General features: G+C 44.9%; 2 protein-coding genes, 1 long non-coding RNA gene and 1 pseudogene across 3 annotated transcripts in view; 3 read left to right on the plus strand and 1 right to left on the minus strand.

Moving 5' to 3' along the window:
• Window positions 1–6,578, plus strand: part of Cd300ld (CD300 molecule like family member d) — a 10,639-nt gene extending 4,061 nt beyond the window's left edge. Inside the window, 2 exon segments of the mRNA XM_063242687.1 lie at window positions 621–664; window positions 5,711–6,578. Of these exon segments, the coding sequence (XP_063098757.1) occupies window positions 621–664; window positions 5,711–5,846 (180 nt within the window). The 3' untranslated portion in view covers window positions 5,847–6,578.
• An 11,513-nt stretch (window positions 6,579–18,091) lies between these two features.
• LOC100723343 (CMRF35-like molecule 6) lies at window positions 18,092–25,184 on the minus strand. Its single transcript, XM_023562877.2, has 5 exons — window positions 24,789–25,184; window positions 24,087–24,416; window positions 22,397–22,514; window positions 18,622–21,577; window positions 18,092–18,311 (listed from the first exon to the last, which is right to left on the minus strand). The coding sequence occupies exons 1-4, from the start codon at window positions 24,847–24,849 to the stop codon at window positions 21,430–21,432; spliced, it is 657 nt and encodes a 218-aa protein (XP_023418645.2). The 5' UTR covers window positions 24,850–25,184; the 3' UTR covers window positions 18,092–18,311; window positions 18,622–21,429.
• A 9,049-nt stretch (window positions 25,185–34,233) lies between these two features.
• Window positions 34,234–35,276, plus strand: LOC134474434 (uncharacterized). The gene is made up of 2 exons (XR_010045313.1): window positions 34,234–34,592; window positions 34,631–35,276. It is a non-coding gene; the product is annotated as an uncharacterized LOC134474434 (long non-coding RNA).
• Window positions 35,277–37,009: 1,733 nt separating this feature from the next.
• Window positions 37,010–42,530, plus strand: LOC100723618 (KATNB1-like protein 1; annotated as a pseudogene).
• Window positions 42,531–71,438: the final 28,908 nt, after the last annotated feature.

Here is a 71,438-nt window from a genome sequence, read left to right on the forward strand (position 1 = left end):
GGGCAACTCAAACATTTAGCAAGTTTCTGTCTTGAAATAAACCACAGGCAGATGAGACAGCACCAGGATTTACAAAACTCCACTGGGAGTGGAAATTGTGACTATGAAGTTTTGGAAGACAGGAAATGATTTTTTTTTTAAAAAAAGAAGGTTTCTCTTGTTCCAGCCATCCTGGCATCCAGCCTAGGCTTCCCAGAGGAGGTTCATGGAGGGGTGGCCAGCTCACTTCACAAGGTGGCAGGGAGTGAGTTTCAGTCATGGAAAAGACTTAGAAAGGAGGTATCCTGGTCTAAAGACTGAAATGCCATGGAGTATGTTGACTATGCCAAGCAGAGCTAACAAATTATTGTAAATTGTCTCCTTGGTTGGCCCCTCAGAACTTCTCACACTGTTGAATAGTTTTCCTTTTCAAAATAATCAATGATATGTTTTAGACAGTTACTACTGGTCTTAGGCACCAAAAGAGAAGCTCCTTAATTCCTAGATGGTGCACCCCTGGGCCTCACCCAGAGCTGGACGGTCCTTGTAGAAAGTGACATGTATTCTGTTTTGCAGCTTTACCCAAAGAAAGTTTATCCTCAGTAAGACCAAGTCCAACTTTGACACCATCAACCACCAAGACTGTCAGATACCAACCAACGACTACCACCAGCCCCGCCACTCGGTAAGCTAAGCGGGCCCTGCAGCACCTTCCCGCTGCTATGGCCCCATAGCATCTTCTTTGGGAGGGCTGTCAGACACAGTGCAGGATTCTCAAGAATCCTAGATTTCAGAAAAACAGCAAATAATGTTGTAGCATAAGTGTAGCCCAATTATTTTTTGAGACATGCTTGTACTTTAAAAAAAGTATATAATATTTTTATGAATATCAGATTTACCTGAGAATTCTTTATTTCTATTTGCTAACCCTAGTAACACTGTCCTGTGGGCATATTCCATCTGGACCCTCACCCATACAACTTCTCTGATGTAGCCTCTTGTCAACTGAGTCACTAAAAAGATAGGTGGTCTTCCTCACTCTCAGTTGTCCTGTGAGTACAGGAATTCCCAGCTAAGCTTCTGCTGCACCAAGACAAAATCGTCATCTGACTGACAGAAGGAAAGCATGGATGTGGGCCTTTGGTCCATCTACTACACAACTCCCAGGGGCAAGGGAGTGTCACAGATTGGGTTTAATGGATTAGGAGATGATCCTCTTCCATGGGCCCCAGATCCTGCCCAAAAACAAATCTTAGAATTCCAGCCACTTGTCCCCAAGTGCCAAAGTGGGAGTGTGGTAAATGACAAGAAACAGAATTAGCTATTTCATCTCCTGACATGCTAGAGATACACAGCACACCAATCTGATGCATGTCAATCTGATGCTTGTCACTCTTGAAAGAAAGGAAATTCAATTGAATCTAGAGAACATGGCAGACAGATATCAGCAGCTATGGAGGTTCTCTAAAAGACCCAGCTTAGAATCCAGGAATGGTGCGGAGTGAAGTATCCTAAGCAAGCACAGATATGCCCTGCTGACCCAAGAATGAACTGGGCTGAGAGAAACCAACTGGGAATGCAATCCTGGTGCTATAACAGGAACAGACAAAGCCTCAGTGTGGAAGCTGGAGCCCACACCATTGGAAGCTGTGATTTGGGTTTCCTGCCACCCGCCTGAATCGGCTCGGCAGGGAGAGAGATGCGCGAAAGCTCTGAGAACGGGAATCGGTGAATGGAGTTGAGAACTGGACGGGTGGGGAGCCATACATAGACCTGCGGTGAGTGAGAGAAACTGGGACTCTTCCACAATCTAGGAGTTGCCAACAGAGGACATTCTGGGACCAGGCAGACTTGCTGGAACAGGGAGCTGTAGTGACTTCAGTCACATATCCCCCTCTCAAGTGGGATTGGTGAGCAGTGCCTGGCCTATGTGATGCTGCTGGCTGAGACCCAGTAGGCTAGTACAACCCAGGTCCCAGTGCCTGAAGGTGCACCCTAGCAGTGAAGCCTTGGATAGGTTGACCTGGAGGGGCGGGCCCCGCATAGGCCACCCGGTCTGTAACTCCCTGGTGTGCTGCGGTGGGCAGGAACACCTAGCCGGTGCAATTCAATCAGACTGTGGCTGACAGGGAAGGAAGCTGGGCCTCCTATGTATGCTTGCATATATAAGGAACAAAGAATATGGGAAGAGGGAGCAACAAGAAATCCTGTTGGCCCCCAATCCTGAGAAACAGGCAATAGCAGACACCGCACCAATAGATATAAAGCACTATCTCCAGAGCCTCATAGACGAGTTCAGGAATGAAGTTATTAATGACCTGAAGCTAGACATAAGCAGAATAGTTAGAGAAATGCTAAGCACCACCCAAGAAAAAACAGATGGTGGAATGGAAGAACAGAAAAAAAGGGGAGAATTGTTTGATGGAGAAAATAGAGAAAGCATAGAATACGTGAAGCAGGTTCAAAGAGATTACCAGGAAACTAAAAACTATCGAAAACTGGCATAACAGCTTGAAAGAAACTAAGGACAGATTATCTGAACTGGAGGGCAGATTTGTAATATGGGAGCATGAAATGAAACACTTCTTAAAAATAACAAAGAAACAAACAGCAATAATACAAAGACTAGAAGATGATAAGAAGATCTATAACTTAAGAATTAAGAACATAATAGAAGAAGTAGGGACACAAACAAATGAACTACAAAAGCTACTCACAGAAATAATCCAGGAGAATTTTCCTAATTTAGCAAAAGGTAAAGATACTCAGGTGTATGAAACATACAGGACCCCAGCCACCTACAACCCAAACAGAGCTACACCCAGGCATATAATAATCAAAATACCAGAAACCCAATATAAGAACAGAATATTAAAAGCCATCAGAGACAAGAAACAGATCACTTACAAGGGAACACCCATCAGAATTACAGCAGACTTCTCGGCACAAACCATCAAATCACGAAGAGCATGGGGGGAAATAATTCAAGCTTTGAAAAATAATAACCTCCAGCCAAGATTGATGTATCCTACACAACTATCCCTGGAAATTGATGGAAAAACAAGGTGCTTCCAGGATAAAGAGGAACTAGGGGAATATGCAACCACCAATTCGACTCTACAGAGAATACTGCAGGATATTCTAAAAAAGAAAAATACGAAGAATCCAGAAATAGTGGCAGAGAGGCCGCAATGAATGGAGCAGAAAACAAAATGAAGAAGACAAACTGACAACTAATGACAGAAAAATAGTTCAACAGAAATGAGGCAGAGAAGATTGGATGATAGGAACAGCTGTTTTGGAGAAAACGACGTCATAATAGGTAATGCTGATTTAGTATCATCTTGTTTTGAAGTCTCATCAAGCTTTTGTTCTTCTGTCTCCATGGGTCTTAACATGTTGTATCTTATTGGATTTTATTATATGTGATAGTATAAACAAAAACTTTTATAGACAAGGAGATTATACAGAAACGATTGTTCATTTTCTGTTAGTTGATTCTAAATACCCTGTAATACTGTCATTCTCTTAAATGGTTTTACATTGTTTTGATATATTTGATGCTACAGTATACAAAGTTGTACTGAAAGATTTCAAGGAAGGAGACAATATGGTAACTACTTTTATGTCAGGATTATCTTGTGGTGAAACACTATTTCACTTAAATGGTTATGATTTGATCTGCACTGTTTTGTTGTTATGCCCTCTTTTATCTCAATCTCCATTTTATTATTTACTTTTTTATTTTTATCCTTTTAATTAAGGGAAAAATAAATTTAAAATATAGCAAGATATATTATAGTAACCCACTTTGATTTTCTATTAACTTTATTTGAATTGCTGTATTGCTCTCACCATCTTGTTTTGACGGATGTTCCTCTTTTCTGTTTTGCTTGATAGTACCAGGTTCGAAAGTTTAGGCAACAGCTGTGAAGATAGTGGGATTCATTATAATGCCCATTCTGGTTGACTATTATCTACCTTTGAAGACCTGTAATGTCTCCAATGTTTTGGTTTTGTTGGTTTCGTTCTTTACCGTTTTGTTCAATTTTATTATAACTGATGATATAGGCAATTCTATTAGATAGCAGGAGGCATTATGGTAACCAATGTTGATCACCTTGTATTATGCTTTTACATTATCTATTATGTCCACCCTTTTGTTTTGACCAACTCTGTTCTGTTATGTCACATTTGGGTTTACTCTCTTCTAAAAAAAGTAATAAGAACAGTGGGAGCAATAAAACCCAAAATGTGTAATAGTCATTGTACAAAAGAGAGGAAAAGAAAGTGCTCTAAACGATATAACTGCATGTATATTTAAGTGTATAAGATGGACAATGATATTACTGAGTTTTGTTGGATCATTGAACAGAACTGTTTGCAGCTCACTGTTTGAATGTCCATTTTATAAGCTTTAATTTTGTAACTTGAACAAATATTTCTAAGATGACAATATGTAATCCATTAACTAGTGATTTCCTAATGTTTTTTTTTCTGAAATTCTGTATAACTTGTACCCTTTTTCTGCTTTTTTCTCTTTTTCTCCTTAAATAAAATTAAAAAAATAAAAATAAAAATAAAGTAAGGAAATTCCCAAACATCAGTACCCCCCAGCTAGCCTGGCTTAATTCCATGCTAGCCTGCTATGGTCAAGCCCAGGTCAAGGCCAGAGGTGAATTACAGACCTCTATGTGACCCCTAAGGCAAAGGCAGAGGTTCAAATCTCCATTCTTGTCAGAACAGTCCCTTGGGTCCTGTCTGGTTCTCTTCCTGTCGATTTGAGTTAGGTAGATGTGTCTGAAGAGTTTAGCTCTTGGGGGATGGCATGAGGGCTCCTTTCTTTGATGATCTCTTTTTCTTTTAGTCTCACAACTTAAAAAAATTTTTTTCCTCACTTTTTCGGAAGCGTATTTGTGCAAACAGATGGGATTTCAGTCGTTGAGAAGGAGAAGGTGAGACTTCAGAGAGTACAGTGTGTGAAAAAGAGTGCAGTGCCTCAAGGACAGGTAGAAACATTTCAAAGGATGCATCCAGCGTTCTGTGGCTCGCTCAGTGTTCTGGAGTTGGATATATTTTGAAGTTTTCAAATTTATCCATGGGCAAAAGGTGGCTTCCTGTTGGGTTGAGAGAGACAAGGATTGGCCACAGGAAGGTCAGAGAACAGGAAGAGGTGCCCAGTATAGTGAGGAGATGGGGGACCCAGGGACAGTAGGTACATGGCTTTCTGGATCCATGGGGAATGACACGGAGTGCAAAGGACTGCGGGGCCAGCAATCAGTCCAGGGGACGGTGGAAGGAACAGAAGTAAACTCTTTCTAGATGTGGTGTCTCAAAAGCCTTCACAGATGTGTCACAGGTAGTGAGGCGGGCAGGGTGGTTATCTTGATGTATATAAGAAGGTAAGGAAAAAAATGAGAAGTTGTTGATCTATCTAAAATGAAGATTAGATGAAGGGAAAATGTAGAGACCACTGAACACGGAGGATGAGATGGTGCTTGATAGGCAAGAGAGGTGACTGGAAGGCCAACTCTATTGTGGTTTGGAACACCTAAAGCCTAGCCAGTGGGCAGGATGACTGGGCCCTCTAAGCGGGCAGTCCAGGCTGGGCCCCAGGCTTGCCTTCACTGGGCTGTGGGAAGCCGTAATCTGGACAAAGGAAGGGCTGAAAGACCTGAGATTTCTGCCCTGGGAAGTAAGTAACTCTTTCCTGTCTGTGCATCCCCCACAGATCCCTGCTGAGCAACACCTGCTTCCTGCTCCTGGTCTTCTTGAAGTTTCCCCTTCTACTGAGCATGCTTGGTGCTGTCCTGTGGGTGAACAGGCCTCAGAGAGAGCCTGCGGGGGATGCAGAGTCAGACCAATGAGAACCTGTACTACTGATCCTGATCACTGCCTGTCCAAGAGAGAAAGGCCCTCCAGTAGAAGAAAAAGAACATTTCTGTCAGGACATTGCTACGGTGCTAGGTCAGTGTGGAACAGCTCCTTGATTTCCACTCTTGCAACCATGACACCTGGGGCTCTGGGACTCCTGGACCCTGTCACTTCATAGACCTGCAGCGGGAGGGGGCTTTCTTTCCTTCAAAGGTCTCATGAAAGAAGAAACTGCAAACTTCCACTTGTCCCTCAGTTCTGTTGAGGGGTACATGTAGTCTCAATCTGTTTGCCACTCTCGACATTAATGGATTTCTTTTGCATTTCGTGGGGTTTAGGGGTCCAGCCAATAATTTCAACATTCTTGACCCTTTGAAGAAAATGACTGAACCAAACTAGAAAGGGGCAAGATGTGAGCAGAGGCAAAGCTCCCAGGGCTGCCCACCCAGCCGCATTGTTTTCTTGCAGGGAAGGGAGCGTGGAAACAGCCCCATCCCATGTCTCTTGGACATGTATGGCTGAAGACGAGGTTGGGCACCACATCCTCTCTATTCCTCGCATCATCCTTCTTGTTAACATCTCCAAGCTTTCTTTGTTATTTGAGAGTGAGACTGCTGCTCTCATTTTTGGATAAATGAGAAATGAGCCATGGATTTTATGGAGTGTGGACTAATTAGACAATGGAGACAGAATCTGTCCAGGAACTGTGCATTTGGGGTATCTAGATGGAGAGGACAAGCTGGGAACAAAGGGCCCACAGGTCCTCTATTTTTCTGGACCCCCCTACCCTGGTTCTATCTTATCTACCTATCTATCTTCCTTCCTTTTCCTCTTTATAAATAAAGTTTTTCCCTTTTGTTAAACTTTGTCCCTCCAATTTTTTATTGGGGTTGAGTTTAAGATCAAGGTGGGCTACTTGTTGGTGCTCATCCCCCAGATGCAGCATCTGTGGTTCCTGGCCAGATGGGACACACATACTTCAGATGCATGGAATTTCTCCAACGGGTCCACACATGTCTGTATACACTTACGTAGGAGGGAAACAGGGTCTCTAGAAAATCAAGGTGGAAAACAGAACACATTTTCCAGTCTACACTCATGTGTATTGTTTGTATTTCACTTATTAAAATCCAAAAATAAATGCAACACTTGGCACATCTGGTCTCCCTGCCTGTAGCTCCTCTGCCATCCCTCAGGATTAAAATGAGTCTCTAGGTGATTTCTGCTCTCTGCATGACCTTAAACTTCACTTGAGATCAGGGCTCTAAATAATTCTTAATCAGTCATTGGTGGTCCGTGATGTACAGTACTGTAGAGAGTTTGTTGTTTGCTTTATGTACATATTTTCCAGTGATGGCCACAATCAAATGAATTAACATCCACCACCATTTGTGCCGCACTCCTTCATCCTGTAACTGAAATATTTTGTCTTTTGACAGCACCTGCCCATTTTCCCCACCCTCATCCCCCGCTAACTACCACTCTATTCTCTGCTTCTGTGAATTCAGCTTTCTAAGATGATCCCACATATATGTTATAATGTAGCGCTTGTCTTTCTGAAATTGGATTATTTCACTTGTGATGTTGTCCAGCTTCATACATGTGACAATGACAAAATTTTAAAGGCAAACACTATTTCATTAATTACAATTACCACAATTTCTGTCCTCCACTCATCCATGGTGGATGCTTAGGTTGGTTCATATCTTGCTGTTGTGAACAGTGTGGCACTCTTCTAGACGCTGATGTCAGAGCTGGAAACATGGTTCAGTGGTAGCAGGTCTAAGTATTTGAATTTCATTTCCTGTGGATGTGGATTGATCATGGGATTCCTAGATCATACTGTAACACTGTTTTTAATCCTCAGGGAAACTGCCTCTTGTTTCTCATAGTGACTGTGTGTATTAATTTACATTTCCGTCAACAGTGTGCAAGGGTTCCTTTCCTCTACATCCTCACCAACATTTGTTGTCTCTTCTCTTCCTATTTTTTTGTAATACTCATTCTAACATGTATGAGTGAATATCTCATGGTGGTTTTTTTTCTTTGTTTTGTTTTGTTTTTGAAACAAGTTTTCACTGTGCAGTTCAGCCTGACCTTGAACTCTGTATGTAGCCCAGGCTGACCTTGAACTCTCAGTGATCCTCCCACCTTAGCCTCCCGAGTGCTGGGATTATAGGTGTGCACCATCAGTGCCTGGATTTATGCTGGTTTTTTAAATGGTGGTTTTGATTTGCATTTTTCTATATTTTTAAAGATTTTTTTGCCCCACTTAGTTTTGAGAAGATGTGGATTGAGTCACAGCTGAAGTTGCCAGATTTCAAAATGAAATGAGAAGACAATAGGACATCAAAGAAGCGTGACTATCAGGTATACAGTGAATGTATCTGTTCCAAATAGTTCATGAAATTCAGATTTTAATCTGGAAATTGGCTCACACACCTTCCAGGGCTTGTCCAAGTTCTACAGTTTGGCAGACAGACTTTATATTTTGTGACGTAGGACTAGCCCATTCAATGTCAGATTCTTTTCTCTATGTTCATCTTTGTCCTCTTCTTTCATGATGGTCTTTGAGAGAGGAAGCTGAATGTTATAATGTCTTTGCCATCTTTGAAGATGAGTTTCAAATCTTTCTTTGTCTCAGCTCAATTTTGTATAATTTTAAATCTTTCTCACATTCCTTTAAAGTATATTCCTAACCATTTTATATTTCTCTTTACAATTGTGGATCCTTTCTCTCACTGAATTGTCTCAAGTTGTTGCTGATTAATTCGTAAAAAAATTTATTAGCATGGATGTATTTTAAAAATCTTACAGACCCAAACTCTTTGACTTGTTGTACATAGTTTATGATCTTTGTGGGATACACACATGCTGATAACGGCTCATTGCTGTCTCTGAGCATCACCCTGCATCCTCCCGTGAGGGGACTCTAGTCGCTATGTTTATCTTTCAGGGGCTACAGCAGCTGCCATCATAGGCAACAAGGCAACAGGACCCTCCAGAAACTTGTTGAGTTTTTTGGACTATATTTTAATAAGGGTAAGGGTTATTGAAGGGAGTAGTTGTTTCTCAGATCATTGTACCTAGAGTGTGGGAGACATGCTGTATTTTTTGGAAACTATGAAGCAGAGCAAACCTGAGGGTACAGGCACAGTAATACAGAGGAAATAGGGTGGCTGTGGAGATAGCAATGGACACCGGAACAGGTGGACACATCCAAGAGATCTTTAGGGGTATCACCTCTAGGAATTCTCATGGGGCAGATTTTGGGGCATATGGGAAAAGGGACATTAAGAATGACAGCTGGGTTCTGGACAGAGTAGAGGTGGAATGTGACTCTGTTCCCTCATCTTAGGAGCACAGAAGAAGAAACCTCTATTACCAACAGATCAGTCAATGACAAATGCTGGAGTAAAAGGGAACATTTCTCCATTGTTGGTGGGAGTGTAGCCTGGTGCAGCCACTGTGGAAATCAGTAAGGAGATTCCTCAAAAAATTAAGACTAGAGGTTTCATTTGATCCAGCTATTCCCATTCTTGGTCTCTTTAACAACATCATACCACAGTGATAAATGTGCACCCATGTTTATAGCAGCACAGTTTGTAATAGCTAAATCTTGGAAATAGCCCAAATGGCCATGAACTGATGAATGGATCAAAAAGATATGTGCATGTGTTCAGCCACAAGGAAGGATGAACTTGAGACATTTACAGCAGCTAAATGAATGGATCTTGAGGTCATACTCTCTGGTGTGAGCAAATGAAAGTAAAAATAAGAACTAAAATGTGTAATTTGTATAGTGAAATAGAAAGTAATTGTTGTTTTTTTTTTTTGGTGCGGGGGATCGAACTTACAACCTGTCACTTGCCACGTGTATGCCACTGAGCTAAATCTGGAAAGGAGAATGAAGGGAAAAGAAAAAAAAGAGAAATACAGGATAAAATGGAAACAAAGTTTAATAAATAAGGATGAGAGGAGGAGTGGGACAGAGGGGAGGAGAATGGGACAAAAAGGAACTAAGATATATCACATATAGGTACAAATTCCCTATGATGAACGTGATCATTATGAATATTTAAACTGTACCAATACACTTAATTTTCTTAAAAAAGAAGACTGTTTGGAGGAAGAAGAATGTGGGTTGGACATGTTAGGGCACTAGTGAGACTTCTCAGAGATGATACTGTGTATGTCAGGTTTGGATAGATATGAAATTCTGGAAAGAGATGTGGAGAAATAGACACTGTGTGAACAGGGGTGATAAATAAAACCAGAGTCAGTGGAACCACCCACTGGAATGGACAGACTCCCTGGCTGGGAGGTCTCAGGAATGGCTAACCTTTAAGAAGAGAGCAGCAGAAGAAGTTTCCCAAAGTAAACTAAGACCTATTGGAGAAACAGGAATAAAATCTGGATAATTCCAGCACAAAGAATTCAGGGTGATGGGAAGATGTGACAAAGAGATTAGGTTACTTAATGACCAAGAAATGGGTTTAACAAGGGAGTCATGGAAGGCCCTGAAGAGTTGAGGTTGAAGATGTTGTGTGGCAGGCTGAGAAGTGTCGTAACAGGGAAGAGGGGAGACAGAGGAGCAAGAAAAGCTATTTTTAAGAAATTTTGGGAGGAGGTAGGAGTTGGAGATGTGGAGTCAAGAAAGGTGTCTGGAGAAAACTTTGTGTGTTGTTGGAAAAAACCACACATTGACTACACTGGAGAAAGTGTCCCTGGGCTCTAATTCACTTTGGTCATCAGCTGTCTGATAGCCTGGCCTCCGTTTGCACATTAATCTAAATATTTCTAATCTATAAATATATCTGTAATTAGATTCTTTTTTAGACCACTTACGGCATCTGAACGTCTCTTTCACTGACGAAAATGAACAAAACCTTTTTTTTTAGAGCCAATAAAAACAAAACAGTGAATGTGATTCAAAACAAGGTAATAGGAAATCAACAATGGCTACCAAAGTGCCTCTTGTTACCTTCAAAGTAGCTGCCTATACTATCAGATATAATAAAACCAAACCAAACCAAACAAAATGGAATAAAATGAAACAAAACAGAACAATAAAAATGATACAGAGCTTCAAAACAAGGTAATAGGAAATTAATGATGGCTGCCACCTTCCCCTGTTAGACCTCTCCTCCCCTTTCACGTTTGCAATACCTATTGTACAATTTGGACCCCACTAACTCCTTCAGTCTTTCATACTAGAGAGACAACAAACACAATGTTCACCCATGTGAGTTCAAACCATTTCACCCATGAGCATGCTTTGAAGTTGCACTCATTTACTTACAAGAGTCTAGTGATTATCCTTCTGTATAGCTGAGTAGTTTTCCATTGTCTAAAAATGCTATATCTTTCTTATCCATTCTGTGGTTGATGGGCAAATTATCCCTGCTTTTTTCTGGTTCCCTGTCACGTGGAGCATTGTTTTTTCCCTTTGACTTTCAGTCTATGAATTTCCTTTTGAGATAACTGTTCCTTGTGTACTGCATATTGATGGATCTTGTTTCTTGACTTACTTTACATGTGTTTCTTTTTTTTGGTGAACTGAGGCCATCTACATTAATGGTTATGGCCATCATGCTTGTCTCTGCATTGATGTTTTCCTGCCATTGATTCCTAATTTTCCCCTCCATTCTATTGCCTGCCCTTCTCAGAGATTCCTCTCTGCCATTGTTCTGGAAACATGGTCATTTTTATCTCTCTAGAATATCCTTCAGTATTCTTTGTAGGGTTGATTTGATGGTCATTAATTCCTTCTGATGCTCTTTGTCATGCAAATATCTTATTTCTCCATTAATTTTGAAAGGTAGTTTTGCAGAATACATCAGTCTGGATTGGAAGTTATTTTCTTTCAGAACTTGAAAAACTTCATTCAAAGTTCTTCTTGACTTGACGGTTTATGTTGAGAAATCTGCCATGATTCTGATGGGTTTTCCTTTATAGATGACCTGTTTATTTTTTCTAACAGGTTTTAATATTCTGTTCTTGATGAATTTCTGGGATCTTATTATATGTCTGGGTGTAGATTTATTTTGGTGATGGCTGGTTGGAGTTCTATGTGCCTCACTTATCTGTATGTCACATTATTTTCCCATGCTTGGAAAGTTTTCTGCTATTACTTCTGTAAATAGCCTTTTTATTTCATTTGTGTTGACCCTTGCTTCTTCACTGACACCTATCACTCTTAAATTACATTTCTTTGCATGATCTTGCAGCCATTGTATTGTTATTTCCTGGTTCCTTGTTATTTTTAAGAGATCTTTTCTTTCATGATCACTAGCTGCAATCCTGTCTTCGAGGTTGAGAGTCTATCTTCAGTTTCTTGCAAGCAGTTTTGCCAGCTTTCAGTGGAGTTTTTTAATTTCCTGGATATCTCTCTGACTCTGTTTCATGCATTCCAGTTCTTTCTTGTATTGTTCATTCAAGGTTTCCTTCATTCCCCTGTGCTCCTCCCCTTTTTAAAAAAAGATTTACGTCTTCTTTAGATATGCTAAGCAGCTCTTTTACTATGTCTGTCATTTCTTCTTTTACCTGAGTATTGTTTCTGATCTGATTTCTTTTGCAACCTCATGAAGTAGTTTCTTTACTTCAATTGCCATCATCCCAGAAATTTCATGTGTGTGACTTCAAATTTATTTTGTCTTTGTCTCCTGGACTTGTTCTATGTGGAGAATTTCCTTTTGCTCTTTCATCTTGACATTTTCCTGGTTTCCTACAGACAAACTGATTGTGGGTCCCAGGCACTTCCCACATTGGCTGCCCACTGTAGTATAGGGGAATGAGTCAAGCACCTGGGTTTCTCCTAACCTAGGTTCCTGGGGAGGTGGTTGGGTGTGGGATGGGCTTCTCTAGACACACAAGGCTTCTCTGAGGTGTGGCTGGATGGTCCTCCAGGCCCTCACTGGCTATAGGTCTCTGATGGCAGCCATCAGGATCATGGGGACAGGGTTGGTTGCTTTTTCTCCCAGCACCTACTGGCTTTCCATTGGAGCATCCCAATGGCGGTAGTGGGACTCTCAAATTTTTAACATGTGTTCATTTTTTCATGTGTATCAGTCATGATTTTACTCCCCCATGTCTAATGTAATAAATGTTTTACTTTTTGTTGTTTATTTTTAAATTGGCATAATGAGCAGAGAAGAATCCTTTATCTCCTTCCTGGGGACACAGTAGTGCTTCTTACGGCAACTGAAGTCTGTGTTCTCTGTGGAATTAAGAGTTTTTGTAGATTCCTTGTCTTTAAGAAAGGAATCTGACAGTCCCCTCTTGGTTGAGGGCCTGCATTTCTGGACTGCTAGCATGGGAACAGTGCACTGCACAGTGGAGTACTTTGGTTGGGCTGACTTCACCCTTCCTAGCCCCTCTGAGCCCTGCTTATTCAAGGCACAGCACTAGACATGCTTAGGATCAGGCAGGAGTGGGAAGTAGATGCTGCTGAGCAGGGACTTGTGGGAACAGGGGCAGGAAATGAGCTACATCCTGGGGTCCTTCTGTCCTTATCTCTCTCCCTGTTTATGGGTCAATGGCCCATGTGGTAGGAAAGTTTCAGAGGGACACTGGCCATGAAGTTGAAAATTAAAGGCCACTGCCATTTCTTTCTGTAGTTCAGCACAAGCTGGATGGTTGGACTCACTAGAAAATGACCTTCTTTTTCTTATTGTCCTGCCTAGTAGCCAACTAACTTTCTCTCTGCCTCACTATTTCTGTCTGCCTCTCCTTCTAACAAACCCAGAGACACACACATACACACATTCCTTACCTGTGAGCTGGGGACATGTAGGTGTTTTCTGGTGACTGTGACACCCAACTGCATACTGCTTTATAGCTCCTTCTCACAGGGCCTCCCAGCTCCCCTTTCTTTCCTCCTAAGATGAAGGGAGAAGCAGCTCCACTATTTATCCTGGAGCTTCTGGGTCACCTACAAAGCCTCCAAGTCCCATGGACTCATCGGACCCTCATCTCTGCAGCAGGGACCTTGATCCAAGGAGTTTGTCTTCCCATGTGGGAATCCTGAAACCCAGTCATGGATCCTCCGAGGGACTTTTGCACTGTCTTCCCCTTACCCTGGGCATCTCAGCTCTCAAGGGTGGCCTCAGATGTCTTCCTGTTTTACTTTACCTCTCTTAGGCTTTCAGCCTATCCCAGTGCAGGTAGCCTGAGCACAAGTGAGAAATTTTCATATAGAGGACAATCCTAAATCTGCTTTGTTTTTTGCCTGTTGTGCAATGCTCCAACTCTGTGGTTGCCATTGTTTCATCTGGACACCAGTACAGTAGTTCTTGAAACTGTGGACTCTAGAAGCCTACCACATGGATGTGCAAGTGCATTTTGCCATTTCCGGGTTGACACTGTGTAGTTTACTGAATCTTTTCTGAGCCTCTGTCTGTTCATACATAAAGCAGATGATAATGAGAACCTTATCTATTTAATAAAGTTAAGTGAACTAAGTATGTATAGCTTTTAGCATACAGTTGAGCACAAACCTCCAGTGAGTGTAGTTACACCTGTCATATCTGGCAAAGAAGGTGGAACTTCCCAGTCTTGCAAGTCTCTGAGAAGAAAACAGAAGGCCAGAGACTGAGATATATAGAGAAGTCAGGGGCACTAAAGAAAGGTGCCTTTTAAATACCGCTTCTTTCCAAAGTGCTTCCCTCTCACCAGCATCCCATCAATGGGCACGTAGGAGGTCTAAACACCAGCGGAGGTAACTGCAAGCATGGAGGAGGGAACACACTTCATATATCTAACACTTCTGCCACAATGCTAGCCTGGCCCAGAATTCCAGAGCTACTCCCAGCATCACCATTTACAAAGATCTTCAATCTACAAAACTACTACATAGCTATTGAAAAAGCAGGCTGGAATATAGTCAGGCTCTAAAAGTTCTCACAAGACCACTGTTAAGAGACAAATATTCCATGCAATTTACATAGAACAATACTGTATAATTGAAATAATGACAGTCAGGACAAATGACCTCTAGCTTCATTGAGGGATGAAATTTCCTTCCCTAACTCTGTATCCTAAAACAATACCTATAAAACCACCAGTCTAGACAAAATTACTTTTCCTCCAACAAAATAAAAATGTTGCTTGTCTTAAAGCTCTTTCATCAAAACAGAGCTGAATTTCCCTGTAACTAGAATTTTTAACTCTTAGTAACAGACCCCGCGGGTGGTACTCCCTGCTGGGTAGGGGACTGAATATAGACCATGGCATGCCTCAAGGTAACATGGAGAGTGACACAGTTCAGCAGTCAGCCTCTGTTGTGCTTTGTCTTTAAGAGAGTTTGATTCTGCAAGGGGTCTGTGCATCTCAGGATTGGTTGAGGGACACCTCAGTAGCTTTCCACACCAAGACAGCAGGTGTAGTTAGTGTTCTTAGACACCCAAGCCATTCCAAAGCCATGGCATCTAAGTACTTGGATATATACAGTATTAGCCAGTCTCCGAAGTAGGGACTCTTTTTCCGCCCTGTGCACCTTGATGCTAAACAGTAACAGTAAGACTTCTCCACATCAAATAAACAAAGGCAGGCCTGGCATATAGCTCATATAGTGGTACAGTGCCTGTCTGGCAAGCACAAGGTCCTGAGTTCAATTCCCAATACCAAAAATAAAAACAAAAACAACAAACAAACAGAAAAACCAAACCAGGCATCCAGGTGGACCAAAGTAAATCACTAATTTAATCAGTAAAGCAACCAACGTCCTCAGAAAATTGAGGAAACCTTTGTTTACATATGCCTTAATCTGACACAGAGAAAGGCACATACACCCAAATTGTGGCTCTTTCTCCCTTGGCCAATCCTTGGAGAGAAAAAAGTCTGGGATTAGTAAGCAGTTTGAGAGGAGTGCAGAGAATCCCAAATTCTTATCCGGGCATAGAGCCGCAAAAGCTTGGGCATGAGGAGCTTCACCCCATTTGCCACCCTGCCCCCTGCAGAACAATTCTCTGTGGAGAAAGGTGTTAGAATTCAGGGACCCACTTTTCAGCCAGTGCTCTTGACCTTCCAATTCATACCAAAGCCGTGCTATGTTAAGAAAGATCAGCTTTCCTGTTCCCCAAAGCTTTTTCTTTAAACATATCCTCATTAGCTAAAGACATGCTAGTGGTGAGTCCTCTGGAATACTCTGTGTGGCTCTCATGGTTAGTAGGACCTTTATAAGCTAGAGGAATTGAGTGCCAAAAAACCTGGTCTTGCTACCCTTCAGGCCATTACCTAGATTAAAATAGTCAGAGCCACTAAATATCAAAAGCAAAAACTCTCCTTTCACACACTATGCCCTTGATACTCCCCAGAAAGATAGAAGCTCCACACCAAGTCACACTAACAGACTCAATCACAGCAATACTTGGCACACCAAACACATCTCAGGGCCAGTATTTTACCAGAAAAGTACACAGTCCAAAATGTGGCAGCTACAAATCACCTGCACAGACACAATAGCAATACCAAGCAGACAGTAGTATAAATCAAATACAGGGCAGTCTGAAGAACTTAGACTCCCTTCCAGAAAAATCTGTTTCCAGCAGGAAAAGAATCAGTGCTCCTCTGAACCAGCCAACACACCCAATAATCTGAATTACGTGCACCAAACCAAATGTTGGAACCACTGTCTCAAGGGCCAAAGAGGTGCACCCAGTCTGATATTTGATTAATTCCACCAAACCACCCTACTTTGTTTTTTGTTTTGTTTTGTTTTTGTCTTTTTCCTTTTTATCGGTACCAGGGATCCAACTCACAACTGCCTGCTTGCAAGGCAGGCGCTTATGCCGCTGAGCTAAATCGCCAGCCCAAAACCACCCTACTTTGGATGCTACCTGTGGATTCTGCCTATCCACGTGTAGACATCCCTCCCAGTAGATATCTTGACACATGATCGAGGTTGCTTGTTTTAACCTGTCCTACTAGAGGTAACTAATGTTCACCTAAAGATAGATTGTTCTTGAACTACACTCGATTTCAGGCAAATTTAATTTCAAGCGCTAAAGGGAGTCTCCAAGTGTTTAGATATAAAGGAAGATCAATTCCTTAGAAGACACAATTTCTAATTAATAATTTAGAATGCAGCTATAAAGCTAGTTTATCGTAATTAGGCATCTAAGATAAAAGCCTTTTAAAATATCAGAAATTCTTAACCAAGAAACAGAAAAAGAATGTTTCATGAGACAAAGGGAAAGGAGGTGGAGACAGAGATGGATGCAGGACAGAAGACAGCCACAAGGGGGTAGGTTAGTGCTGCTCCATTGAGGAGGGCCATCTAGCCAGGGACATGGGGCCGGACTTCACCAGTCATGGCTGGCAGTGAAGCACAGGTTCAGGTGGCCACTGTCATCTATGAGCACCAGTCATCACGGCTGTCTGCCCTCTTCCTGGGACCATCAGAAAAGAGACGTCCTTATGTGTTCACCAAGTATTGCCAGTTGAAGATTTCTTTGCTCGATTCCTCATGGGTCAGCAAAGTTTAACTGGGCTCTTGGGCTTTGAGTGCCAATGCCCCTCAGCCTTGAGAGTTATACTTCTAAGCCCTAATGCCATCGGTCAATGCCAGTTAATACCAGACACTGTCAGTTAACACTGCCAGTGTAGTTTTATAATTGTATATCCTAAACTGTTAATCAGGAACTGGTCCTTCTAAGGAATTGATCTACCCTTGTATCTAAGCGCTTGAAGGTTCCCTTTAGCAATTGAAATTAAATTTGTCTGAAATTGAGCATTGTTTGAAAGCAGTCTGGCTTTAGGTGCACACTGGTTACCCACAGTAGGGCAGGTTGAAGCAGCCAACCTTGCCTATGTGTCAAGATGTCCACTGGGATGGATGTCTACAAGGGGACCATTGATGCTGGCTCAGGCCAGATGCCACTGGTCCACTCTGCTGGTTTCTGATCTCTGTCACTGATCTTCATCAGTCACTGGTCTCCGGGGCACATAGCCTCTAGTGTTTATAGTGCTTTTTCAGAGCAACAGTTTTATCCACACCACTCAGCATAGACTCCAGAGTAGATTTATAGGAACTTCAGAGCTTGCTCTACCGGAATAACAAACAATGAGTAGGTTTACAGGATTACCTGACTGAGATTTATTTGAGCCGAGCTGTGCTCTAGCAAAGTAGGGTCACATTGTCAGAGGGAGCCTTCCAAGACCATCCTGAGCAGCTAAAGAGAGGAGCTACTTTTGTAGCTGTAATTAATCCAGATTAAAGCAAACTCAAGCCTTCTGATTCAAGCCTCCTAGTTAGTACAAATTTATTTCTGCTACTTAGTTCATTTTCAAGATGCTGTGGTCCCGGTAGATATCTTCTGGATCAGGGCAGGTGTCCAGGGCAGTTACGGCTGTCATGGAACAGTCTGGTAGAAGATTGGGAGGCGGGGCTCTTTGACTGACAGCTGTTATGTCTCCTTGAAAAGGGTGGAACTGAAACTGGGGGAACTCCACGGGAGCTAGAATGACCAGGAAAGAGCAGGAAGCTAGAATGATGAAGTAGAAAGATGTAGAGAGACTAACACCACCTATTGGACCCTGTAGAGTGTGCCCTTTAAATAGATCCCATAAGATTGGTGGGATTTTGTTTTCTCATTCTTCTGTATGAACCCCCAAAAGTTGGGAGAGGGGAATTTCCACAATGAGGTAATGAAATCAAGGAACTCAGGGAAATTAAAGAAAACCTGAGTTTCAGTCCCAGGCATTAACCTTGATTTATAGATAGAGACATTGGATTTGGGTCCCAAGAAACCTGGGGGGTTCTCTTACAGAAAAGTTAATGCAGTCATTGCAGCTGATAGCAGTGAACACCTGTTTCCATCCCGATGGTCCCCCTGCCCAGAGGAAGTCTCTTAGGGGATTTTCCGAGCTTCCTCCTGTGGTAGAAGGTGGCAGAAAGAGGGGAAGGCAGGTCAGCTTGGAGGGGCTGGGTGGAGTCTCCTGAAGAAGCTCCACAGAGGTCTGGGCTTCTCATACTCCTCTGATGACCGCTGAGAAGCTCTGAGGACCACTGCAGTGAGCTGGTGTCTCACAACCATTCACAGCAAGGAGATGTGCACTTGGGCCCAGGGTCAGGGCAGTCTGACAGAGAGAGTGAAATTCCCTAGGGCTCCTGTTCCCACTGAGAGGGTGAAGACATGTCCAGGGGAAACATGGGGTTCTTTCCAGAGACAACTCGGCCTTCATGTGGGCAGCCCAGGTCTCAGGGAAGATTGCACCCCTCGCACAGAGTCACATATAACACATGTGTGCTGTCACATTGGAGGAGCGATCACAGCTCCTGGAGAACTCACAGTCCTGTCTTGCCCTCTTGTTAAATTCTACTTCCCAGTGAGAGTTCGGGCAGAGTTCAGAGGTGTGAAAGCTGAAACAGGAAGATGGGGACATGACACCATTGTCCTTTGCCATAGTTCCTAGAAGGTTGACAGGGCAGGTCAAGGTTCAGAAGCCACTCACTCTCTGCAGAATTAACCATGGCTGGTCAAGCTTACCTGCTTATAAACCACACTGATTTAGTCCCTGCCAGCCCTGCACCGATCACCACTTCCTGGTTCTGTTTTATCCTATGCACTCTTCCTCTCTTCTATGTTTCTTCCTATCTGTGCATGTATTTTTGTCTTTGGTAACTGTTTCTGGCTGTGAACTCCATGAAAACAGAGTGCTTTCCTATTTATCTACTGCAGAGCTTCATCATTTGATCAGGGTCCAGAGCAAGGTACACACTCAGCAAATATTTGCTGAATGGGAATGCTGGGTAAAGATCCTCAGTTTTGTGTGTGTAGCAGCACAATTGTAATAGCTAAATCTTGGAGGCAGCCTATCTGTCCATCAACAGATGAACGGATAGAGAAAATGTGGTATTTATGCGCAATGGAGTTCGACTCCGTCATAAAGAAGGATAAGCTTCAGTCATTTGTAGGAAAAAGAATACACCTCGAGACCACAATGTTTAGTGAAATAAATCAGACACCAGGAAAGTATTGTATAGTTCAGACACACAGCTGAAATATTGCATGGTTTCTCTTCTATGGAAAACTCAAAATATAAATAAAGAGCAAAATAAAACAATAGCTTAAAGAGAAATATATCTTTTCCTAAAGGAAAGTGCTAGATTTTTTGCAAGAGACTGAGGAAGTGCGGAGGGAAAAGCAGAGAGGGTAAAAATATTAAGATGTGTGTCTTAGTTACTTTATGCTTGTCGCTGAGACAAAATACCTGAAGCCCAAAGTTGGGAAAGGAAAGGTTTATTTCTTACAGTTTTTGGAGGTTTCAGTCCACACTCAGTTGGCTCCAAGACAGGCGGGCATGGCTGGAACGCAGTTCATGACAGCCGGCAACAGCAAACTCGAACCAGCAAAGAGAAAAACACACCTTCTTCCTGCCATTACATCACATCCTGGCTCCACCCTTACGTGGGTGGAGCACTGACACCATCAATCCAAGCACTATGCGATGAACCATCACATATGAACAATGCAAACTCATGAGGCCTGGGGGACACAAACATAAACCATGACAATGTGGGATGTGTGTATACCAACTCCCCATGGGGAACGCAATCATGTGCTGCAAATGTGTACTAATAAAAATTGAAGTTAAAAAATTTTAAAAGATGGTCAGTCCTGGGCTCCCTTAAGACTTCTTTGGAGAAGGATGGCAGATTAGCTCTACTATCTAACATCTCCCAGTGTCCCATCCCGTGTTGGTGCTGGTTGAGTGGTGAGGGTCACGTGCTTCACATGTTGGTCTGTAGTGCTGGCAAATTCATCATGGTGCCCCTGCACCAACACTTCCTGTATCCACACAAGCAGACAAGGTCTATACAGTGAACAGAGACTTAGTCACCTAATAAATGTCACATCTTACCAACAAACTTCCAAGCTGGTCCAAGAACTCATAGTTCTGGATGAAGAAGATGTTCCGATCCCCTTGAAGAAGGAATAGAGCTATGCCACTGAGAATTTATGACCTGATTTTCTACCATCCTTCTCCAAAGAAACCTGAAGATATTTTTAAGGGTGATTCTGAATGAGACAGGGATGACTAGAAGTCAAAATAATTCTGGAAAGTGTTCTGGGCCCGACACTAGGATCCAGTATTGTACCTTGGTCCATGGGTCTGGGGAGATCAAAGAAATCATAACTGACTCAGGTCTGACTCAGGCCCAGTGAATCACTGATGCTCTTGCATTATTTCATGAAGTAACAAGTGCATCGCTGAGTAGACAAATACAGTGACTGCAAGAATCACACACTGGCCATGTTCAAACAGTGAAACAGAAGCAAGACCACATGGTGGGTGGAATTGAAAGCTTCCAGGGTCCTAGAGGTCGTGGCAGTGACTCAAAGTTAAGCCGGCAGGTACATACGCAAAGCTGATACGCAGTCGTACTTCAAGGAGGACATATCAATTAGAAACGCTTTTGCTATATGAGGATGGTGAACAAGGGAAGATTTTAAAGAAGAGCACAAAGGTTCTTCTAATATGAATATGGAGAGTAACGGAAGGTCCACTGGTCATTGCCATCCATCAGAGGAGTTGCGTCTCTGGACAGGGAGTCTCGAGGGACAAGGAATGTCACTGGTTCTCGTACTCAGGATGACTCGGCCTCCGTGCAGAGCCTCTCTGAGGCCTGTTCACCCAAAGGATGGCACTGAGCATGCTTAGGAACAGGGGCACCTTCAGGAAGACCAGGAGCAGGAAGTGAATGCTGCTGAACAGACACCTACAGGGAACACAATGGCAATGAGCGTCTTCACTGGAGGGGGCCCTGGTGCCTGGAATCTTACTGCTGTTCTTTGTGCTCTGGTGCTGTATCCTGGACAAGGTAGCTCTACCTGAAGGACCCATGTCCCTGACTAACAGCTTAGGGAGTAGCCTTTGACATAGAAAGGGCAGGACCATGAGAAGGAGGTGATGGGAGTCCAGGGCCATAGGAGGGAACTGTATTCATGAGCAGGATTTCTACCATGTTCCTTCACAGTTAGGGGCTTCCCAGATAGAGAACAGGAGTCAAACTGTGGCTGCTAGCTTTACACTTGCTTCCAGAGAGGTGGGCCTTGTCTCATCACAGCCAGTGACTGCTGCCCACACTGGTCCTGCACAGGATCAGCTTGAAGAATTCATGGCTATGGATGGAATGACTGAATGGCTCAACTAAGTCACCTACTTAGAAGACTGCATTTGTTAAAACAAGGGACACTTGTGATCAGGTATGGGTGAGGAAGGAGGAAGAGGGAAGAGTTCCAAGTCCACAGAGCCCAAAGTGCCTGCTCCTCCAAGTCTGGCCAGGTCCTGGTGAGCAGGACATTTGCACTTGATCTCCCCTCTGCCTGAGTCACTCACTACAGACCCCGGGGTGCCTGATCCCTCCAACCTTGCTGCCCTCACTCATGTGGCTTCTAAAGAGCAAGTCTCCCCTGATGGTCATGTGGAAGATACAGCCCCCAGAACCCTCCACATATTTTCCCAACTCAAGTGACACCTGTTTCCCTCTACTTCGCTTCTCTTGGCCCAGGCACACAGTCCAGATGCAGGTACTTACCGAGGCTGTGGGCTGGGACTGGAGGTATCCCCTCTGGTGGAGCTGGGCCAAGTGTGCACAGACAAAAACAGGGGAGTTCCCTTGGTGCTTGTGACAACGTTAAGGTGAGAGTTTGGGGCTGAGAGTGAAACACAGGTCAATTCCAATGATATCCCAGGTTCTCCCACTCACCTGTGTGGCCTCTGGGCCTGCTGGACGCATGTTCTTACCAAACAGGTCTTATGGCTATAGCTAGGTCTGATCAGAGCTGTTATTGTCATTCCATCAAAAAGTGCACCGTGGCCACGTGACACTGGCCGATATGAGAAGTGGCTTGTTAAGCAGGGGATTTGAGCATCAGCACAGGTACTTGATACCAGCTCTAATTCATCCTTCCTGGGGACAAATGCAGTGACTACTCTGCTCAGTCTACTGAAGGATCCATGCCCCTCTCTCTGTCCCAGTCTACTAAGCAGAGATTGATAGAGAGAAATGGGAAAAGACAGGTTCCCAGGGCAGGGCTGATGGCTGAGTGAGGCTTCACATGAACAGAGATGGTAGGGGCATTCATGACCAACATCCAGGCCCATGGGATCAAACAGCCCACCGGACAGTCCTCCTTAGGGAAGGAATAACCAGGAAGAAAGATCTAGGGAGATAGACATCTGGTATACCCCATGGAAAGTGCCCTGACCCAAGACCAGATGGACAGTGATATGTCTTTCAGACACTCAGCAACACCAATAGTTTCTCACACTTCAGTATGAACCCACAAAGAACTGAGGAAGGAAATCTGCATGTGGGGAAACTCAAACCAAGAAGAGAAAATGAGCTAGAGACAACCTCAGAATTTTAACCCTAGGCATTCCGCCAGCTCTTGAAGAGGGGTAGTGGATTTGGTTCCCGTGAAGCAAGGGAGGTTCTGCAGAGGATGAATGATCTGTAGATGCCGAGGAGCACTGGGTTCCATAGTAGTGAGAGCCTAGCAAACGTGCCCAGAATGGGGAGACAGATCAACCTGGGAGGACTGGGTCTGATCTCCCAAAGAGAGAGGAAGTTACACACAGGAATCTGAGCTCCTGCCTGGGTCCCTCTGATGACCACTTAGAAGCCCTGAGGACCCCAACAGTGAGACTGATGTCTCAGAACCTTCCAGCTGTGACAGCAGGGAGCAAATTCCCTATGGGTACCTTTCCAATAGGGTCAAAGAGTCAGGTCCATTCAGAAAGGATAAAATCCTGAATAGAACAATCAGTCAGCAAAGAGACTTGGTCTCAGGAGTGGCCCCACCCCATACCCAACAAGGATTCAGGCCTGAGGCTCTCAGGCTGGGGCCCATTGGGGATCTCAAATAATGCCAGTGCTCCCATGGGGCTGTGTGTGTGTGTGTACACAAGTATATGTCTGAGAAGATTTTTTTTGGTACCAGGGATTGAACTCACAACCACACACACACACACACACACACACACACAGAGAGAGAGAGAGAGAGAGAGAGAGAGAGAGAGAGAGAGAGAGAGAGAGAGAGAGAGAGAGAGAGAGAGAGAGAGAGAGAGAGAGAAACAGAGAGAGAGAGAGAGAGAGAGAGAGAGAGAGAGAGAGAGAGAGAGAGAGAGAGAGAACTCAACCTCTCCTGCTCCAGTATCATTTCAGGGAGGGAGTGACGAGGCATAGGCACAGGCAGCTCTGACTCTGAGGGGAAGGGGCTCACCTGGGAGCACAGACACCTTAAGCTCGAAGTCCGGATCCTGTCGCCATGGTACATTAATCCCACACCAGTAGGAGCCTGCATCCTGCAGGGTGAGGTTCTCCAAGGTCACCGTGAAGCTGAGGTTGGCTGGATGGTCCCTGATGGTCACTCGGCCCTTCCTTGCTTCTCTGCTTGAAGCTGTAGTCTCCACAATCTTACCATATAGCAGAACTGAGTCTCTGAACCAGTACTTGCCATGTTTCTCGTATCGCTCCTCATACTGGCACTGCACGCTCAGGGATCCCCCCACAGTGCCGTTCACAGTGCGGGGGCCGGTCAGGAGAAGACAGCCTGGAAAACACAAGCCCCAGTTCTGGATTTCAGAAATGGCTGGGGCCAGGGTATCCTTGGAGTTAGGTCCTTGGGGCTGTCAGGTCTAGAGGGGACATCCAGGGAGACCAGTTATGCCAGACCCAGCAGTCACAACAGGGAGGAGGAGCTCCCTCTTCTAGATGTGGGAACAGGGAGACGGGTTTCTATGGAGATGCACAGGGCCAAGCAGGAAAACACTGTATGTACATGTGTGAGGCTATGTGTATTCACACACCTGCGTGTATGTGTGTCCACGGATGTGTGGGTGTGCCTGCATGACAAGTGCTGGCCGCTCCTGGCCATTGCCCTGCCCTCCCCACCATCCTCCTCCTGCCCCTCTCCTTTACTCACCTGGGACCTGCAGGAGAAGCAGAGCTGAGGGCAGCCACAAGGCCAAGTGTCCTGGGGACATTTCTTAGCATTGAGGTCAGCTGCACCAGTCCCACACCCAGAAGGAGACAGATCGGGCCTCCTCACAGAGATTGATGACTGTGTCCCCACTTCTGGTCTCCTGCCTCTCTCTACTTCCTGGTCTATGCTTTTCGGATGATGCGCAGGGTGAAGTAACTCAGGGAGAGAAGCTGCCTACACTGGTGCTCATGTCCCTGAGCCTCAGTGACATTTGGCTGCTCTCATTCTCAGTAGTTGGGCACATTCCAGGCCCATGAATAAAAAACTGCCCACAGCTGGTTGCCTAACACAGACACATGTGAGTGTCCGCATGCACAGCAGAACTCATCTAAAGTGTTTTCCCCTTGGCGGGGGTCCCCGCCTTCTGTGAGTCACTTCCTTGTTAGGATGGCCTCTTCCGGATGTGGGAACCAGAGCTGTTTACTTCTCTACCTCCTGCAGGGACCACAGAGGCACCGTGTTCTGTCAAGGTTCAGCCTAAATCCCACAAGGGACACCAGATTCTTCTGCCTTCACACAACATGTTCAGTGGCAATGTGAGCCTTACATTTTCTACGATATTGAACTCTCATGCTGAGTCTGCAGCCGGGACACAGGTCACCCAGGCAGCAGCTTCTCGACCATGCCTCCTACTCCAGATCTAAAAGTGGAGCAGCCCTCGCCATGGTGCAGGGAGGTTGGGAGAATGACGGAGGACTTAATCTCTCAGTCCTCTAACCTTCAGAGGACTCTAGTAGCCAATGCTAATTGAGAGAAAGGCAACAAGATATTCCCAGAGCCCAAGGATCCACCTGATCCAGAGAAACATCTAGAACGCCTGTTGGCTAGACTGATGTCTGACAGCTCCTGTAGATGGACATTTGCTCTTTGTGTCCCTGAGCTGGAGCTTTGCTAATCCCTGCACTAATGTGCTCCTCATCCATTGCTAATCCATTCATTCTAGTCCCAGGTTAAATATGGCCTAGTGACCCCTCATTTTACCTTATTTTAAGTACATGAAATGACTCCACTTCTGACCTTCAGGCTTTTTCATGATGCTGCATGTGTCTTTTGCTCATTATTTCTATCTGCACAGCAGATGGTGTGATCAATGGGAGCACAGACCTCAGTGTGTTTATTCACTGCAAACTCCATGGTCTGTCTTTGGTGGAGGGTGAGCTCTCAATAAGTGGGTACCACTTAAATACATGGGTGAGCAGATCTGGGATTGGGCCACCCGGAACTGCAGGAATTGTTAGAATAGTAAAATTCATAATCTTTGATGTTGGTAAGTCCATTGTGGTGCCTTGGAACTGAAACCAATGGGGAGTCCATTAAAATCTCATCCTGTACAACAAGACAAGGTCAGGATTTAGTAAGCAGACGCCTGAATCCAATTACCAACCAGAGTGCATGGTTTCTCATTAATTTTAAACTAGAGTTCAGGCAACTCTGGGGCTGGCCCAAAGATTGCCTACCTGGGAGCAAGGATAAGACCAGAGTTATCAAATCCTTCAGGCCATGATATATGGACCCCACACTGGTAAGAGCCTGTGTTCTGCAGGGTGAGGCTCTCCAAGGTCATCATGAATGTGAGATTGGCAGGATGGGCCCTGCTGGACACTCTATCACTCTTCACTTCTTAGTGCAGAGTGCCAAGAGGGCTCCCAGACACCAGCACTGGACATTTGTCCTGCCGTCCTCCTCATACTGACACTGCATGCTCAGGGATCCCTCACAGTGTCACAGTGCTGGGGCACGAAGAAGAAAACAGCCTGGAAAACACAGGCCCATTCTGGACCCTCACAGCTGGGTGGGATTGGGGCACTCGGGGATCAGGTCCTCGAGGCCTCCATGTGTGGAGGGGGCAGTGCAGAGAGACCAGCCTTGTCAGTCCCAGGAGTGGGGAGTGAGGATGAGGAACACCCTCCTCCTGAGGTGGGAACATGGGGGGGGGTGTCCACGAGATGGGATAGAGCAAGTGGGAAAACACTGTGTGTACTGTGCATGTGTTTGTGTGGTTGTGTGCATGTGCACAGGCGTGTGTGTCACTGTGTATAATCTGTGTATGTCTGTGTGAGAACATACATTTGTGCGGGGTGTATTGAACCAAGATGTCACTCGGATTGTGTGATTATGGCAGTGACTCACAGGAGTCCCCTCACTGAGCACTGCTCTGTCTAGGGTGTAGGAGCCTCAGTTTCCCTGAGCTACACTGCAGCCTGGTGGCCAGTCTTGGCCACTCCTCTGCCCTCTTGCCTCTCTTTTCCCCATTCGCTTCTATCAGCTGCTTCCTCTCCACCTCTTGTCCCAGTCCTGCCCTCTCCCACTCAGGACACAGCTTCCCTTGGCCAAGGCCAGCACTACTTGCCTGGGATCTGCAAGAGGAGCAGAGCTGAAGGCAGCCACGTACCACATGCCATGAGTCATTTCTCAAGCACAGAAGTCATAAACCAGGGCCAGGAGGAGACAAAATGGGTACCCCTCACAGAGAAGCCAATGGCTACATCCATGCTTCTATTTCCCTGCCCTCCCTGTTTCCTGGTCCATCTATCTTGGGTGTGATGCTCAGTTGACCAGGATGCAAGATGCCCAGGGAGAGAAGTCACAGGCTGGTACAGAAGACCTGGACATTGGTAACATTGGCTCCTCTCACTCTCAGGGGCTGGACATATCCAGTGCCTGTGTATGAGGGCTCTGTCTCCTTCCCCTAGTTTCCAGAATTATAGTCTCACACGTGTACCTGGATAGCAGGGCATTCCCCCCTTGGTAGATTTTCTCAAAATTGGAGACACCTCAGTTCCTCATTGTCAGGATGGACAGTCATGGGGTGGGGCCGGAGCTCTCTATTTTCTCTAGCTCTAATGGTGCCACAGAGACTCGATTCTCCCATACTTCAACGTAGGCTCCTATAGAAATTGTCTGACCCCCTCTGTCCGCAGCTCTTCCTTTGGCTTTGCACAGTAGGTCAAGTGGCTGCTGTAACTCCTGATACTTTCCATCCGAGTCTTCTCACTGGGGAGTTGAGTGCAGCAACAGGACAAGAGAGGAATATGAAATCTCATATACAGTGACAGTAGCTCCATGAATAGGGTCACAAGAAAGAAAGGACAGACTCTGACTGGGAAATAAGCACAAGCCAAGCTTTTAAGATAGAGCATGGAGGACACAGGAAGCCCCCAGCGCATGCAGATGCACGTGTGTTCTGAGCGGGATGGTCTAATTCCCATAAGACTGCAGGACTTAGCATCACAGTGCCTTGGAAGGTGGATGGAGAAGGTCAAGGCCCAGACCTACTCACCGCCTTTCACCAGTCAGTCACATCTTGTCAAGCTCATCCTCACGTGCAAGTTACCCTGTGGGCAGGATCTGGTAATAGTCACCCTCACTTCCACAGGAGACATCACCTCTGTCTTACTGTATACACTCGTCATCCCTTTTATGTCTCCTCCTCTACAGGCATGTGTAGTTTTGCACTTGTTAACTGTTTCTTTCTGACTGTTGGAATGTAAACTCAATAAGAATAAAACTCTTTTCTGTTTCTTCACTAATAAACTATAATGCCAGGTCATTGTCTGATAGAGCACTGGGGTCCTTCACAGTGAGAGTCCATCTCTGTCCCACTGCCCCTCTACCCAAGGGGAGTCCCTTTCAGGGGATTCTTTGGGTTCCCATCTGTGTTTATAAAAACAAGTGCCAGAGAAAAGTTAGAGACAGCTCAGCTTGAAGGCACTAAGTGGGGTTGCCTGAGGGGACACGAAGCCCCACCTGGGAGCCTAGGCTTCAGCTTTTGCCTCTATGGTAGCCACTTTGACACCTGAAACCCCAACAGTGACTCTAGTGTCTTAGAACCTTCAACAACAGAAAGCTGTCTGCTTAGACAAAGATCAGAGGAGAGTGAAAGAGGATAGGAAATGCCCTAAGGATCTTGTTCCCGAGGGGAGGGTTCGGGTAGATCCAGGTGAGACCCGTGATCCTCTTTTAGAGAGAGCATGACCATCCTGGAGAGTCAGTGAGCGAAAAGCCTTGGACTCAGGACCAGTTCTGTGTACACCTGGAAACATTCAGGCCTGAGGTTGTCCAAGGCAGGTGTGCAGAGGGTCTGGAGGAACACAGGCCCTGTACTGTGGCTTTGTATATGTATACACACACAGAGTCATATGTCAGTGCATGCATGCACACACAAATGCTTGCACTCACAGACAGACATACACACGAGCTCTCACACTGGTAAGAGAACACTCATTCCTACACACTGTGTCCTGAGTCACTGACTTACCAAGCCCACTTCTTTCGTTAGGGATGGAAGGACCAGGCCTAGATTTACCCAATCCTGGAGCTGTTATGAGGGGTGCTCGCTTTGTAGCATGGAAGGTAAGATCCTGGAGTCATAGTTTTTGACCGAAGAGTGGTAAAAGCCTGCATCCTGCAGGGTGAGGTTCTCCAAGATCATTGTGAAGCTTAGGTTGGCAGAATGGTCTGATGGACCCATAGCCACTCTTCTTCCTCACTGAAATCTTTGGACTCCACAGTGCTGACACATTGCTCATGTAGCACAAGTCATTTTCTCACCAGTATTAATTATTTGCCTTGAATTTCTCCTCATAAAGACATTGCACAGTAAAGCAATGTCCATGGTGCATGTCATGGCACTGGGGCCTCTCGAGGAAAACAGCCCAGAAAACACAAACTCCCATTCTAGACCTTCACAGGTGGGTGGAGCCAGGTCCACAGAGTCCTTGGTCTGTGGGAGGAAGTGGAGGGAGGTCAGCCTTGCCAGACCCAGGAGTTGGGACTGAGGGATGAGGAGCTCCCTCCTCCGGAGGGAAGGACAGAGAGATGGGTGTCCATGGAGATAAGATGGGCCAAGGATGGAGAAACACTGTATGTACCTGTGTGTTTGTGTGACTGTGTGTGTGTCTATGCATGTGTGTTCCTGGTTATGCATGGGTGAGTAGGTGAATTTTTGTGAGAATGTGTGCTTATGTGTGTGTTAGACTAGTACACTGGATTATATGATTATGGCTGTGAGCATCACAAGCTCCCTTGTCATTCAGCATTGATTCTGTCCAGGGTGCAGGAGCCTCAGTTCCCCTGCACTGTTCACTTCAATCTGGTGGCCACGGAGAAGCAAGTGCTGACCACTCTTGGCCTCTCCTCCTCCCTCTTCGCTCCTCAAGTCGCTTACCTCTATCAACACTCCTTCCCCCTCTTCCTATTCCGTGTTGTCCTCTCCCACTTGAGACAGAACTTTCCCTGTGTAGGGCTATTCCTGCTCACCTGGGACTTCAGGGAAGAGCAAAGCTGAAGGCTTGTAAACTTGGGGTCATTTCTGCACCAGAGATTTCTTCTGCATCAGCACCAGACCCAGAAGCAGAGAAATGAGAGCCTCCTCATAGATAGTCTGGTGCCTGCATCTCCACAGAATTAGGGAAGCTGTTCCATCTCTTTCTGCTTCCTGGTCCATCTATGTTAAGTGTGGTGCTTGAGCTGGGCAGGGTGCAGGAAGTTCAGGGAGAGAAGCTATCTGGACTGTTACAGATGATCCTGAGCCTCATGACATTGGTTTCTTTCACTCCCATGACAGGGCACATCCAGGGCTTATTGATTGGGAAATCTACCCATCCATCTAGCCCATAACCACCGGACTTACATTCATACACATGCACACACAGCAGAACCTAGTTGGAGCAGAACCTCCTTGGAGAGGTCTCCCCACCCTTGGAGATATGTCATTGCCTGTTGTCAGGATAGTGCAGAGAGTGAGGGTTGGTGCTGTCCATTTTCTCTGGTGTCACTGGTGACCAAAGTGAGCCTCTGTTCTTCCATTCTTTGGCTTACCTAATCACAGAGTGATCTAACCCAGGTCTTAAGCTCTTTGTCTAACTTCATACAACTGGTCAAGTTAACAATGTGACCCTCACACCTTCCTTCATGTCCTGTCTTGGTGCTAGGTCTCTAGACAAAGTGCATACCCGAGTGTGTTGGTTACTTTTCTCTTGTTGCTGGATCAAAGCACCTGACACCCAAAATTAAGCAAGGAAAGGTTTATTTAGCTTACAGTTTTGTGGAGGTTTCAGTCCATAATCACTTTACTTGAAGGCAGAGGGACAATAGTTCATGGCAGCAGAAGACAGAAAAATCAACAGCCGCGAAAAGGGAGGAGCATGGAAAGAAGACTCTGTCACTTATGTTGTATGTTGTGGGTGTAGCCCTCACACCCATAATCTCATCATTGGACCATGAATTAATCACAAATTCTAGAAGCCTGACCCCATGACTGCATGAGGCTTGAGGGGGACATCCAGACACGAACCATAATACCACGGGTCAGCAGATTTGCCTTCTTTTGCCCCTGCTGCCAGATCTAGATGAGCAGCAACTGTCCAAACTGTATTCCCCAGTGATAGTAGGAACAGAGAACTGAAAGAGGAGTTCAGATCCTTGAAGAGAAGAAACAAAAAGTGTGGTATGAGGCTGTCCTACATTCTGTTTCCCAAACACCTAGAGCACAGTTTCATAATTAATAAGGCAGCTTGTTATAAGCTTGTAAAGACTTTCCTGGATACTATGACCTTTCAGATAAAGCAGGGATAGAGCCGAGAAGTCCCCAGGATGTGCAGATGTATGTTCTAAATCAGAAGGTCTTGTGCCCAAAATAGGGCATCACATTGTCCTGGAAGATGGATGGAAGCAGGTCAAGTTCTAGACTTTACTCACTTTTTCTCTTGTGTGGGAAGCCGCCTATGAATGGCGCCCATTTCCTGCTTCCGGGTTCTTCCCGGCCTGAACAAGCCCGCCAAATTGTCATGTCTGCCCAGTTACCCGTGACGCTAGCCTATCAGCTTGTTAGACGCGCTTCTCTGTGATTGGATACTGCTTCCCCTTATAAGAGGTTGTTCCTGCCCCCAACGGGCAGAAGAGGAACCAACGTTGAGGGTGGCGGACCTTGTTAGGTCCGGTTCGCTGTACGCAATAAAGTTTGAGAGCTGATCCTGCTCGAGTTTGGTCTCCTGTCTCCCGCGGCTCCGGTCATCTGGTGGCCGCCCGTACGGGGAAAAAGGTAAAAGACTCAGCGACGTGCCTCTTCGGCCGGGAGGTGCGATTGCTGTCACCTGCGGTACGACGGAGGACCTGGCCCAATAACAACGGAAGGCCGCGAGCGCCTCTTCTCTTCACCCTGATCAGCTACGTGAGATACAGCGGTTCCCGGGACAGGTGAGTACTGGGTCAACTGGGTTGGGTGGACGCACCTAACAGATTTTGAGCGCCACACGAGTGGACACCGGTTTTTTTTTCTTTTCTTTTCCCTTTGCATCTGTTTTGCTTTTGCTTCGCTAATACAGCCCGACAGGCTTTTGATAGAGCTCGATCGGAATGCTCAGAGGAGCCTGGAGCCACTGCCGATTGTGGGTCTCCGGAGGACCCTCAGGGCTCTAATTCTGATTCGGAAGGTTCAGAAGAGGAGGTTGTCTTCGCTAAACAGGACCCTCCTGCACAGCTTAAAGAGGAATTCAGGGCTCGGGAAGATAAAAAGGGGAACCAAACACCACCCTGCTCGAGCTACTCCGCCTTACGGGAGGAGCTTAAGCCCTTCCGCCCTTTGGCAAGTTCACATTCCTTCCACCAGAGGGTATGGTCGCGGCTTCCTTTTGAGTGTTCCAGTCTCCATGCATTCCCGGTACAAGTAGGAGGCAGGGGAGGAGGAGGATATTATGAGCCCTTAGAAATTAAACAACTTAAAACTATCAAGGACGCAGTTTCAGCTTATGGGCCCAATGCGCCATTTACCATGGCGCTTTTAGAGGCATTGGCTGGCCTGTATTTAACTCCTGGAGATTGGACCCAGCTGGCACGCACCTGCCTCTCCCCCGGACAATATTTAGATTGGAAGTCCTGGAATGAGGAATTCTGTGTAGAGCAGGCGGCAGCCAACAGGGAGAATAACCAGAGAGAGTGGAACAGGGATATGCTATTAGGGCGAGGAGCCTTTGAGAAAGATCAAACTCAATACCCTCGCCAGGTTTATGAACAAATTAGTCACTGTGGCCTCCAGGCCTGGAGACGGCTCTCTGGAAAGGGAGAACATACGGGTCACCTTACAAAAATTATACAAGGGCAGGGAGAGCCATTTTCAGACTTTGTGGCCCGCATGCTTGAGGCCGCTAACAGGATTTTTCCAGATGCTGAGGCGGCTCACCCTCTCATACCAACCCCAGGTGGTCGAGCTCCAGATAATACAGGAAGTCTTACGTTGCTTCCCAGGCGACGTTAACCTCCTGTCAGACTCCAAGTATGTGGTAAATGCTCTCCAAGTTCTGGAGACGGCGGGTCCCATTAAACCCTCTTCAACGGTAGCCTCCATATTCCTAGGTATTCAACATCAGCTATGGAATAGAACCTCAAAAGTGTTCATCTCACATATCAGAGCCCATACTAATTTACCTGGGCCCTTGGTGGAGGGCAATGCCTTGGCAGACTCGGCCACGCGCCCGATATGGGTCTTCACCTTTCCCAACCCTCTGGAAGCAGCCCAAAAATTCCATTCTCAGTTCCATGTTAATGCCTGCACCCTCATGGCGCGCTTCAACATCACGAGAGCACAAGCACGACGGTATTGCCCAGCTTGTGTGATCTCTTCACCCCAACAATCTATTGGCATTAACCCAAGAGGACTTCGCCCAAATCATATTTGGCAAATGGATGTTACACACATCCCAGAATTCGGAAAACTTAAATACGTTCATGTTTCGGTAGATACCGCCTCCCAGGTTATATTTGCTTCGGCAGAACCTGGAGAAAGGGCCACCCACGCTATTAATCATTGTCTTGCAGCCTGGGCTGCTTGGGGAAAGCCCAATATATTAAAAACAGACAATGGTCCTGCTTACACCAGCAAAACTTTTGTAACATTCTGTCAACAAATGGATGTTGTCCTTAAGCATGGCATTCCATATAACCCTCAAGGACAAGGCATCATTGAACGGGCACATCGGACACTCAAGGGTGTCTTACAAAAACAAAAGGAGGGAATAGGCCATGACCTAACGCCCAAAGGAAGAATATCATTGGCACTCTTTACCATAATCATTCCCCTGCCATGGAACATAGCAATCTGTCCCCAACCGACAAAGGGCTGGTTAGATGGAAAGATGTCCTTACAGGACAATGGATGGGCCCGGATCCAGTGGTTAGCTGGACCCGAGGTGTGGTTTGTGTTTTCCCACAGGAACCAGGCTGCGAACCGCTGTGGGTCCCGGAAAGATTGATGCGAGCAGTAAACTCCCCACCAGTTCCTGATAAAGCACAGGAGGATAAGTCCGCGGACACAAGTCAACTCGACCCTTCTGGGACTGACGCTCAGCGCCCGAGACCATCTACAAACTAAAATGTCTGGTTTGGAGCCTTTTCTATTCTGTGGGTTCCTATTAATCACCCCTGTTTGCACAAATTTGACCAACACTGTTAAAAATATGACAGCTTGGCTGCAAGACACCTACCTACCTAAGTTTCACAATTTGTCCCTCATATCTCCTGGCCCAACCTGACTACTTGGATCCTGATTGCCGTGGCCTTCCTAGTGGGGCTTGTGGTTATTAAATGCTTGTTAGATCACCTCATACAAACTCAGCAGCAGGTTAAGATCACAGCTATGGCAGCCATGCAAATGGCAGCAGGTGGCCCATCAGGCCAGCAGGCCGCCGCATATCTCCTTCACATTGCAGAACATCAGCTATAAGAGCTGAGTGGGCAAGCCAATGACAGGTAAGACGGGAAAAGCCCTCCCGGTCAACCTAAGACAGGCTCCACTCAGATATACATGGCCTATAAGGCCAGGGGTCCATTCTGGAATCAAATTATTGGCATTGAGATGCGAGACCAAGGGTACTGCAGTGCCATCCGCCCCAAAGGTTGGGGGGAAGGCAGGAATGAATGTCTATATGCATCCAGGTTCGGTTCACAAAAGCCTGGCCCTGCGAAAAAATGAACCACTCACCTTGAGCATGGTCCTGGCGCAAGGATATGCACAAAACAGGGTGATGCACAGCAGGGTATAGACCTCTACATTCTCTCATGCCTCGGCCTACAAGGTAGGCCCACTCCTAGGTGTCTAACAGCAACAAGGTCATAGACACCTTGGAGGGACCCACAGACCATCCTATTTTAATAAATAAAAAAGGGGGAGATGTGGGAAGCCGCCTATGAATGGCGCCCATTTCCTGCTTCCGGGTTCTTCCCGGCCTGAACAAGCCCGCCAAATTGTCATGTCTGCCCAGTTACCCGTGACGCTAGCCTATCAGCTTGTTAGACGCGCTTCTCTGTGATTGGATACTGCTTCCCCTTATAAGAGGTTGTTCCTGCCCCCAACGGGCAGAAGAGGAACCAACGTTGAGGGTGGCGGACCTTGTTAGGTCCGGTTCGCTGTACGCAATAAAGTTTGAGAGCTGATCCTGCTCGAGTTTGGTCTCCTGTCTCCCGCGGCTCCGGTCACTCTTGAAGTAATCACATCTTGTCAAGTTCACCCTTGCTTACCCTATTTGGAGAGTCTGATTTTCCTTTATCTTTATAAGAAGATGAATCCTAACTAATAAATAAAGACTAAATAACCTAAAAATGAGTTCTCACAAATCCTCACTGAACTTCCAATTGTGAGTAACTCTTAGGAATGAAAAGGAGTCCAGGTTCCTTTGAGAAAGAATGAAGGAAAGACACTGATATGCTATTAAGAATTTACAGCACAAAACTTCTATTGTCCTCTAAAAAACACAAAGACACTTACCAGGCTGATTCTGCAGGAGGAAGGGTGTAACATAAAGCAAGAAAATCTTGGAAACTCTTCACAATGGACATCTACCTCAGAAGCCTAATGTGGTACTCTGATTTGGTCCCCAAATTCAGAGTAGAGAATTGTAGAGATCAATACACAGTGCAGTGTTGACTCAGCTGTAACTCACAGGGAGACACATGCATCCCTGAAGCTCTGCACAGTTAGCTCCTCAACTAAATCACACATAGCCAAGTAGATAAACCAAGGAACTGAAATAATCACGCACTGGCTCTCAATGCCCAGTGAATGTGAACATTTTGGGGAGTCAAGTTCATGGAAAAGTCATGAAACTTCCTTCATCTGTAAAACTGGTGACCCAAAAGCAACGCCACACTTCTGGTGGGATGAAATACCTTAGGGAGGGAATCAGGGGGCTCAGACCTAAGGTTACTTGGTAGGTACTTACCCAACGCTGACACAGTCATACTTCAAGGGTTCTGTATTGAATTGATTCTCTTTGGGCATATGAGGATCATATATAAGGAAAAGATTTGAAAATTTAGAAAGCATATTCCAATGACTATGTGGAGAGTGATAGAGGTCTAATTGGTCAGAAGGTCCTGCCCAACCACCGGAGAGGCTGTGTCACTGGACAGGACCTTGATGGGTGATAGATGTCAACAGTTCTCACAATCAGACTAACTCCACATTTATCTGGAGGCTCTTTGAGGCCTGTTCACCCAGAGGATATTGTTATACTAAGATGCTAAAAAATTAAAATAATTGATTAAAAGATAAATAGCAAAAATATTTAGTTAAAAGGATAATTATTAGCAGTATTGTTATTCTGTACTGAGCTCGTTACCCTAGTAACCAAGCACCAACCACATAGTTATAGATTAACTGATCACGTTGTTATGTTGTTCTCTATGTGTCGCCCTCCCACCCAAGTAACCTGTGTGCTATGTCAACCTTTGTTCCCCTTGTAAGAGACAAATGATGCTGCGTCAACCATTATTCCTTTTATGAGAGACAAATGTTCCTGGAATTGGCAGACCAAGGGCTATGAATTGGCTAACCATCCACTGTGAATTGCCTCTGACCTCAAGCAAAGGGAAACAAAGGCTTACCTTGTTTTTGTTTCTCATCACTATGTACTTAATGATCAATGAGCTAATCATAAATGAACTATAAAAATCAGTCAAAATTCTAACTCAGTTACATCTGCAGTGTGTCACTGGGCCAGCTAAAATAAAAACACTTCTTTTAAAAAGACGTCTTGCCCCATTTTTCATCATGGGGCCTTGTTTGTGGGTGGGTTACAACAGATATCACCAAACACAGGCATATCTAGGACGATCGCTAGAAGGAAGTAGACGTTGAAGGGCAAGGACCTACTGGGGACAAGGTGACAATGAACCTCCAGTGAGCCCCCTCCCTTAGGGAAATTTCTGGTTCTATGAACTTTGTCCTTCTGCCTGTACCCATCTTATCTTCATGATGTTTCCCATAAGCACCAAACCAGATCAAGGTAACCCTACATGAAGGACTACTGTCTTGGACTACCAGCCTAAGGAGTACCCTTGAACTTGTTTGAAGACTTAAAAATGGCATGTCCATGAGAAAGAAAGGTGAACCCAGGAATTCAAGAGGAACCTGTGTCCAGGACAGGGAGTTTTACCTCATCCCACTACCTTTGGGTTGCCAATGGGAGTACAGGAATCAACTTTCTGGATGTGCTTGTCCCTCTGAAGATGACATTTTCCAGGAGGGCAGCACCTTATCACATTCAAGAACTGGTACCCATGGGTCAGTGTGTGCAATTCATGGTTGCTGATGGAACCAATGAATGAGCCTTCTCTGATCTATCTGCCTCTGAAGGATGGGTTTGTAAACAGGCTGACAGCTGTGACCCAAGTTGGAAAGGGAGGCAGAAGTGACAGTATGGAGGCCATGGAGCCCAGCATGGATGAGTCCCAGTAGCTTCTCTGCTGCCTCTTGTGCATGCTCTGCTCTTTGCCTGGACTGCTCTCTGTAGCTCTCTGGGTGCCCAGTTTCCCAGCTCTACAGCCTCTACTCACATGGCCTTTACTCAATAAGGCCTTCCCTGATCCACGTAGAGAAGATAAGATCCCCATCATCCTCCCACACACTTTCTCCAAATAACAAATATTCCTTTCGTCCTCATTCCTGATTGCCAGATTCATACACTCAGCTTCTGTGCTGGCTTTTCACTGTGTGAAGTCACCCAGTAAAACATAAGCTTTGTCTGAGTAAGACCATGTCTGGATGGGCACTGCTGAGCCCCAAATCCAAGACTGTTTAATATTTAGCAAGGCCCTCTCAATTATCGTGCAGTGGTGAGTGCAGGAGAAGTCAAGATGAGAGTGACACAGTCTTTCTCCTGCCATCTCTGAACATGGGTACCACCCAGAACCACAGCCCAGATGCAGGTCCTTATGGAGGCTGTGGGCTGGAACAGGGGTTGTCCTCTCTGGAATCCCCACTTTGCCCACCCAGGTGTGAGACTGGATTGCTGACTGGGACAGGTGGTTATGGTTCTCCTAGGGCAGACGTGGTCAGGATTGACTGAGCGCTTATGGTTCTCCTAGGGTTGGTACATGTGGCCGGGGCTGAGGGTGACGCACAGGACATGCCCAATATCATACTCATGGTCTCCCACTCGCCTGTGTAGCTTTAGGGGCATCGCCACTAGGACCTGGTTATGCTGAGGTCCTTGTGGTCCTTCTTCAGGTCCACTTATATGATCCCATAACAGTGTGTGCCTGTGTCATTCATTCATAGTGAGGCTCTCTAAGGCCACTGTGAAGGGGAGCTTGGTAGGATGGCTCTTGATAGCCACTCTTCACTGTCCTGTCCCTGTCTTTGGTCTCCTAAATCTTCCAGGGTGACAAGCGTGGGTCCCTGCAGCAGAGCAGTACTTGTCTGCTTCTTTATCCAGCACTGCATACTCAGGGATCCCCCCAGTGCTGTTCACAGAACCAGGGCAGAGTAGGGGAAAACATTCTGGAAGGCCTTCACAAATGAGTCACTCCAGGGCTGCAGTGGGGTCAGGGCCACTGAGCCTGGAGAAAGCACCATAGCTGGGCCAAACTCAAGAGTCTAGACTGAGGGGTGAGGTGCTCCTCCCTCTAGAGGGGTAAACAGGGAGATGTGGCTGTGGTTGTAGGCAGATATCCATGGGTGTGCCTTTGTGACAGTGTGTGTTTGTGTGTGTGTTAGATCACAGTTGTGTAGTTATGCATGGGTGGCCCCTCACCAACTGCTTTATCTGTCCAGGGTAAATGGTGACTCATTTTGCCTTGCCTGCCTCTATCAGTCTCTTCTTCCTTACCTCCCACATGCCTGCTCTCTCTTGCTCAGGACAGAGCCTGTTCACCCACATTTGATTTGCAGGAGAAGTAGAGCTGAAGGCACAGTCATGTCTCCTGGAGTCATTTCTCCTGCATGGAGGCCTCCCGTAGCCATGCTAAGTCCAGGAGTGCACAAGACTGAGCTTTCTCAGTGTCTAATATCCAAGTCCCTAGTTCTGCTTTTCTGCTCCTCTCTGCCTCCTAATCCCAACTTGGATGTGATATTTGGGCTAAGTAGGGTACAGGGCGAGAAGCCATGTGGGCTGGTGCAGATGCTCCTGTACCTCAGTGCTATTGGCTTCTCTCACTCCCAGTGTGGGTACCTGCAAAGCCTGGGCATTGAGTATGCCAGAGCTTCTGGACTTATAGTCACGCACAGGAGAGCCCATCTGTGGCATTTACTCTTTAGTGAGATCTCCTCGCCCTGTGACAAGAAACTTTCTTTTGATCAAGATGAAAAATCTTCGTGGTGGGGTCCAGACCTGTTCATTCTCTTTAGCTTTGGTGATGACTACAGAGGGGATGAATTCTCCCAACCTTAGCTCTGGGAATTCAGTAAAAACTCTGTTTTTAGGGATTCTGGGGAAGGCTGCACACTCTGCTGTGTTTGAATGGCTATGAGTGGGGCCCAGCCAGAGAATTCAATGATCCTCTAGGCTGCTGGGCGTAGTCTGTCAGCACCTGGGCTGGGCTTAGGCAGCATGGTACAATGAAGCACTGGTAGTTAAAGAGATTATAACATCTGAAAACACAATGTTAAAAACCGGAAGTTTTAATTTGTGTCTCTCAAATGATCAATGATGTTAACATATTTTAATATATTTATTTGTCATTTGTAATTCTTCATCTGAGAAGTACATATTCATCTCAGATGCCAGTTTTTGGACTGGATCTTTGAATTGGGGGGGGGTGGTGTCTGATTTTTTTCAATTCTTTATATGTCCTAGACAGAAATCCTTTGTCTGAGGGACAATTGACTACAATTTTTTCCCACTCTGTGCATTGTTTTTTAAAACTCTGTTGATGATTTCTTTTGATGTTAAGAAATCAAACAATAACAAATGCTGATGGGGCTGTGGGGAAAAAGGACCTCTTCTCTACTGTTGGTAGTCTATATTGTTTGGTAGTCTACACTGTTGGAGTGTAGACTGATATGAGTACTGTGGAAATCAGTGTGGAGATTCCTTAAAAAACAGTAAGATTAAAGGTCCATTCAACCCAGATAATCCTCTTCTTGATGTCTTCTTAGAATATAAAACATCATACCACAGTGACATATGCACACTCATGTTTATAGTAGCACAATTTGTAATTGTTAAATCTTGGAAACAACCCAAAAGTCCATCAACTGAGAAATGGATAAAAAAGATGTGGTATTTTTATGCAATGGAGTACTTCTCAGCCACAAGAAGGATAAACTTGAGTCTTTTATAAGTAAATGGATGCAACCTGACACCACACTCACAAGTGAAATGTCAGACACACGCGTAAACATTGCACTGTCTCCAAGGTGTGAGAAACAAAGAATAAATGTGATGTTGTCTTCATTACTTTTTACTCGTTGCTGAGGCAAAATACCTGAAGCCCAAATTTGGGAAAGGAAAGGTTTATTTCTTACAGTGTTTGGAGGTTTCAGTTCACACTCAGTTGGCTCCAAGGCAGGCAGGCACGGCTGGGCCGCAGTTCATGGCGGCTGCCAACAGCAAGGAGGGAATAGCAAGAGAGCGAGACACGCCTTCTTCCTGCCATTACACTGTATGCTGGCTCCACCCCTTTGTGGGTGGAGCACTGACACCATCAATCCAAGCACTAGACAATGAACGAATAACAAATGCACAGTTCAAACTCATGAGGCCTGGGGGCCACAGACATAAACCATGACAGATGTACAATAGAAGAAATTGTTTAAAAGGAAAAAGAAACTAAGATGAAAGAAGTGGAAAGGATGGAAGGGAGCAGGGGAAAAATGCAAGTCAGTTATACTAGTAAAGTCTCTTTGTTCATTGAAAAGGCAGGTTTGCGCTAATATTGACTGGAGAAATTTTAATGTCCATACTTTGTACTCTGAGCAGCTACTTTAAAGAACACAACATGTAATGTATTAACTATTGTTATTCTCCTTTATTTTGTTATGAAATTTTATTTTGCTTTTTTTCCAGTAAAAAATGGAACTTTTGTAATAATAGTGAGGTTCATTCCACTGATCTTTCTAGAAAAAGGATCTCAAATTTTACTACTAAGGATGTGAAGGAGGAACACCAGGAAGCAAGCCCAGTCTGGGAACCAGTGCCATGTGCAGGTCACCACTGGACTGGGGACAGCAAGACTCAAAGCCCCTTCTGGCACAAGGGCGGGCAAAGAAATACCAATCCCTCCCCGCTGACCCAAGTGACTGGCTGATCTGGAGAAACACAAGCTGTGGTGGTAGCTATGGAGATGAAATGCAACTGGATGCCTGTGGTGCTTTCACTGACGTTGCAGTGAAAAGATCAGACCATCAGTGGTCTGATCATAGGTTCAGAGGATAGCAGAACGCAGTGTGGCATGTAGGGGTTATTCTCCGTCTAAGGGTTGCAGCTGGGTTGCAGCTGTGTTGATTCCCCGTGGTCTTGTTTTGAAGTCCTCATCATTTCCATTGTTTTGTTGGGTTGGGTTTTATTCTCTTTTGTTTTGTTTGATTATGTTAAATCCGAAAGCAGGAACAGCTATTTCAACGATAGCAAGATATATTATGGTAGCAATTTTGGATTTACTATTGTCTTGTTTTGAAGTTCTTTATTGCATTCATTGCTTTGTTTTTATTGTTTCTATTCTGTTCTGTTTGATTTCTGCTGTGTCCCAAGTTATTTGCAGCTATTTTGAAGACATCAAAAGGTATTATGGTAACTATTGTTGATTTTGTAATGTTTTGAAGTCCTGTATCTCTGTCACTGGTTTATTTTGATTAGTTTTATTCTGTTTTATCCTCTTTAAAATAAAAAAAAAGAATGTGGAGGAGGTTAATAAATCTCCATAATAGCTGGTTGCTTACAGAACAGTTGGACAAGCTGTGAAAATCCCAGATATACTACATAAGGAGATGTATTCAGAAAGAAAGTTCATCTTCCCTTTGCAAGTCCTTGTCACAGAAAAAATCAGTCCCTAGAAGGGGGGCTGTGACATGGCAAATAAAGACGATGGACTGGCTTGCATAGGCCACCTGCCTGAAGAATTACTCCCTGATAGTCAGACAAACGTGGTTAACTCCAGTCACTCCAGTTCTTCACGGACAGTAAGCCCATCATCCAAATACCCTGGATTTTTCTCTGAGGTTTCTCGTGATCATGAAAGCACAGCTCAAGTTTGGTTCAGCAGGAATTTGGGATTGAACATAGCTTTAACTTTCAGGAGAAAGAGAAGTGTACGTGAACTTGTAGATTGTTTGGTGAGAATAGAAGACCTTGGAGCTGTGTTGGATTCCTTCCTGCACTCACCAATAGTTTACAGGAAGAAAAACAGTATATCTCACTTGGCTGATGTGTGGATGTATTTCCTCTAGTAAAGTCATTACTAGAAGACTAAAAACCAAGCCAACTATTTAGGGTTTAACAATGAGCAACAGAGCGCCAGTTGTAGATTTTCTTCTGTCTTATCACTATTTGTTTGATTCATTTTATTGCTCTATTTTTTCCCTCTGAAATTAAAAACAGAAACCTATGCTGGAAAAAAAAAGAAATTGTACACTTACTTTGTATTACACTTTCATGGATGTCATATATTTTATTTAATTATCTTTACGTTTTAAGAGACATCTATTAATAAAATAAAGAGAAATATAAGGCTCAAAATCGGGGTTCCTTCTGGAGTCTGAAAGCCATGGGCATCAGTGGACATAAGAGTTGCAGCGTGTCTTGCAGGATAATGTTGTCCCCAAGAAGGAATCCTCTAAGGCTAATTCACCCAGAGGATGCCTTTGAGCATAGCCAGTAGCAGGCGCACCTTCAGGAAAAAGAGGAGTAGGAAGTCGATGATGCTGAGCAGAGACCTGTAAGAGGAGAAGAATGCGCAGCCCTGATCTGCCTGCTCCGGGCAGCCCAGGCACTGTACTTCCTCCCCGTTCCTTTGAGCTCAGACTTTGTGCTCTCAAAACCTATCAGCAATCCCATTCTGAGGAACAAAGGATTCTGACCTTCAATCCAGGAACTGCCCTCGAGTGTCAGGACACAGCAGAGCAGGAGACAGTGGTGATGAGGGATTCAGAAGAGATGTGAGAAGCCACAAAGGGTCCAGCTCTCAGAAACACTTTTCTAAACCCATGTTTTGATTCCTCAGCCATAAAAATCCAAAGGAACTCAGCTCTTGCTGAGAGCAACTTGGAGGGTGACTTGTTCCCTTTTATCTGTCCTCACTCAAAGTCCTTACTTAAGGCGATCTCTCATCTCATCCTTAAATTTGGTCTTGAGAACAGCTCTTCTACCTAGACCATTTGAGAACCTCAGCCCGAAGAAGTTACCTCTCCAAACGCTGTTCTCTGTCAGTCTGCTCACCCCGTATGTCCTGGTACATGGGCCCTGTTTTAGTCACTTTCTCACTGCTGGGACAATAGCAAGCACCCCATTAAAAGAGGAGAGGTTTAACTTAGCCAACATTTTCAGTCCATGATTGGTTCCAAGACCAAAGCAGCATGGCAGAGAGGCACAGCTAAGGAAAGCCACTCACCTCGTGGCAGCTAGGAAGCAGAGAACCAAAAGGATGCAGGGAAGCGGATACACCCTTCCAAGAAATCCCTCATTTATCCACCTCTTCTGACTAGGCCCCACCTGGTCCACTCAGCTGGGTTCATCAGTGGATGTAACACTCCCATGACCCAATCACCTTCTAAAGGCCCAGCCTCTGTACACATGAGTCTTTTGCAGAACATTCAAGATCCAAACCATAATATTCTTCCCTGGCCCCCCAAAACATGCAGGGACACCTCTTTATGCAAAATATGTTTAGTCTGTCTCTAAGAGTTGCCAGAGCGTTGGGGCTGAGGATTTAGCTCAGCGGCATAAGCACCTGCCTTGCAAGCAGGCAGTCGTGAGTTGACTCCCCGGTACCGATAAAAAGGAAAAAGACAAAAAAAAAAAAAAAAAAAGAGTTGCCAGAGCTTTAACAGTTCTGCACTGCCAAAATTTCACAGTCCAAAGTGTCTTCTGAGATCCAATGCAAACTCTTATCATAAGCCCCTGTAAAAAATTAAAAAGACAGTTAAACGCTGCAGACATATAATGGCACAGGATAAGCAGTCTGTTTCCAAAAGGGAGAAACTGGAGGATAAAAAGAAATCAGGCCAAAGCAAAACCAAAACCTAGCAGGGTAAACATTAAACCCTATCTACCACCAGAAGAAGTTGTGGCAAGATGTGAGCTCCAAATGGCTTAGGTGGTCTTGCCTATATGCCATTGCCCATTCCATCCCTTATGCCCTTTATCTTGGGTGACTTTATCCACTACTTGCAATTTTCCCCAGACATTCTTTCTTTGTTCCTGGCTATTCCAATGTCAGGATCAGCACTACCTGGCCTCCCAAACTTCTTGTGAAATTTGGGTGGAAGCCTCCATGACACCATAACTTTTACATTCTGCATGCCTGGAAAACTGGTATGATTTAGACAACAACAAGATCTGCTACCATCTTGAGCAGTAGCCAGACACCCATTGGATCATGGCTGCAGAGGCTTGTGAGTATCTGGATAGCTAAGCACTGTGAACTGATTCTTGTGGAAACCAATCCCCTATGAGGCCTTTGTCCAACAGGGTGCCCTGGGGCTCTTTTCTTAAAGTAAAAATTTTCACTTTTATACCTTAGAGCCTGCAAAGGGTAGAGTCTGCAAAAGGGAAGTGCTCTTTAGCCATTTTCCCTATTATTCTGATGCAAAGTATTTTCTTAAAAAGTTAATCTTTTTAGCAATAATGCTATCTTCTCTGCTCTACTTTATTGGGCTATAACTTAAAAGCATTTCCTTCATAGCTCCCAGAAAAATTTTTTGATTATTCAGCTCTCATTTTCGGCCCCAATTCTCATGGTAATTTCGGTAAAAGCCGCCAGCATTGTCTGTGGCACAGCCTCAGTGTTGGGCTGCCTTGAAATTTCCTCCACCAGATGACTCAATCTGCTGCCCTTACTCTCTGTCCTCTGCAGTTTCAGTACATGATTATGAATGTGACCAAGGATGCTTATTTTGGGCATGGGACAGATGGCTGCTCGCCATTTGGTCCATTCAACATGGTGGAGAAATTTCCCTGGGCGAGGAGATAATCTGGCTGTGGAGTGAAGAGCTTTGGCCTTTTCCAGGGGTGGCAGTGTAGTAGAAAATGCCCCACCCTGGCCAGTTCTTTAATTTCTCAGGTAATAGTTCCTGTTCCAGTTCTGACTGCTTCTGTCTCTTAGAAATGACTGGTAACTATCATGCACACTGTATAAATCATTCCCCAATTGGCAAGCCATTTGGGTTCTGTATTTCCTGCTTGTTTAATTCATATAAGCCCTAGACCACCAGAAATCTGGGCCTGATATTTTGGGAGTGATCCAGATCAGTGCCCATCAATGTAAGTAAATATGCCTCCAAATCCTGGGTATCATCTCAGTGTTTCTGCTTGTCATTGCGTCAGGGCTCCTGCACATCAGATGAGTTGTATTTGTGTTACCCTCTGTTGGTGTTGGTCTTTGGAGCATGGAGTTTCTTATGGCCCTGGAGGAATGGAGCTGAGTTGAGGTGAGGCAAGGGAGCTGGTGAGTGCTCATCACAGCTTTTGTGTGCCTTGGCCCCCAGAGATGCCAGGATGGAGAAGTAGCTTTCTGATGCCTACACTGCCATCACACCAGCCTGTACTAGCTTTGAGATACCTTGGCTGAGAAGGGATCTGAAAGTTTCTTCCTGATCCATCTGATGGCTGCTTTTGGATTCAGGGTGCAGCTGGGAGTGTGCCTTAGATTGTGTGTATTTGGGTGTCCCTTAGTAGTGGCTAAGTTGTTCATGGGACCTCATGGAGTCCATGGACTCACACCTGTCTGAGGTTTGTTTTCTGTCCCCTCTCACCTTGGGTGGGAGGAGCCTCAGTCCCCTTGTTGTCCCCGTACCCACACCCACTTACCCCTGCTTAGCTTTTATGTGTCAGAAAACTAAAATCTTTTTTTTTTCCTGATGCTGGCAAGTTGAGAAAGACAGAGAATTGGAGGGTAAACTAGCCTAGCTCTACCGCCGTCTAGGATCAGGAGAGAAAGTGTGTGACCTTCTGTGTTTTAACAGTCTACAGAATCTCAGGGCTGCAGTCAAAGGGCTTCTTCAGCTGTAATTCTTTCTCAGCTGTAATTCTCCTGGGCCCTCACATCAGCTTAGCATCAGCCTGGGTTACTTCTCTTATGCTAGCCCTCCTCCTCTCTCCATTTTACTTGATTCTGGTAATATTATAACTTTGACCTCAAGATTATGTCCCTATCTAAAAGGATGTAACCTGTGATTGCTAATTGAAGTTCTTTTATTTTCGTGTTTATTTTAAAAAGAAAAAAGAGAACCAGCCAGCCCCTCTGTAAACTATGAAAGCCACATGGTTCCCAGGAGGAGAAAGCCAGAACTTCCCAAGAATCCACCATGCTGGGATCAGGAAGATCCAACAAGAAACCAACCAGCCAGCCCTTCTGGTAAGCCCTGCAAAGTGTACAGCTTCCAGGAAGAGAAAAGTTAGCGCCTCCCATGAGCCTACTAGAGATCGGGCTGAGAATTTTCTCTACCCAAGGAACCCATTGGCTCAGAGCAAAGGCTGAGTTGATAGCAACTAAGGTACATAAAGCAACTAAATGCTTGTTCTGTTTGGTTGATTCTGCTGACCTGGGGCCAGAGGTCTGAGCATCTATTGGTAGGATGATAGTATGCAATATAGTGAATATGGGGGATTTCCTTGTGTCTTGTCTTTGAAATCCAATATTGTTCTCACTGTTTTGGTTTGTTCTGATTCTTTTGCTTTATTCAATGTTTGTTTTGATTGGTTTTATTCTGTTTTGTTTTTGGTTTGATTTTGAGATGCCTGATGGAAGTATCCTAGTATCCTGTTTTGAAGTTCTGTACCAATTTTGTTGCTTTGTTTTGACTGGCTTTGTTCTGTTTTTATTTTGTTTGATTTTACTATCTTTAAAGTAGAATTTTTTTAAAACAAAGAAGAAGAAAGAAAAAACAGATCAGTCGAGAAGCAAACAAACCTAAAACACAACAAAAGCAAAATGATCACAGCGACAACAATAAAAAAAAACAGTTGTATAGGTTTTGAAAACAAAATGATAAGAATTAACAGTGCTTATGATACTGCACATTTTTATCTTCAAAACAGTTGCTCAGGCTACCAGACACAGGAATAAAACAAAACAGTAATATGGGACAAAACATTGGATTTTAAGACAGAAGAGAATGCCCCAATTGCCATAATGCACACTGCCATCCTCCAAATAGATGCCCAGACCACCAGCCAGGCCTGCAAAGTCAGCCAAACAACAAGGAGCACTAAGCTGTTCCTTTCACCTCCTTGCTATCATCTCAACCTCAGTCCTCTGAATCAACTCGTCGCTGACCCCCAGGTAGGTGGGGGATGCTCTTCTGGTTTCCCAGGCTGCACAGTGGTTGGCTGATGGGAAAGTGTGTTTTGTCTTTTTGCTGAGTCTCTTCTTGATCTGCACGGTGGAGCCTGGTTTGTGGGAAGGTGTGCTTTGTCTTCTTGCTGATTGAATTTTATTGTGAAGCATTGGTTTGCCTGATATTTCATTGTGAAGGATTTGAGGTTTTTTGTTTTGTTTTGATTTGATTTTGTTTGTTTGGTTTTTGAGACAAGATCTCACTATGTAATTTAGGCTGGTCTTACACTCACTATGTAACCCAGGCTGGCCTCAAACTCACAGTGATTCTCTTGCTTCAGCCTCCTGCGTGCTGGGGTTACAGGTATATGTCACCACACCTGGCTCATTAAAGTTTTCATTTGTCAGAAAACTTGTAGTGAACTGGTGTGGTGAACTAGTAAAAAATGCTGTGGGGTAGGGGACAGAGGAAGGAGCTGGAGGTGAGGAAACTGTACAAGGGCTCAAGTTTTGAAAGCTAGGTCCTGCTTGGATTGCTATGCAGTGTATCAGGGACTCCAGCAAAAACCCTGATCTGCCTAGGGCCATGACATAAGGCTGCAAAGAAAAACTCAGAGACAAATAAAAGTGAAACAGAAAACTAGAATGGTCAGTGCTTGAGACAGAAAAGACCCCAAAACATCCAGACCCACAGTATCTAACTGTTGTAACAATCTATAGAATGGGGTGAGGGGCCACATGTAGTTGTTGGGGTTAAGACACAGACACAAGCAGGCCTTGTAAAGGAGGGAACAAAAAATTCTTGTACCAAGACCAGAAGAGCCTAGAAATAGGTCATGGTTAATGATTAATTTTTTAAGTAAAATCAACTACAGTTCTGGGAAAGGAATTTAGGAAGAGTCACTTGTCCTCAGCTGCCACGTTACCTCACATCAGAGCCCCACAGCTTCATGGACGGTATCTCTGGTCTCTGTTGTGGCCATTGGTGGAGACATACTAATCTGCCTGCCATCCACAGTGCTGTTATGAGTCCTGTGGCCTTGGGCCTGAATCCCTACTCAAAATGAACCAATTGTAGGTGATAGGTCTGTCTTCAAAGGATAAAAGATGCTTCCAAAAGCTGAGGAGTATAAGACAAAAGAGGCCTTTATTCCGGGAACACGGGAAAGGAGACCGGCGTACTGGCCACTGGAATCTGGAGGTCTCTCTCAGACACGTGGCGTGGGGGACTCTAAATAGCCTAAGCTTAGGGCAGTGCCCCAAAGGCCATTAGAGATGCACAGGTATCTCATTGGCGCACAGGTCCTTAAGGATGGGGATATAGGATTACAATCAAATCCATAGGGAGCAGGGTGGGGGAGGAGTTTAGCTGCAGCCTTTTCTGGTTACAGTGTTCCATCTGGGCCGGCAACTCTTTCATATCCCGTCTTCTGGTTATTAGGAAAAGGGGCGAAGATCTCTCTCTGTAACTACTTCCTGCTGGCTGAGGGCGCTGTATTGGGGTCTAGGGGGGTTTGACGGGATGAAGGTTGATGCCCAGGTAGACACTGATGCCAGGTGTTTTAGCCAGGACAACTTTACTGGTGAATGTACGTATGTCAGACTGGAAAAAACAAAGAGACATAATGTTATTAGGAGACATGGCACTATTATTTTTAAGGACCCAGGTGAGGTAGATTGAGGTAGGAGCATCATCATGGTGAGGTAGAACTCTGAAAAATAAGTGTGAGGTTATTGAAATCATGAGAGGTGATTACTCCCCCATCTGAAAGCATCAGGAGGGTGGGTGTGTAAAGCTTGTCTCTGGTCTAGGAGATGAGCCGGATAAAATAGGGGGAGTATGGGAGACGGTGGCTGTACCAATATAAGGAAGGTGAGAGCTTAGGCTTTCAGGGATTTCACGTTTAACCAGACAGCTGAGGGTGGAAAGAACCACGACAGTTATCACATAGAACATAATAAAGATGATCTTACACATGATGTGGAAGTCTCTAGGAAAGACTGTTAAGAGTCCTGCTGCAAAAATGATCATTAATAGAGCGTAAGAAATTAGGAACCAAATCGGATAACAAAACATGACTTAGCCTGTTAACTGTGGCTGCGAGGCCTTTGTGAAACGGAGACGGGTGGGCGACAAAAGATGAGATGACCACTCAGAATGATCAGATTTGGTGCTGGGAGGGCACCTTTTAGCCTGAGTGATGTGAAACCAGGATGGGAGTCCAGCAACTTTGACCGCTGTAGGGGTAGCCAAGTAGACCAGGTAAGGGCCACTCCACCTTGGTTGTAGTCCTGTGGATTTAGAACATTTGAGATAAATTAGATCTCCTGGGGATATGGGAGGATCTGGTTTGGCCTCTCCAGAGGGCTGTGGAAGACAGAGATCAGCATGTTGTCGCAACAGGTGTCGGAGGAAGGAGAGGACTGGGACATAGTCAGCCAGGGGAGGGAGATTTTGGGGAGCAGGAAGATTGTGGAGTAAGAATGGCCTGCCATACATAAGTTCAAAAGGACTTAAGAAAGTAGGAGCCCGGGGGAGTGCCCTGAGCTTGGCCAAGGCTAAGGGCAAAAGTTGAGGCCAAGGTTGGTGTAGTTCTAAAGTGAGTTTTGTAAGGTGTGCCTTTATGAGGCCATTTGCCTTTTCTACTTTTCCTGAAGATTGTGGATGGTAAGGGGTGTGTAGGTGCCAGGTGATATGTAAGCTCGAGGATACCTGTTGAGTGATCCAAGAAATGAAGGCGGGACCATTATCTGACTGAATACTCTGAGGTAGACCAAACCTTGGAATGATTTCTTGTAATATGACTTTGGTAACTACATCAGCAGTTTCCCTGGTTGTGGGAAAGGCTTCTATCCATCCTGAAAAGGTGCAAACAAAAGTGAGAAGATATTTGAGAGTCTTGTGGCGGGGCATGTGTGTAAAATCTATCTGCCAGTCCTGACCTGGCGTGTGTCCCCGAAATTGATGGGTAGGAAAGGAAGGGGGTGCCATGTGTCCCTGAGGAGAGGTTCTGGCACAGAGATCACAGGTGTGAGTTGTTTTAAGAATGATGGCTTTTAGAGAAAGGTGTGTGACTATTGGGGCCAAAAGTTTGTATAGGGCCTGAGATCCTATATGAAAACAGTTGTGTAAGTCAGTGATGATGTCTGAGGCCTGTTGATGTGGGAGAACAAGTTTAGATCCCTGAAAAATCCATCCCTGAGTGTTTTGTGTGTAATCTGGTTTATGAAGTAGCTGTAACTGCTCTGGTGAATAATTGGGCTGAGGTAGACTGCTTGGGACTAGCGGGAGAAGATGAGAAGGGCAGGGCCTTTGTGCAGCTAACTTGGCTTGTGAGTCTGCAAAGGCATTGCCTTGAGCAATAGGATCTGTAGAGCTTTGGTGTCCTCTGCAATGGATGACTGCTGCCTGCTTTGGAAGTTGGGCTGCCTCTAGAAGCTTAAGGATAAGGAGGGCATTAATAATGGGGGTTCCTTGAGTGGAAATAAAACCCCGTTCTTGCCAGATAGAGGCATGAGAGTGTAAGATGCTAAATGTATACTTTGAGTCAGTGTATATATTTATAATCTTGTCTTTTGCTAGTGTAAGGGCCCTTGTAAGGGCAATAAGCTCTGCCCTCTGGGAAGAGGTCCCAGGTGGCAGTGAATTTGCCTCTATAACTTTTGACTGGTTAACTATTGCGTATCCCGCCTTCTTTTGGTTGTCTGTGTTTGTTGAACTGCCATCTATGAACCATGTGTCAAAGGCCAAGGAGAGAGGTATGCTACTGATGTGAGGGAAAGAAGTGGGAGTCATCTGTAAAAACTCTATACAGTCATGGTGAGGAGGGCCTTCTGAGGTGGGAAGTAAGGTCGCTATATTAAGAGGACCACTAGTTGCAATAGAGATGCAAGGGTCTTGAGAGAGAGCTAAGTGTACCTGTTGAAGGCGAGAAGGGGTCATTAGGGCGGGGAGCACCTTATGTGAGATAAGCTCACGTAGGTGATGAGGTGAGTGTACTGTAATAGATTGCCCTAATGTAAACTTCTTAGCTTCCTGTGTCAGGAGGGCTGCAGCTGCAAGAGCTCGGAGACAAGGAGCCCATCCTTTTACTGTGTGATCTAACTGTTTAGATAAGTAAGCTACTGCTTGAAAAGAAGGTCCCTTTTTGTGTCTTAGTACACCTATAGCGTTGTGGCCCTGACAAGTAGTGTATAGGATGAAAGGTTGGGTGGGATCAGGAAGGGTAAGAGCTGGAGCTTTTAGGAGAGCCTCTTTTAGTTTTTGAAAGGAGGCATGTATGGGCCTAGTAGGGTCCAGGGGTTCTGATAAGGAACCCTTAGCAGCCTTGTAGAGAGGTTGAGCTAGGGCTGCAAAATTAGGAATCCAAAGACGAAAAAAATTAGCTAAACCCAGGAAAGATGTAACCTGCCGTTTAGTTGTGGGCACCTGGAGATCACGAAGAATTGCCTTACGATCTGAGGTGATGGAGCGAGTGGTGGGGGTGAGAGCAAGACCTAGGTATTTGACTTTGGGGGAGGCTATCTGGGCTTTGGTGGGAGACACCCTGTATCCACGGCTAGCAAGGAAATTAAGAAGACTGGCTGAGTGGCGTATGGCTAACATATGGGATGGAGAGCATAATAGGAGGTCGTCTATGTATTGGAGCAGAACACTAGGTTTGAGATTGAGTTCTGTGAGGTCAGTAGCAAGAGCCTGACTAAAGAAGTGGGGACTATCCCTGAACCCCTGGGGGAGTACTGTCCAAATAAGTTGCTGAGACCTGAGAGTGTCTGGGTCAGTCCATGTAAACGCAAAGAGGTTCTGGCAATCAGGGTGTAGGGGGATGGTGAAGAAGGCATCTTTAAGATCTATAACTGTAAAGTGAGTGGTGGAGGAAGGGATATGAGAGAGCATGGTATAAGGATTTGGCACCACTGGGTAAGTTGGGGTAACAGCACTGTTAATTACCCTAAGGTCCTGTACCAGGCGATAGGACCCATCAGCCTTGAGCACTGGGAGAATGGGAGTATTGTGGGGTGAATGGGTAGGTTTAAGAAATCCATTGTCTAAAAGCCGCTTAATGATGGGTTTAAGCCCCCTTAAATGTTGGGGGGCTATGGGGTATTGGGGAACGCAGGGAAAAATTGAGGGATCCTTGAGACGGATTAAAACAGGCGTGGCATGTGTAGCCAGAGTGGGATTAGATGTGTCCCAGACTGTGGGGTCAACCAAAGAAGGAGGAAGAGGGGGGAATGGCTTTGTGACGCATTGTGAGGCAGTTTGGAGGATTAGAGCTGTGGGGAGAGAGAAAGTGAAGGAAAAATTAAGCTTCTGAAGGAGGTCTCTACCCAACAGGGCCGTGGGACATGTTGGGATTACGAGGAAGCTATGGGTAAAGAAAAGGGTCTGGAATCTGCATGGGATAGGCCCAGTCTGTAAAGGTTGATTTGGCTGGCCATCAACGCCCACAACAGAGATCTGAGACTTAGTACAATGTCCTGAAAATTCAGGAAGCACACTATAGGTGGCCCCCGTGTCTACAAGCAGAGATATTATTTTGCCTGAGACCTCTAATGAGACTCGGGGCTCCGTCAAGGTGACTGGAGTGGGGGCCATGAGCCCCGAGCCCCATCATTCTTCTGTAGCAAGTCCGAGCAGGTCAGTCAGGGACGAATCTGGCATTGATGAAGCCTCCTGTGAGTGCAAGGGATTAGAGGATGGCCTAGTCGCTCGCTGGTGCCTAGGACAATCGCTCTTCCAATGCCCTTCATCTTTGCAGATTGGGCAGGGCCCAGGAGGAGTGCCAGGGTTGGGGCAGTCTCGTGCCCAGTGTCCTTGCTTGTTGCATTTGAAGCATGGTCTGAACGGGGCTTGGGCAGCCACACCTTGTTGTGGATTGTTTGTTTTGGGAGCCCCGAGTGCCACTGCTAAGAGGTCAGACTGATATTTAGCAAGCCTTAATTTTTGAGCTTGCTTTTCCTCTTTTTGAAGCTTGTCTCTGTTGTTGAAGACACGGAAGGCCAATTTAAGTAGATCTCCTTGTGGAGTCTGAGGGCCTTGTTCAACCTTTTGTAGTTTTGCACGAATATCAGGGGCAGACTGTGAAATAAAATAGGAATTAACTACAATCATCCCTTCATGAGAGTCTGGGTCTACATTGGTATATTTAATTAAGGTTTCCTGAAGCCGATTTAGAAACACAGCCGGGTTTTCATTAGCCTCTTGGACCTGTTCTAAAAGCTTGTTATAATTAGTATGTTTGTGAGCAATCTTATTAAGGCCCACAATCAGACACTCTATCATCTTATGTAATTTTCTTGAGCCTTGACCATTTTGATAGTTCCAGTTAGGGTCTTGGTCAGGCACAGCTACAGGGCCAGGGTCATTCTCAATCGTATTTGTCCTGTGTCTTCGGTCTGCCTCCTCGCAAGCTGCTTGCCACAGCTGGTTTCATTCTTGTGAGCTAAGGGTAGTATTTAAAATCACATAAACATCTTTAAAATGTAAATCATAGCAATTGGTAATAAATTCAAATTGTCTGATATAATTTTGTGGGTCTACAGAAAAGCTGCCCAATTTATGGGTAATCTGAGACAAATCAGAAAGAGAAAATGGCACATGAATATTTACAAGGCCTTCGGGGCCAGCTTGCTCTCGAAGTGGCAGCAGAGCTTGAGGAGAGGGACGCAGAGGAGAGTGCCACTGAGCAGCTATCCGCCCAGTAGACGCGTGTGAGCAGTTATCTGAAGAGCGGCTATAGAGCGGCTGCTGCTTACCCTCTGAGGAGGAAGTACAGGCAGTGGACATGGCATTGTGTGGCTCAAAAGAAGCACGACAGGGCGGCCGTTGATGTTTACAAGGGGAGCCACTAGAGGGCGCCCGTTGATCGTGAGACCAGAAAGAACAAGGTTGCCCCCTGTTGTCATGGTAACCAAATGAACATGGCGGCATGCCATGTGACCCCTCTGAGCATGGCGGCGGCCCATCGCCATAACAATGATCTGAACCCAACAGCGCTCCGTCGCCACGCGTTGCGCCTGAACTTCCGGAACATGGCGGCGCCCCATCACTATCGCAACTAAGGAAACTGGGCGGTGCTCCATGCCCACATGACCTGCCTGAACTTCCGGAACATGGCGGCGCCCTGTTACCGGCATAGCTGCCCAAGCACGGCGGGCATGGCGGCTGTCGGCGCAAGCCAGAAAGATCACGCTGTGTGCCAGCGGGGCACAATGAACGTGACCTAGTGTGGTACGCAGGCGGTGAAAAGGTATCAGAAGGCGGAGCAGAGCCGCCAGGAGGAGCCTGCATTGCAGAAGGGGGAGGGGAGGAGGATCGTAACTGTGACACATGGTGACCCGCACAACTGAGGGAACTGGGCACAGGGGGATGGCCAGCGAGGGGTAATGGGACAGAACGAGCTGTGTAAGCGGGTGGCAGTGACCTGAACACCGGTGGTACGTCCTCAAGCGAATCTGGAGGGCAGGATGGAACAGTTTGAGCCACAGTATCGGTGGCCAAAAGGATCTCAGCGGGAGCACAAGATCTAATGAGGGATTGGCGCGTCCTCAGAACCAAAAATGCCTCTATGTATTGGAGTTCCATGACTCTATCGCTGGCCTTACAGAAATCATAGAGCGTTTGCAGAATTGAAACATCGAACGTCCCTTCTGGAGGCCAGCGTTTGCCAGGGAGTGGGTAGGTAGGCCAAACTTCCTGGCAGTAAAAAGTTAATAATTTAGTTTTTATGGTATTTTTAATTTTTAAAGTACGTAAATTGGAGACTAAACATTGTAGAGGCGTTTTTTGGGATGTAGGAAGGAAATTACCTATCGGTGAATAGGGCGGGCAAAATCCGGTGGCACAAAGGAAAAGCTATCAGTAACCCGTAGCGCCACGCAGCGAGGCAAACGCAAACGGGGGATAGACCAATTGACTGGGTCTGGGCCCAGCGATAAGAGTCTTGTGGAGCGTGCTCACCTTAAATCAATCGGGGCTGCGGTGAGTGGAGGCGGCTGGCAGGAGATGGAACGCGGCCTGGCAGGAGGAGCGCAGAGTTAAGCCGTGATGGTTTTGGTTTGTAGGAGGAACGTAGAGTCAAGCCGTGATGGTTTCGGTTCGTGAATCGGCAAGGGGCCCAACTGGGCGCGTGTCCCAAGTGAGTCGCCCGCCGATCGAGTCACAGGGCACCAAATGATAGGTCTGTCTTCAAAGGATAAAAGATGCTTCCAAAAGTTGAGGAGTATAAGACAAAAGAGGCCTTTATTCCGGGAACACGGGAAAGGAGACCGGCGTACTGGCCACTGGAATCTGGAGGTCTCTCTCAGACACGTGGCGTGGGGGACTCTAAATAGCCTAAGCTTAGGGCAGTGCCCCAAAGGCCATTAGAGATGCACAGGTATCTCATTGGCGCACAGGTCCTTAAGGATGGGGATATAGGATTACAATCAAATCCATAGGGGGCAGGGTGGGGGAGGAGTTTAGCTGCAGCCTTTTCTGGTTACAGTGTTCCATCTGGGCCGGCAACTCTTTCAGTAGGGTTAAGGTTTTACAGTCCACACTGCTTGAAGCCTGCCCTGGGACCACCTGCAGCAGTGGACTCCTCAGGTTTAGTTTTTCTGACACATGTCTGTCCTATCTCCTGTTCTTAGCCTGCCACCTCCTGGCAGACAGTGGGACATGCTTAAGGATCATTTATTAAATTGCTTAGCTCTGTCAAACCAGGGTTCCCAACAGGCACTCATGTGTCGATGTCCGCTCCCGGCCGGCAGGAAGGACACACGACATAGTCTGGTAGTGGACAACCTTTTCTTTTTATTTTCCTTCTCCGTATAGCCTGCCCTGGGTTCTCCCAGCTGAAGCCTCCTCTGGTCCGCTCTCCGCGGCTCCTTTTGGGCTTTTACTTCTGGGCTTCTACCTGGCTTCTTCTTCCGCCCAGGGGTGGCACCGGTATATATACGGGTACAGTGTCCAATCATGTTAAAGTAAGCAAGGCAAGCTGATTGGCTAACATCATCAGTTGCCAGGCAGACTATATTGTTGAGCGGGTTGTTTACGCGGTAAGCAGGAAACTAACATATTCGACGGGAGGGGTAATCTACCTCAGGCTTTGCTCTTTACCACAGGCCGCACGTCCGCCGCGCAAGGCGAGCTATCACAGACGCGGCTCCCAACACTCATGCAGGAAAATTATCAGGACTTTATAGGGATTTTATTGAGTAAAATGCTCATTATGTAGCTCAAGCTGGCCTCGAACTCACAGAAATCCTCCCACCTCAGCCTCCCGACTGGTGGGAATACAGATGTGGGCCACCGTGCCAAGCACATGGAAGATACTTTTAAGATATTGTCATTCTAAAGCAAACTCTAAGAGAAATACCCATAAACACCATGATCACCATAATTCCTTAAACCCCAGGAGTAACTCTCATGTGCACAAAGAGGTCCTTGAACTCATAGTGTAGACGCCTTTGTGACACGGCCCACCTTCTCACTTGAAGGTGTAACTGTCTATTTCTTCTTTACAATGAATTCCACCTATACGTCTTCGGGCTGCTGTTACGGCTTGTACCTAGATGTCCCCCCAAAGCCTCATGTGGTCGTGGGTGGGCCTTTCCAGAGGGGGCTGGATCTAGGTTATGTGATGCTGGGATTGAGGGTGCGCAGCCTGGGTGTGAGTACGCCCCACCCTAAGAGTGGGTAGTCTGGGTAGAGTATAAGGGACAGAAACGGGGCTGTGGCCATCGCTTGCTGTTGCTCATCATCTGCTGCCTCCTGCCTGCCCTGTGACGCCCTTCTGCCAAGTCATTCCATCTCAGAGCTAGTTGATTATGGACTGAAATCTCTACAAAATGGAGCCAAAGTAAACCTTCCCTCCTTTAACTTCAGTGTTGGGTATTTTGTCTCAGCACCAAAAGCAGCTAAGACTGCTGCCAATGTGTCTTTGTTTTTCTTCCTCTTTTTGAGTCAGTTTCATGCGGTTCAGACTGGCCTTGAACTCACAGCAGTCCTCCTGCCTCAGCCTCCTGAGTGCCTGCTTATGTGTCTTGACTGAATTCTTTCATCAAGGGCATGAAGAATCGAGGACTGAGGAAGTGAGGGGCCAATTTCTTACTGTTTTAGGTCCCGTCTTCCTGGTGACATCAGGATGCTGTAGAGGACAGTGTCAGCCAAGGAGGAGATTGTGGCACAGGGCAGGGATGCTGGTGAAACACATCCTCCCATCACACCAACATAGCTCCAAGCCTTCGAAGGATATGGGAGCTGAATGAGGACTTTGCCAGGGATGTGCCTCCTTTCGGCCTGGTCTGGTTGGCCCCAGAGGGAGGCCTGGCAAGGGGCAGATGGGCCTGGGCTAGAGCGGATAGGCTGCCTGACAACACAGGAAGGTACAACGGTCCAGTCCTAAATTCCTCTTCGTAGAGATGGCCAGGACCAGCATCTAATCAGTAACCTAGAAGTAACTTGGGAGTTGGGGGCACAGATTGGGTGCCAAGTTCTGCCGTTGTTCTGTTTACTGGCAAAACTGCCTCACTGTTTGCTCTGATTGCTCAGATCTGGGTGTGTGAGTTGGAAAGCCAAGAGTCAAGCTCATGGCATTTATCCTTCCCAAATTTTCTACTGCATCTGTGAAATATGCAAATCTTCTGTCCCATCTTCTGGGATCCTGACACTTGCCTAGCTTGAGATGAGGTCCCAGGTTGCATCTTAAAATCATGCCTCAGTGAGTCGAGTGGGCAGCCTGCTGAAAGCACCTGCTTCACAAGGAATCTAGAAGCAGCGTGGAAGGAGGGTGGGCAGGAGTGTGAGGAGGTGAGGAGATTCGAATCAGAAAGCCGAGCTAGATGCATGCTGTATGCCTATAATCCCAGCTACGTGGGGGCTGAGGAAAGAGGACCCCTTAAACTCAGCAGCTGGTCTGGTAACAGTAAGCAAAAACTTACTTGAAAAGAGCCACGGTGAAGTTCAGTAGTAAAGAATGTGCTTAGTATCAGGAAGATCTTTAGTTTGATTCCCCAGAACAATAAAGAACCAAAAGGAAGAAGAGGAGCAGAAGGAAGAGGAGAAAGAAAAGGAGAATGAGGAGGAGGAGGAGGGGAAGGAGAAGGAGAAGGAGAGGTTGAGGGAGAGGGAGAAGGAGAAGGAGAAGAAGGGAGGAGGAGGAAGGAAGAATTGAAAGGAAGAAAAGAAGAAAGGCCAATCTTACGGCAGTAGGTTTCTGAAAAGAAAACTTCATTGCATGGTCAAACATTAAAGGGGTCAAACATTAAAGGGGTTAAGAGCAGTAAGCTCAGATTTACCTCCTGACCCTTACCTTTACCTCCGGATGGGCAGGAAGACAGACAGGAGAAGCTGTTGATTGAATGGAAGAAGTTTGGGGTTTTTTGTTTTTGTTCTTTTTTTTTTTTTTTTTTTTTTGCTCCATACCCCTTTTATAGACAGTCATCATGCCACCACACAGGTCACAGTTTTTCCCCAGGGGAGCTGTCACATGCTTCAAGAAGACTTTGAGCTTTTAAGGTCAAAGAACACTGAAGAGCTGAGCAGGCTTCTTTTGCACATGTCTGTTTTTGAAAAGCTGTTTTCAAACTGTTGAGTGGCTTCACTTTTTTATGAAAAAAATTGTTATTTTTAAAGACATTTTGTACAGGTATATTCAAACCTTAACCAGATCCAATTTCATAGGTGAGTTTTCTCAAATTGTCAAGGAGCAAGAAATTCCACCAATACGCAGACCTTTCCAGGCACGTAGAAAGAGGAACTCTTCAAAATTTTCTCATGAATTAATACTGATATGACAACCTTATTGATATAGTATACCGTGGAAAGAAAATATATTCCAATCTAATTTATAAATATTGATGCAGCATCTCTTAAGTAAATCACTGGAGGATAAAATTTGGATGTACATTAAAAGAATAATCGAGAGCAGCCACGTGGGCTATGAGGAGAACCAAGAAGCCAAGCCACACCCTCATGTGAGCCACCCAGCATGTGAGCCTGGAGGCAGGAAGACACCCCACCAAGCCACCAGCTGATTTGGAGGAACACAAGCTGAGATGGTAGCAAGCGAAGTAAACAGACAACTTAGTGCTTCAGTTGTTTGATTGGCTTTGTAAGCCTAAAGCCAGTAGTCTGAGCGTCTATTTAGAGGAGAACAATATGCAATACAGCAACTAGGTTTTTTTATAAGACAGATTTCCTGCTGTCTTATAAAAAAACCTCTGAACCGGTAAGAAAGGCACCACTTTTGCTCTCTCAGGTTTTAGTCTCAATAAAGCCTGTCCTGTGCTGTGGAGTTTTGCTACCTTTATTTTTTCCTAACGTGGGCTTTCCCTTTCTCTGGCAATTTTTGCCATAAGAGGAGACCCAGAGAATCCTCTGAAAAGGCCTCCCATTATACCAGTGAAAAATTGGGATGGAGATAGACTCTTGTGGTCATGGATTCCAGTGACCTTGCATCTGCAGATAATTCTTCCTTTGCAAAACCTCCTTTGTTTCATGCAATCAAACCCAACCTATCTAGGGGTTAGGACTAGTGCCTGGGACTGGAATTCTGAGGCTGGCTTTATTTCTTTGGTTTTCTTTATTGTAGTCTCCTCTAGGCCTTCTGTGAAAAATGGGGAACTAAAATTCCACTGCTATCACTGTCACATACTAGAGAGCTGTTGAGGCAGGAGATTAGAGTGTAGCCAACTGTCTGGGCAGGTGGAAATGACCTGTCAATCATAAAGACACATGCACAGAAAAATAGTTCCCAAAGGCCGTCCCTTTGGGGCTAGTCAGAGAATAGTATTTTCTGTTCTTCAAGCAGGTTTCTGATAGGATGATCCAGATCTGACATCAGCCTAAAGGATGGAGACACTGAAGATTGAGGCCATTATCCTTGTCCACTGTGCTCTTTCTTTCTCAATGGCATGCTCCACTCTGCAGAACATACTTTTTTTTCCTACCTTAGATAAATATGAAGCAGATCTTGTACCTGTCTTGCATGGTTCCTTGTTGAGGACAGAATCCCTAGAAGGAGCCCGTAATATCCCAGATCCCTGGTAACACTGTAGTCTGGCTGTCTTCATAACAAGTCATTCTCCATAAGGTCTATCAAACGTCCTCTTTGGATATTTCTTCCTGGTCATTCTGTCCTGTAAGTTTGGAGCCATGGGACAAATGACAGTGTGGAGCTGAGGGACTGGGTGGACATGGTGACCCATCACTCAGTGTGGATGCCACTGCCTGTCCCTGATTTCATCTGAACCTCTCTGCTGCTCCGAAGCCCAGTTTCTCCAGCTCTTCTGGATCAGTGTGGACGCAATAAACAAACGTATCCTTCCCAAGGAAGGCAAGCCAAGTGTGGATGTGGCAGAAGGAGCCAGACTGCAAGTATTCTTCCCTGCTTTGCGAGATAACTGTAATCTCTGATAGACCCACCTGGCCCTGGAGCAGCTGAATGGCACCAGAGAGGGGCCTCAGTGCTGGTGATGCCTGTCGGACTCGTGATATCTGTGCGGCACACCTAGAGCGACCTTGTCTATGCCAGTTAGAGTCACAAAGCTGATACAGAGTGAGAGAGTCTGGTACTGTCATCAGGGCTGGCACGTGACTCACCCTCAGGCCTGATCACAGTCTCCTGCCCTGAGAGTGACAGGAACAACCTGGGACCTCCCCTGTCCCATCAGTGCACACCTGACCCAACACAACCAGAGGGCAACCCGAGTCCAGCCCACAGCAGGAGCAAGGTCCTAAATCTGGCCGGTGCTTGTGTGTCTGCCATGCTGGGCGTGAGGAAGTAAGTAAGGGAGTGTGTCTCCCTCTTCCGGGCATCTGCTGTGCTTGCCGTCTCTGCTTCATAGTGGGTCCTGTTCACAAGGCCTTCTACTCCCGAATGGGACACAGAAGCAACCACCATTCGTAGCCCTGCTAGGACCAACCTTGTGTTTTCCCAAGTGGATTCACAGACAGTTAGCACAGAAGTTGCTGCCTAGATACAGCAATCCAGGATAAAATAGGAAAATATAGCGGTCTTAGGGTTTGAGGAGAGGATGGGGATTGGTGGTGGCAGGATACTTCCTCTCCAGAACAATCTGGGAGGCCCTGCTGATTAGAGAGAGGCCTTGTGAACTGACACTGCAAGGATGGAAAGCCAGGAACCCAGGGGTCTGAAGACAGGCCCAAGGAAAGGGGAAAACAAATGCAAATGTCCTGCTGGGAAGCCACCAGGACGCAGTCAGGATGGGCAGAGAGCAGCAGAACACCAACAAATGTCTTTGCTGTCTTGGTCAACTTGGAGGTGGTGGGAGACACTTTGCCTGGGTCATTTCATTCATTCCATTAACGCCCTGAATTTTAACCCTGATCTTCTGCAGACACTGGGCAGGCACCACAGTTTGTGGGGGGGAAAAAAAAAGTCCCTGTGCTGTATTGCAGATAGGATTGCAGATATCACAGATGACCCCACTGTTGAGTCCTGTAACCCAACTGGTAACCTTCAAATGTGAGGGCTGACATAGGAGTCCATCTCCTGGATTTAGCTCCAACCCAGGTCCCTGGGAATTACTGACATCCTTCTGATGGCCATGACCTGTCCAAGGTCCACTTGGAAGCTGGAAGTGAGGGTGCTGGTAGTGTAGTGTCACACTTGATCTCAGGCAGATTGACCCATATCTACTGGCACAGAGGACGGGGGAACAGTGGAGGGCTCCATGCTCTATTCCTAGGGAGAGGACTCATTGACTATTACCGTGTCTTCCTCAGGTCCCTGTTCAGAATGCTGTAAGTTTTTTATGGTTTCATTCTTGTGCATGTTCCTTACCTACCTAAAGTGTACATAGTCAGTACATACTCTTCGAAGTATGACTAACCACCAGCATTGCATATGCCCCAAACAGCTTAGCTAAGATCATCACCAATGATCCCCACCCCCTGCATCTTCTCTGAAGTCCTCTGCCTCCCAGGATTGTGACATTGTCTTGGTTCCCTGCTTTTCCAGGTAGAAGGAATCCTGCTTCCTTTTGATCACTCTCACATTCCTCAAGTGCAGGAGAGAGTGTGCAGTCTCTTTCATTTTCTGAGCTCATCTACTCAGTCATGAAGTCGAGTGTTCAGGAAATAATACAGAGGCCTGGGAGAAGACCTGACTCAAAACCTCATGCTCACTACACTCCACAGCTCCTACTAGGACCAGTGGACCAGAGCACCGTGGTGAGTGTCAGTGCTAGTGGCAGCTGAGAACAGTATCCAGGTGCTCCAGTCTGATTACTCTCTTCCTCGTGTAGACAAACTACTGCTTGCATCAACTTCCATTGGAGAAGACAGTAAAGGTTAACAGTGTTCCTAATCAGAAGCTCCTTTATTTCATGAGAACCAAAACCAGCACCTCTATGTTAGGGTTAAAGTCCGAGGCTGGAATTCTGAGATTAGCCCTAGATCCACCTACTTCTCACTTCTTTGTTTCATTTCCTCCTTGTGCAATTTTCCTTTCATGCCCTTTGTGGGTTCATAGTCAAAAGTGAGGAACTAAAGTCATGCTGGTATGTCTGGGTGTGTACAAGGAAGACTTGTCCATCTGGCATCGGGTCTAGAGCCTTCTAAGATCCACTAAGTGTCTGTTTCTCTAGATCTTTCTTCCAAGTCATTCTCTATCTCCCAAAGGGACCATCTAGTGGTCTGTTTTGGACCATGGGCCTGGAGACTGGCCCTGCTCTCATAGGAAGCCTTACTCCAGCCGTCAGTCCTGCTCCAGGACCTGGCTTTTCTATTTCTCTGACCCAGGCTCCTACTCAGTAGGGATCATCACACTGTTTCCAGGGAGGAGGAGGAAGATGAAGAGAAGCTGTTGCCATGGCTGGACTGGACCTGGCCCCAAGTGACTTCAGAGACACCCAGTCCTCCTGCTTAGGAAAACAGTTCTTGCATCTTCAAGTGACTAGATAACCACTATGTACCTTTGACAGGATCAGAGAGCAGCCCCGGCCAGGTCCAGATGTGGCTTATTGGTTCTGGAGGCCCTGAGTAACCTAGTCTGTGTGAGCCTCAGCCACATATGTAACAGTGAATGAGAGACCCTGGGGATGTCATCAGGCCTAACCAATGTTCACTCTCAGCCCCAACCATAGCCTCCAGTCCTGAAGGCACCGTAAGTACTATGGGACTTCTATCACTTTCAGTGCACACCAAGCCCAGCACCACCAGAAAAGATATCCCAGCCCAGTCCACGGCCCCAGGAAGATGGGATGTTCCTCTGCTGGCCATGTTGGGGGTGGAGAGGTACAGGGACTGTCTCCCTCCATTGGGCCCTTTATACACTTGCCATCTCCTGCAAAGTGCCAGGAAGTCTTCTCAAAATGGACACAGCAGGGTCCACCATTCAGTCCTACCCAGACCTGGCTTGTATTCTGTGGGGTGGCTTTACACAGTGAACAAGTCAACATGGAAGCTGCTATATAAATATAGCAATCATAAGTGAAAGAGGAAGAAAGATTTTTACTCAGTTTTGGGGAGAGCATGGGAGAGGTTGGTACAGATGTTACTTTGTCTACATTACAATCAGAGGATTATTTTGAACAGAGGCCATGTGACTACAGGTCCCCAGAACTGAGGATCCTGGCACTTGGGTTTGCAGAGAGTGAGTGGAGATATCCTGTCGAGGATTTGAAAGGACCTGGCCTGGCTGGGCAGGAGCTGGTGCTTTGGTCTCCAGTGACCTGGGTGCTCTGTCCTCTCTTCCTTAGTTTCCAAATGTAATCACAAGGGTCAGCCTGTTTTGACAAACCTTGTCTACTGAGACAGATGGATCTTAGCTGCCTTATTCATTCCATTGTGAAGCATAAATTCTGCACCCTGGCACTGGCCAAGAACAGGTGCATCGTAGGTTACTGGCTGTGATGGGACAAGGTCTCACTTTTGTGGGAAACATTGTCTAAGAAGGAGCAGGCATGAAACTAATAAACACACATTGACTCCAGTGCCCCAGTTAATAAGTCATCAATGTGGAGAGCTCTGCTAGAAATCCTCCTGGACACAGACCATTCCTCCACCCATAGAGTCTCCTCATCTCTTCCCCGTGGTCATACCCTTCCTATGGCCCCAACCTAAAATCTAAGGGCCCTCCTTAAACTGCAGGTCAGGGTCTTGGTTCTTCATGGAGGGCTACTTTGTCTAGGGCTGGTCACTGTGGACCCGGACCTTGGTACTGCACTGGGTATGGGGCAAAGTGCCAGGCAGCACAATCTCTGCCTGGGGTGGCAGCTCACAGTTACCATGTTCTCCACAGGTCCCTGCTCAGCAGAATCTACTTACTGCTCCTGGTCTTCCTGAAGGTGTTCTGTTCCTGAGCATGCTCAGGGCCATCCTCTGGGTGGATAAGCCTTAGGGAAGCTCTGTGCAGAGACAGTCAACCTGATTACAAGAACCAATGGTGTGTGTTTCCACTGAGGATGTGACATAGCCCTCTGGTGGGTAAAGATGATATTCCGACTAATGATTCATCTTCCATCAAAATACACTAACCTCTGTGGAAATACTTGAGAAATTTTTCTCCAGACATATCACAAACATAAAAGCAGGTAATAAATTAATGATACTTTAAACCAAAGATGCTCCTTCACACCTCTGCGCCCTTTTCCGCTTTAGTAGAATATCATTAACATTTGTTAATCTCCCTTCTGCTCTCATGTGCCTACTTCTAGCCTCCACCCTCTCTTCTTCTTATTGTTATAAATATTCTTGAGGCTTCATGTCTAAATGTTTGTCTTAGAATGCTTGTCTTTTGTCTATATTTTGTTGACTGTATTTTCTTATTGATTGTCAATTTTTAGAAATTTTTTTCAAGTCTTTTCTAACATGTTTGTTACATGTCTTCAAAGTATCTTTTCCCAATATTTTAAGAAATTGTTTTTAACATAGCAAAATTCGTCAATGTTTTCCTTTATGTTTATATATATTCAGTTTTGTTTAAGAAATTAACTCCTTAAAATTAAAGTATATATCAGATTTTCTCCTAAAGGTTTAAAAACTTTTCCCTCTCACAACTCCTTGATGTACTTTTGATTGACTTTTGTGTCTAGGCTGAGATAGTTCCATTTGCTTATTTCACTAAGCATTGTCCATATTTCCAATCTCCCTCTTGGCATGTATTAATTTCTGTACACATTTGGATCTTCTTATCTCTCTGCCCTATTTAATTGATCCAGTTTATCATTTCTGAACCAATACATTGTTTTAATTACCATATTTTATGTTAAACTCTTGGTATATGGGAGAGCACACCAGTGCACACTGTTCTTTGATATCCTTGTGCAAACACTGGCCATTTCTTCTTCTACATATTCAAATTAGTCCATCATATTTCTAAAAAGAAAAAATATCCTGTTAGGATTTTGAATATAAGTATATCAAATTCATCTTTGTAATAATTTCCATATCCAAGAACATGGCATATAATTCCAATTATATTTGAGCTTCAAAAATGTATATTATTTTCTCCTAATACTTGTTCACATGTTTGCTTTCAAACTTTTTGTTGAGACAAGGTTTTGCTATGTAGGTCAAGATGGCCTTGAACTCATCATGTAGTCCGAACAGGCCTTAACTTGCAGCAATCCTCCTGCCTCAGCCTCCTGAATGCTAGAATTACAGGTACACCACCATGCCCAGTTTAAAATATTTTTAAATACTTTATCAAGTTATTAATTAAACAATTGATCTCTATATGTGCATTTATCTACACACATGCATAAAAATGGCAACTCTGTTAAAATCTTAATTTCTCACTTTCTTGTGTACACAACCAATTCGTTTATAATAGAGTTTTGTTGTTTACTTTCAAATTCTCATATCTTTTCTTTCTTTTTCTTATCATATTGTGGAGTTTTATGAAAGTAGTGGATTAGAATGGTGATGTCAAGCCTCCTTGTCCTCTTCCTGATTTTAAAGGAAAGACTTAAATGATTTGCCATTGGCTGTAATAGGTTGATGATAAAATCCCTTCAATTCATAGCTTATCAAGAAAAGTAATAGATTCTACTAGCATTATTAGTGCTTCTAATTACACAGTTATGTAGTGTAGGTTTCCTCTTATGTTCTCCTCTATATAATAAATGTGATTGATTATAGTGATTCTTGATACTAAAACACACTTGCTCCAGCTTCTCCAGGAAATCGAGATGGCAGATCAATAACCTGTCCAGAACTTGTGATGACCTGGACAAGGCTATGTCCCAGACCCGCTGGTATTCCCAGTGCTTTTCAGGGACCCCAGGCCTCCCCACTCTGGAGATGAGCCCTGCTCCTCCCCTCAGCCTCATGCGTGTGTCCCAAGCCGCATAAACGAGAACAACAGGAAGCTCCTACATCCATGTCTGGCTCTGAAGATGTGGAGGAAAAAGTAGCATAAGCCTCTTTTCAAAACCACTGGGTTATAAATGAAGAACCTGATTAAATTTTGAGGTGAAGGTTAGAATTTGTTTCCTTACTAGTAAAGGAAGCCAGCTCACCAGACTGTTCTGGTCTTATTCTGTCTTATACCTCAATCAGTGACCAAGATTTTGCACAGGTGCTGAAAATGACATCACCTGCTAACTGTGTCCTAGGACTTGTTTTTTTTTTTTTTTTTCCTCAAAGTTTTATCAGTCCAGGTTTGTGGTTCAAGCAGTTTACAATCATTTTGGGAAGTGGTTACATGTGCATACCACAACATTTTTCTTTTTTTAAAGCCCCCCTTCCTCCCTCTCTCTCCTTCCTCCTCCAATTTTCCTGTCCCAATTTTTATTCTTATCAATCTTAGCTCGTATTATGGAATATAATGTTGATATTAATTGAGGCTATTACATCCGTGTACATGGTATATCTTTATTCTGCTTATTCTCCTTTCCCTTCTAACCACTCACTTGTTCCTTTGGATCACTTCCCTGTCGCATGAGATCCATCTCCTTTCATCCCTTTTGTCCATCCTTTTTTCTCCTCTTTGTACTTTGCCCCAATCAATTGAGATATATCATATAGTCTTTAAGCTTGTGTGTCTGGTTCATTTCATTTAACATATTTTCCAGGAAAATCCATTTTTGTTCAAATATCTCAAATCTGTCACTCTTTATAACCAAGTTACTACTTATATATAAATAGCATATGTTCTTTAACCAGTCCTCTGGTGACATGTACACAGTCTGCTTCCAGGATTTCGCAAATGAGTGGTGCGGCTATAAACACTGTTACACACATATCCATCTCTGTAGTGTGGTGTCTTAAGCTCTGGCAAGGGGATTCCTGGATCATATGGAATTTGTCTTTTTTTTTTTTTAATACCAGGGACTGAACCCACGATCTTGCACTTACCAGCCAAGCACTTGAACCACTGAACTAAATTCCCCGTGATCATATGGAATTTATAATTTCAGTTCTTTGAAAAACTATCATAGTTATTTCCAAATGGTTGTACTAGTTTACACTCTCAGCAGCAATGAAGGAGGGTTCCTTTTTCATCAGTTTCACCAGCATTTGTTATTGTTTGATTTAATGAATGCCATTCTTTCTGGAGTCTGATAGAACTTTAGCAATGTTTTAATTTGCATTTCTCTAATAGCCAGAGATGTTGAACATTTTTTCATATCTTTTAGAGCATTTATATTTCTCCCTCTATGGAATGTCTGTTCATTTCTCTTGACCATTTCTTGAATCGATCTTTAATTTTAGGTGGTTTAATTTTGGGGTTTATTTTCATGTGCTCTGTCTCAGAAGTAGCTGAAAAAAAATTTCCCTTTTGTAGGTTGTGACTTCAATCTACTGATTGATTCTTTTGCTGCACAGAAGCTTTTTGGTCTGATGTACTTCCATTTGTTGATTCTTACTGTGATTTCTTGTGTAATTGAGGTTCTGCTTAGAAAATCCTTTCCTACACAACTTGTTATGGTATTTGTGATATATTATATCATACTAACATATGTTCAACCATTCTTGTATCTCTAGGATGAAACCTACTTGATCACAATGTATGATGTTTTTGATAATGTGCTGAATTCTATTTGCTAATATCTTGCAGAGGATTTTTACATTTATGTTCATCAAGGAGATTGACCTATAGTTTCATTTTCTGTTGAGTCTTTATCAGGTTTTAGGACCAGGGTGATATTGGCTTCCATAAATGAGTTTGGGAGCACTCCGTCTCTTTCAACTTCTTTGAAGAACTTGAAGAGTATTGATGATATAACATCATTAAAGGTTTTGTAGAATTCAGTGGTGAACAGATCAGGTCTTGGGCTGTTAGTGTTGGTAGCTCCTTTTTACAGTATCAGATTTAATGCTTGTTATTGGATTATTAACCCAATAACAAATTAAGCAAATCTATGTCCTCGGGTTAGTTTTGGTAGTTTGTATGTATCTAGGAATCTGTCCATTTCTTCAAAATTTGCTAATTTATTGGAATATAATTTTTCAAAGTAATTACTAGCTATGTTTTGGATTTCACAGATCGTGTTGTGACTTTAGCTTTCCCATTTTTAATTGCATTGATGTGAGTCTTTTCCCTTTTCTCTTGGTAAATCTGGCTAGGGGCTTATCTATATTACTTACTCTTTCAAAGAACCAGATTTTTCAATCAATTTTTTTTGCTGTTTTTTAAAATCTCAATTTTGTTGATTTCTGCTCTCACCTTTATAATTTTCCTCCTTCATTTTGATGCGGGGCTGGTTTGTTGCTGTTTCTAAATATCTTAAGTCTTCTCATAAGGTTATCTATTTTAACTTGCTCTGTCTTCCTACATTGATTGTGATGAATTTTGCTCTTTGAACTCTTTTCATTATGTCTCAGAGGTTTCAATGAGTTGTACCGTCATGATCATTAACATCCAATAAGTTAAAAAAAAATTTATTTTTAAATTTTTTTCTGTGACCCATTGGTTGTTTAGAAGTATGTTGTTTATTTTCCAGGAAATTAGCTTTTTCTGAAACTTCTTCTGACACTGATTTCTTTCTTTCTTTTTTCTTTTTCTTTTTTGGTACCAGGGATTGAACTCACAACTTTGTCATGCCAGGCAGGCACTTACGTTACTGAGCTAAATCCCCAGCCCTGATTTCTATTTTTGTTGCACAGTAATCTGATAGTGTGCATGAAATAATTTCTTTTCTTTTATATTTACTTAAGCAGGCCTTGTGAACTAATGTGATCTATTTTGGAAAAAGTAACATTCTGCTGAAAAGAATGTATACTCTGTTGTAGAGGAATGGAAATTCTGGATATATCCATTAAGTCATTTGTTCTGGTTCAGCTCTGAAATTTCTTTATTGATTTCTTGTTTCGTTGACTTATCTCTTTGTGAAAGTGGCGTGTTAAAATTCCCTTCTATGACTGTGTTAGTGTTTATTTGATCTTTTCATTTCCACAGTTTTTGTTTTATGAAAGTAAGTGCTCTAATATTTGGTGCATATATGTTTATCAATATTATCTCTTCTTGTTGGGATTATTCCATTAACTAGTGTGTAGTGAACTTCTTTGTCTCTTCTAATCAGTTTTAGCTTGAAGTTTACCGTGCCTGATATTAGAACTGCTACTCCTGGTTGTTTTCAGTGTCCTGGTGCATGAAATACTGTTTTCCATTCTTGAATTTTTAGTCTATGAAGATCTCTTTGGATTAGATGAATTTCTTGAATGCAACAGATGAATGGATTCTGTCTTTTGATCCAGTCTGCCAGTCTGTGTCTTTCAGTAAAAGAATTTAGGCCATTGGCATTGAGAGGTATTACTGAGATATGTTGGTTATTTACTGTCATTGCCTTCTTTATCTGTTGTGTGGACTTTGTTCTTCTTTCCCTGGTGTTTTTGCTACTGTTTATCCATTGACCTCACTAGTTTCCTTTGTGTTTTTAGCTGTGTCCATTTCATTGTTTCTGTCAAGAATATTTTTAAGTTTTCTCTAGTGCTGGTTTAGCACTTATTTATCTTCTGAAGCGGGCTTATGCAATGGGAATTCTTTATTTCGCTGTTTATTTTGAATGATAGCTTGTCAAGAATATTTTTAAGTTTTCTCTAGAGCTGGTTTAGCACTTATTTATCTTCTGAACTGGGCTTATGCAATGGGAATTCCTTATTTTGCTGTTTATTTTGAATGATAGCTTTTCTGAGTAAGTTCATCTGGATTGGAAGTTATTTGCTCTTAGAGCTTGAAATATTTCATTCCAAGCTCTTCAGGCCTTTAGGGTTTGTGTTGAGAAGTCTGCTGTGATTTTAATTGGTTTACCTTTATATGTGATTTTTTTGTTGTTGTTTTTCTCTGGCTGTTTTTAAAACTCTAATTTTTTGTTGGATAATTGGTAATTTAATAAGGATATGCTTTGGTGGCTTCTTTTTTCATCATAATTGTTTGATGGTCTGTAATGTTACTTACTTGTATTTTAAACTCTTTTCTTATGTTTGGAATATTTTTCAGTGACTTTTTGTTAGCATGTTAGTGACTCCATCTGTGCTCTCACCTAGTTTTCCTCTAACTTTAGCCTTCGAATGTTCTTCTTGCCGTCTAGTATCTCCTGGGGAGCCTCTTGTCCTCCTCTTCACTTTTTGGCTTCTTTGAGCTCTTTTGTCTTCACAGTAGTCATTTCTGCAATGCATGAATTGCATGTGGTTTTTTATTTCAGTTATTTCTGTTCAACATCTTTTCAAGGATTCCATGTCCTTGTTGAATTTGTCATTTAAATTTGGAACTGTTTTGGTTAGCTTATGCATTTCCCCCATTTCTCTGAAATTCACTGTGGACATACTGAATAACACTGCTGTGAATTTTGGTTCGTTTCCTTTTTGAATGCACCTATTTCCTTCATCCCTTCTATGAACTTTCATAGATTTCTGCCACCTGGTATTAGCTTTCTTCTCCCTTTGTGGTCCTTTGCTCTGCCTTGAGAGAGCTGTGAGATCCAGAGATC

Source organism: Cavia porcellus, unplaced genomic scaffold, assembly GCF_034190915.1.
Source record: "Cavia porcellus strain 051 isolate PalLab524CR breed Dunkin Hartley unplaced genomic scaffold, mCavPor4.1 scaffold_32, whole genome shotgun sequence".
Taxonomy (NCBI): domain Eukaryota; kingdom Metazoa; phylum Chordata; class Mammalia; order Rodentia; family Caviidae; genus Cavia; species Cavia porcellus.

Coding starts and splice junctions, on each gene's coding strand:
- LOC100723343 (XM_023562877.2), bottom strand. CDS start 24,849: ATGTCCCCAGGACACTTGGCCTTGTGGCTGCCCTCAGCTCTGCTTCTC. Junction 24,417..24,788: donor GCTTCTCCTGCAGGTCCCAG/GTGAGTAAAGGA, acceptor TGTGTTTTCCAG/GCTGTCTTCTCCTGACCGGC. Junction 21,578..22,396: donor AGTCCCAGCCCACAGCCTCG/GTAAGTACCTGC, acceptor TGTTCCCTGTAG/GTGTCTGTTCAGCAGCATTC.